We start from the raw sequence: 72,089 nt of genomic DNA, 5'->3' as shown, positions 1-72,089 counted from the left end.
GTGTTCAGCAAAATGATTATGATTACCTCACAGTGGGTATTGATTATGTTTATTCTCCTTGCAATTTTAGTTTTTTGAACTTTGGATTTATAGTTTATATAAAATTTGGAAAAAAATTTGGTGTTATTTCTTAAAGTACTTTAATAATTTTTATCCTCAATTAATATGTATATTGGACCCCATACTATTGGTCTCTAACTTACTTAAGATCTGTTTATGATCTTTTATCTTTTTTCCCTCTATTTCTTTTTTTTATTTATTTGTTTTTTAATTGAAGGATAGTTGCTTTACAGAATTTTGTTTTTTGTCAAACCTCAACATGAATCAGCCATAGGTATACATATATCCTCTTGAACCTCCCTCCCATCTCTCTCCCCACTCCACCCCTCTAGGTTGATATAGAGCCCCTGTTTGAGTTTCCTGAGACATACAGCAAATTCCCATTGGCTATCTATTTTACACATGGTAATGTAAGTTTCCATGTTACTTTCTCCATACATCTTAATTCGATCATTTTCTATTGCTGTGTCTTCAAGTTTACTAGTTTTTTTTAAACTCTGAAATGTAGACTCTGTTATTCATCCCAGCCAGTATGTTTTCTATGCCTAATATCATGTTTTTAGTATCTAGAAGCTCTATTCTGCTCTTTTTTTATATCTTTTTTCTCCTCACCACACTCACAGTTTTCTCAGCCTTCTTAAAAATGCAGAGCCTATTTCTAACTCTTGTGTTTTATCTCCTGCTAGATATTCATTTCTGTCATTTTAATGTTGTTCATTTTTTTCATGCCTCATAAATTTTGATTGGATGCCAGAGATGCAGAACTTTATGTTGTTTGTTGCTGGATTTTACTTCATTAATATACTGTTAGATTTTGTTCCAGCATGCACTAGAGTGACTGGGATCCTTTCAAGACTTCTTTTTTGTCTTTCTTAGGGTGAGTCCAGATAAGCCTTCAGTGTAGGGTGAATTTACCTCTCTAGTAAGGCAGAATCCTCATAAGGACTCTACCCCATGTATTAAAAAGATTTTCCACTGTGGTTGGAGTTCTAGGTGAGCTCTAGGAATTTGTTCATCTGAATCCTGGCTTATAGTTCTTTCCAGACTTTAGAAATCTTCTCCTTATGTGTGAACGTTAGAACTCAGCCAGGGTTCAAGAGCCCCTCTGCCCACAGTGGCGGTGGGGTGGGATGTGGCAGAGTTCTATCCCCTGGAAGGCCCAGGAGGGTACTGCTCAATTTCAGTAATTTTTTTTTTAACATTTCAGATATTGAATATTTTTTATTTCTAGATGTATATTTCTGTGTATTTGTTGCTGTTGTTCAGTCACTAAGCTGTGTCCAGATCTTTGTGACCCCAAAAACTGCAGCATGCCAGGCTTTCTTGTCCCTCACTGTCTCCCAGAGTTTTTTCAAATTAATATCAATTGAATCGGTGATGCTATTTAACCATCTCATCCTCCGCCTCTCTCTTCTCCTTTTGCCTTCAGCCTTTCCCAGCATCAGGATCTTTTCCAGTGAGTCAGCTCTTTGTATCAGGTGGCCAAAGTATCACAGCTTCAGCATCAGTCCTTCCAGTGAATATTCAGGACTGATTTCCTTTGGGATGGACTGGTTGGATCTCCTTGCTGTCCAAGGGACTCTCAAGAGTCTTCTCCAACACCGCAGTTCAAAAGCATCAATTCTTTGGTGTTGATGTGCATACTCATATATTTATATATTATTCAATCGCTTTGTTGAGAGTTCCTAATTTTCATTTATATAGATATATAATTTTTCCCTTTGTACCGCTAAAGATGTTTAAAATAGCTATTTCCAACATGAAGTGTTTGCTGAGATGATTTTCTTTTTCTATGAGAATATACTGAATATACGATTCTGGCCCTTTGCATATTTGTGTAGCGATGGCATATATCCTCAACATTGTGGATATTATGTTGTAGACATATGGATTCTGTAATAGTCTTTGTAAGAATATGGCAGTTTTACCTTAGAAGGCAATCAAAAACTGGCTACATTCATGTTGTAGTTTCTGTTACGTATGTGGCAGGTAACTCTTCAGACCTTGGGTTGCTTTGTTTCTGTCTGCACTTTACGCAGGAGTTCATGGTTCAGCTGGAGACAAAAGCAGAGTTTATACACATAACTTGAACTTCAGCTTTATGGCTCTCTCCTTTCTGCAGTCTTGGTTGCCCCAGGCACCTTTGCCAGTTCCTTCAACAAGAAATGGGACAGAATTTCTAGCAGAATCTCTCCCATCCTGCAGCCTTTATGACTGGTCCAGCAGTTGGGGAAAAGCTGAAAAGATGGGGATCTCATTTGTAGCTGACTGCTTCCTTTAAGTTTCAACTCCCCTAAAAATCTGCCAGCTTTGTGCAGGGTCCAGAGTGCTCAGAAAGGTTTTTGTTGTTTGTTTGTTTTTAATCTTGCCCAGAGTTCATAGTTGCTGTCTCAGGCTGGTCATTTTGCCGGGAACTCCCTGCTTCATAGTAGAAGTAGAATTTCTTGTCACTTGATTTTTAAGTGAATTTCCCAATAAAAAGGCTTGTTTCTGTTGGCTGCTTGATGGCATATCACTTTGAGACTCAAATAAAACTATGTTTTTCTGTACCGGTGTTATATAATGTAGGCTTATCTGTGTGACCCTGTTTGTTAAATTGTTATCATGGCATGCATAAATTTCAGATATTATCATGAAGAAAAGATTAGGGGTAATGGTGCCTGATACAATTGCTTGAAACCAACTATCTCAAATTCATGTGACAAAAATACAGATTTAGGTCTTGTCTTTTGAATATTATGCCTGTTAGGATATCAGATAAGAGTCTAAATGAAGAATTTCTCAGTAAAGTATTACTATATGAATTTTAGTACATATATTTTTGTGGTACCAATTATAATTATTCAGAAGTTTTTCTTTATTAATTGTATTTTGTTGTGATCTATATAGAGGTGAATATTGAACATTTAATTAAGGAACATTACATGAATATTTTATTTTGCTAATATTTTTAAATTGTGCTATAGCAAATACATTAGTGAATTGAAACTTTGATAGGTTCTGATGGTGGTGGTGGTTTAGTCGCTAAGTCGTGTCTGACTCTTGTGACCCCATGAATAGTAGCCTGCCAAGCTCCTCTGTCCATGGGATTCTGCAGGTAAGAGTACTGGAGTGAGTTGCCATTTCCTTCTCCTTGATAAGTTCTAGACTGCTGTAAATATTATAAGGCTCTGAGTGATGATGGTGAGCTGTTAAATTTAATAGGTGAATTCAGATTTCAGTATCAAATAGGGAAATACATATTACTGTCCTATTTTCTAATTATTCTGTAGCATTCTTCTTTATTGCTTTTCACAGAGATTAGAGGCTCATGAAACATTATTATAACTTTGTTATGTCCAAGACACAACTTAAGATTCTTTTTCATGGCCATTAGGTATATGTAATTGCTTGTTTTCAGAGACGTGTCCATTTGCAAATAGGTAAGAGAGTAAGCTCTACTTGGAGGAGAAAATCTGACCACGGAGTGAGTGGTGAGGGTGTGACTGTTACAGCGCCATAATTTTAAGAGTCGACTGAGGGACTTCCCTGGTGGTCCCGCGGTTAAGACATCACTTTCCAGTGCAGGGGGTTCAGGTCTGATCCCTGGTCGGGGAACTAAGAAGCTTCCAGGCACTTGACCATAAAATATATGGTTGCTTTTTTTTTCACTTCCATAAATATTTGTATGTTTATTACCCTAGAACCCAATAGCTATAGCTTTGTACAGACTTTCTTTACGGTAGAAAAAAAATCAAGAACAGTTCTAGTAGAACCTGCAACAGATTGAAACTTATATGGGGTGTTCTTCCAAAATTGATATTAGTATCCAGGTTAAAAAAAAAAAGAGGTGAACATTAAGGCCACATTGACCTCAAATCATTTCACTCTTGGTCTAACATGGTTTAAAAGGAAGGTGTAAGTGTGCTGTCAAAATCACTAGCATTGGCACAGCGAGACTAGCATTCCAGCCCTGACTCTGATGTTCAGCAGATCCATGGTTACAGGTACTGCATCTGACTCAAAATTAGTTTTTCACAAATAAAAAGCAGATGAATAAAAGCCTGAGCTACATTTAGTGACTAGGAAAATCTACATATCACAACACTTTCACTGTTTGAAATAAAGTAGTAAAAATGGTGCTTTAAGACAGCAAAGCATAGGGACTTCTCTGGTCGTCCAGCAGTTAAGACTCTGCACTCTAGTGCAGGGGACATGGGTTCAGTCCCTGTCGGAGAACTAAGGCCCTGCAAAGATCCAAAGTCAGGTCCATCCACATAATAAAAGGAAGAATAGCAAGTAAAAAAGTCAGGAAGGTTAATGAAAATTGCGAAACTTTGGCCAAAAATTTAGACAACGCAAGAAGACTGCCTTGGCAATTACACAGTAGCCACTGAGCAGAAGCCTTGTGAAGAGCTAGTTATACTTTGGCCACACCATTCTGCTTGATTAGAACTGGGCCATAATGCAAGAAGAAGTAATTAAAGAACTGAGAATTCTCTTGAACATTTCAGGTATTTAAATATCTAAGCCAAAAGTGCTGGGGAATGATGTTAAGCACGGAGAAACTTCTTTGCATTAATTAGAAGATTGAATACAAATGAAAGTCATCAATATCCAGCTTGAGCTCTGAAAAAAGCCGGACTTCCTATCCCAAAGCACATTTACCTTAATTGCAACTCAAAAAGCTTCGAAGTCTTTTCCCCTTGAAATTATATGGGCTTTTATCAGAAAGGAGGTCAGCTTATTCATGACATTCATTGCAATTGTTTCTTCTTATACAGACCTTCAGCAACTTCAATATAGGAAATATTGCAAATGATTATATGTGTTGTCTTTATCCTAGATTGAACTTTGATCAAATTTGTTCTTAAAATACTTGTAGTGCTTGCAGAGAACAAATTAAATTCCATGCAAATAATACTGATGCAGCTGATAAGCTAACGATCTGTTCTTGAAAAAGAACCAGTTAATTCAAAACTGCAAGGAGATGCAGCCAATCTATCCTAAAGAAAATCAGTCCTGAATATTCATTGGAAGGACTGATGCTGAAGCTGAAACTCCAGTACTTTGGCCACCTGATGCAAAGAACTGACTCACTAGGAAAGACCCTGATGCTGGGAAAGATTGAAGGCGGGAGGATAAGGGGACGACAAAAAATGAAATGGTTGGATGGCATCACCAACTCGATGGACATGGGTTTGGGTGGACTCCGGGAGTTGGTGATGGACAGAGAAACCTGGCATGCTGCAGTCTGTGGGGTCGCAAAGAGTCGGACACGACTGAGTGACTGAACTGAACTGAACTCAAAACTGGGTACCTGTAATGCAGTCTTGCAGGGAAAGAGGTGCTATTGCTGTTACCCTGTCCAAGCTTGCTTTGCTCGCTGCATGACAGGCTAATGAATCTGAAAGATGAGGTTTTGAGGCAAAGGATACGACTTTATTGAGAAAGCCTGCTAACTGAGAAGATGGCAGACTAAAGTCTTAGAGAAACCATTTTGTTGGGGTCTGGAAGTCAGGTTCTTTTACAGAACCAGAGAGAGGGGCTATGAGGAACTAAATTCAAAAGGCAGAAAGGGAGGGAGAGGCAGTGGGGAAGTAAAGTGAAGTGGTCTTCAGTCTTGCAAAACATCTCCAGGAAGGGCTAACCTTTGGAAGGAGTGTGTTAGTCTCTTTTTTCTTACAGTCATTCACAGGTTGTTGTTGTTCAGCTGCTAAGTCACTTCTGACTCTCTTACATGTTGAACTTGAACTTTTATAAGTTAGGGGGGCTTGATTCTCAAAGGAGAAACATTTCTTCTACAAGAGATAGTAGTTTTTGACAAACAGCCGATTGATTTGAGCTTCTGATTTCACTGAAAAAAGCAGGCATGAAAGGAAGTGGCATTTCTGGCTGGCACCTCTGGCATTTTGACCATTTCCTTGAGGAAGCAACAGAGTTAAGGGTGTAGAATCTGATGCTTCTTGGGGCTGCTGAAGTTCTCAGGCTGGAAGAGTGGAGGTTGAACTTGAACTGTGCATGTATGTTGTATTTTGTATATATTATTTTGCTTTGACATCTTTCAAAACCTTTCTGGCTGCCTCTCCCTATTGGCTGATTCTTAGAGATAACAGGGCTTGGCCAGGAGAGTGCCTCTGGAAGGCTAACTCATCCGAAGCCTACTCCACTCTCTGGCCTGTGCAACCCAGGAGGCAATGTTCTCCTGCTTTAATCATCCCACAGCCAGGTAGCAGGCAAGTAGGGACTGCCTGTATAGCCCTGAGTCTGGTCAGTTCTTCAGACAAGTCAATTCTAAAGTGTTCACCCTGCCTTTTTCCATGGAACCCCAATAAAGACTATGGCCCGAGTACTCTCTTCACCTTCTGACCATCCCAATGCCCCCCATCTCTAGGACCTGTAAGTATGATATACTTTTTTTTATTTTTTTTTTACCTTAATCTCTCCTCTGCCCCTTTTAGAGTTCATACCTGGCTAACCATCTAATAAAATAATACAGAAACCCTACAAATAAGGAGTTGAAGAAAGGATGGGGCCCACAGCTACATTTCCTTCCATCTTTCTCTTTAATGAATGGTTTGGTGGCAAGCTATTCATGAAATTATTGGGTTAGTTGAAAAGTTTGTTTGGGTTTTTCCACTGCATCTGAGAAAGATGCTAAGAAAACCCAAATGAATTCTCTGGCTAACCCAGTATGTCCAAAGGTGTATTGTAGTGCTCAACACCTGTCAGATTTATTTCCCTTTTTCATAAGTGAAAATCATAAATTAATGGTTCATATTATATATAGGATGGATGAACACCAAGGTCCTACTGTATAGCACAGGGAACCAGATTCAATATCCTGTGATAAACCATAATGGAAATGAATATGGAAAATAATATATATGTTTAACTGAATCACTTGGCTGTATAGCAGCTAACACAACATTGTAAATCAACTAGATTTGAATACAGTAAGTTTTTATAAAATAAATAAATGAATGGTTCAGTTGCATGCCAAGTATTTGCTTCCCATCCAAGATTTCCTGCCTCACTTACCATTCTCCCACACTTTTGCTCAGACTGCACCTCCCAGTGAAATACTAGATTCTGAGTTTTGCCTCAAGCTCTATTTTCCGGAGACCTTGCTCACCAATGATCCTCCTAAAATCCTGTGTCTCTGTAGATGCTGACATGCCACCCTTTCCCAGGACTGTGTTCTTCCTGTCTTGAACTAGGGAAAAACTGTATAATCCCTGTGCATTTTTTGTTACTTCTCAGTTTAGCTTTCTCTCAGTCTCAGTAGAATCCTTCATAAGACGGTACCCCAGAGATCTCGTCTTGTTTATTATACCTTCCAGTTAGTTTAAAAGAAAAACACAGTTGAACTCTGTGGTGAGTTGTTTCTTTTCTTGACTAAATGTATAAATACTTGAGGTGCATCAAAAGGTGTCCCTTCCCAGTCTTGTTTTCTTATCTTCTTTGGTGTGTATGTTCTTGCTGCTAAATAACATTTTGCTCTGAGTTCTCGCTTTGGGTTGAACTCAGGTAAAGATGGGGGCATGTTTGCTTTGCCCAAATTGGAGAGTAGACCAGGATAACCTCTGCACAGAATTTCTTTCTTTCTCTCCAAGACTGCAGTCACTGCCAGTGAATTCACAGAATTGTTTAGAGTGGGTCTCGATCAAGAGCAGCTGTCTGTTCAACAGAATATTTAACACTTAAGTCCTTGGAGTCAAATCTAAATAGCTTCTTACTATAATTTTCCTGGTTTATTAGAGACAGTCAGTGCAAACCTTGTAAATTCTTTTTATTTTAATGCTAGTATATATTTTCTTTCTTTTTTTTTTTGGTATTTGTAGCCCAATGGCCATATTCTCAAACTCTGAGTTTACAAACTTTAAACAAGTGTATCCTATAAAATGGTACCTGTGCTGCATTCTCTTGGGAGACTAGGCTGAATTCTCTAAGGGAGAATAAGATGAGGGCTATCCTGGGAGACACCTCCTGACATAGAGCATCTGTGAACACATACAGACTGTCCCTAGGACTAACTCTCAGAATGATGCTGCAGTTCTGAAGAGGACTGGACAGTCAGCAGCAGCAGATGGAAATTCTCAGGGATGTGCAATTTAGAATTACTAATACTATTCATACTTTGTGAAGCCTGGGAAAACATAGGTGACAGTTCAGTTCAGTCGCTCAGTCGTGTCCAGCTCTTAGCAACCCCATGAATCGCAGCACGCCAGGCCTCCCTGTCCATCACCAACTCCCGGAGTTCACTCAGACTCACGTCCATCGAGTCCGTGATGCCATCCAGCCATCTCATCCTCTGTCATCCCCTTCTCCTCCTGCTCCCAATCCCTCCCAGCATCAGAGTCTTTTCCAATGAGTCAGCTCTTCGCATGAGGTGGCCAAAGTACTGGAGTTTCAGCTTTAGCATTGTTCCTTCCAAAGAAATCCCAGGGCTGATCTCCTTCAGAATGGACTGGTTGGATCTCCTTGCAGTCCAAAGGACTCTCAAGAGTCTTCTCCAACACCAAAGTTCAAAAGCATCAGTTCTTCAGCGCTCAGCTTTCTTCACAGTCCAACTCTCACATCCATACATGACCACTGGAAAAACCATAGCCTTGACTAGATGGACCTCAGTCGGCAAAGTAATGTCTCTGCTTTTGAATATACTATCTAGATTGGTCATAACTTTTCTTCCAAGGAGTAAGCGTCTTTTAATTTCATGGTTATATACAATATTTTAAAACAAACATTATGTCTCTTCTTTATTCGGCCATCCCCGAATGGCACCCCACTCCAGTACTCTTGCCTGGAAAATCCCATGGATGGAGGAGCCTGCTAGGCTGCAGTCCATGGGGTCGCTTAAATTTATGTTTTTCACTCTTCAGACTGTCAATAATGCTATTCTTTTGCTTAAAAATATCCTGCATTTGAAAAGGAATGATTGTACTCTGGGCAGAATGAAGCTTCTGCTTTCTTACTTTGTTTTTCCATCTCCAAAAGCTGCCACAATAATATAACTTCATAATTAAATAATTCTTTAAAGTGGTTTATACAGCTTTTGTAAAAATCTTTAAGCTTATCTCCCCCCCCCGCCCCCCGCCCCACGAAAGCATTCTTAGGAGCAGACTATTCACATTCTACAAATTAGCCTGAAGCTTAAAGACAGTGAGTGAACCGCTCCATATCAAACATCTAAGGAGGAAAGGGCTTGTGATCAGAACTTGGGTCTTCTCTTACTAACTGGTAGTCTGCCCCCTACGCTGTTCTGATTCTTTGAACAAAAAGGTTAGCGGAAAATAAAGTTATTCAAGTAGCACTGAGGGGTAAGGGCAAGCTGATTATGATGGAAGTGAGTCATTATATTAAATAGGTGTCTAGGTTGGGTTCTGTTTGCTCTGTGTTCGTGGATGAGGCAAGTGAGCTAGAAGGTGGGGATCAGAGCTAGAAGGTGGGGATCAGAGGAAGGGTCCTGGCAAAGGGAGTGCTCCATGATAATAGCCACATGGGGAACAGGTATCCTTGAGAGAAGATGAAATGCTTGCCGAGGTGTGGTTGAGAACTGCAAGGAAAGGTGTTGGAGGAAGGCAGCAGCATTAGTGTTAATGGTCTTTGGAGTCCCTTGGCTATAGTCCATATGGTTGCAAAGAGGTGGACACAGCTGAGCAACTGAGCATGCACGCAAACACACACGTAAACACAGACAGACAGACAGACATATGGGCTTCCCAGGTGGCACATTGGTTAAATAATTTACCAGCCAGTTCAGGAGATGCAGGTTCAATCCCTGGGTGGGGAAGATCCCCTGGAGAAGGAAATGGCAACCCACTCCAATATTCTTCCCTGGGAAATCCCATGGATAGAGGAGCCTACAGTATATGGGGCCACAAAGAGTTGGACATGACTGAGCATGTACATATAAGGTCCAGGAAAAATGTTCACAGAGTGAAGAGAGGTAACTAGGGATGAGCAGTGATCGTGCACTTTCTGTGGACCGCTCTACGGGACTGTCCTGCGAAGTAGACAGAGGCGGAAGGGATTTGTTGCACACAGAGCGGATGTTGCTCCCCAGAGCGGCAGTGTTTAAATGAAGCAGAGCCTATCTTGTGAGGATGTTCTTAATATATACACAGGAGACATGGTAATAGTAGTGAAGGGAAATACAAGAGATGAGGGGAGAATACAGTGGAGAAACCCAGGGAGAGTGGAGGGCAGATCTCTTTGAGAATGTGGCATTTGATCAACATGCTGAAAAATTATGGCCTGAATTTTGAATTGTCTGAAAATGATGTTTTGGGGGCAAATTTAAAGTTACCATAACTATGTAACTTAGTATCTATTTTCTAACATGATGAATTATTTTTATAGTTGGTATTATTATTAAAATGTTTTTACATTAAATGTATAATATATGGTATTAATCATATACCTGTGTACATATTCATATGCATACATTCGCACACACACACACATGCACACATGTGATATTGAACCCCAAATTGGGTTACCATAAGCAAATAGAAGTACTATTAAGAGAATTACTTATAAGTGACTGAATAGCAACTTCCAATCACACGCGCGCACACACACACACACACACATACACACAGAGAAATGCAGAAAACTGACAAACTGAGACTCATTATTAATTTAAGTTCAGTTCAGTTCAGTTGCTCAGTCATATCTGACTCTTTGTGACCCCATGAACCACAGCACGCCAGGCCTCCCTGTCCATCACCAGCTCCCAGAGTTCACCCAAAGTCATGTCCATTGAGTCAGTGATGCCATCCAGCCATCTCATCCTCTGTTGTCTCCTTCTCCTCCTGCCCTCAATCTTTCCCAGCATCAGGGTCTTTTCAAATGAGTCAACTCTTTGCGTCAGGTGGCCAAAGTATTGGAGCTTCAGCTTCAACATCAGCCCTTCCAGTGAACACCCAGGACTATGTATAAGATTTTTTAAAAAATATGCCTTTTGATTAAAAGTAATAAAGTCTTTTGTGTGTCTGTAACTGGTAGATAGTTGAATATTTCTTCTTTGTTTTAACGTGCATATAAAAAGGAAAAACAAACTTCTGAGAAAGTAAGTCAAATATTAAGATGTAATTTCTGCCGGCTAATGGTATGCTGAAGACTTTGACTGTGTGGATCACAACTAACTGTGGAAAATTCTTAACAAGATAGAAATACCAGACCACCTTGCCTGCCTCCTGAGAAACTTGTATGCAGGTCAAGAAGCAACAGTTAGAACCAGACATGGAATAACAGACTGGTTCCAAATTGGGAAAGGAGTACGTCAAGGCTGTATTTTGCCACCCTGTGTATTTAACTTATATGCAGAGTACATCATGTGAAATGCCAGGCAGAATGAAGCAGAAACTGGAATGACTGCTGGGAGAAATATCAATAACCTCAGATACACAGAAGACACCATGCTTATGGCAGAAAGCAAAGAGGAACTAAAGAACCTCTTGATGAAGATAAAAGAGGAGGGTGAAAAAGCTGGCTTAAAACTCAACATTTAAAAAATGAAGATCATGGCATCTGGTCCCATCACTTCAAGGCAAATTGATGGGGAAACAATGGAAACAGTGACAGACTTTATTTTCTTGGGCTCCAAATTCACTGCAGATGGTGACTGCAGCCATAAAATTAAAAGACTTGCTTGCTCCTTGGAAGAAAAGTTATGACCAACCTAGACAGCATATTAAAAAGGAGAGACATTACTTTGCCAACTAAGGTCCATCTTAGTCAAACCTGTGGTTTTTCCAGTAGTCGTGTATGGATGTGAGAGTTGGATCATAAAGAAGTCTGAGCGCCAAAGAATTGATGCTTTTGAACTGCGGTGTTGGAGAAGACTCTTGAGAGTCCCTTGGACTGCAAGGAGATCCAACTAATCCATCCTAAGGGAAATCAGTCCTGACTATTCATTGGAAGGACTGATGCTGAAACTGAAACTCCAAAGCTTTGGCCACCTGATGCAAAGAACTGACCCACTAGAAAAGACCCTGATGCTGGGAAAGATTGAAGGCAGGAGGAAAAAGGGATGACAGAGGATGAGATGGTTGGATGGCATCACCGACTCAATGGACATGAGTTTGAGCAAGCTTCAGGAGATGGTGAAGGACAGTGAGGCCTGGCATGCTGCAGTCCATGCGGTCACAGAGAGTTGGATGGGAATGAGTGACTGAGTGACTGAAAAATAATAACAAATGGTAGGCAGCTTCCTGGTGCTGCTGCTGCTGCTGCTAAGGTCATGTCAGTCGTGTCTGACTCTATGTGACTCCATAGATGGCAGTGCACCAGACTCCCCCGTCCCTGGGATTCTCCAGGCAAGAACACTGGAGTGGGGTACCATTTCCTTCTCTAATGCATGAAAGTGAAAAGTGAAAGTGAAGTCGCTCAGTCATGTCCGACTTTTCGTTACCCCATGGACTGTAGCCTACCAGACTCCTCTGTCCATGGGATTTCCCAGGCAAGAGTACTGGAGTGGGTTGCCATTGCCTTCTCCCAGTGGAATTCCTGATGGCTCAGTGGTAAAGAATCTGCCTACCAATACAGGTGAACCAGATTCAGTCACTGGGTTGGGCAGATCCCCTGGTGAAGGGAATGGCAACCCACTCCAGTATTCTTGTCTGGAGAATCCCATGGACAGAGGAGTCTGGCGGGCTATAGTCCATAGAGTTGCGAAGTGTCTGACATGACTTAGCAACCAAATAAACATTGAAAATGTACTGTCATTAGTTGTAAAAATGAAGTATGAATCCCCAAATAGCTGTGAATGCTGTATTACTTGTATATCTGAAATTATTAATGTATTATTAATATATTACCCATATATCTGAAAGATTTCATGAGAGGACCTTAGGATCCCTTGATCGCATGAATTGGGCATTTCAAGGTTTTCCAGCATCCTTGTGATAAATACTGGGTCTTCCTTGGCAGCAAGACTGTGACTTCCTGATGACAGGAACTGTGTAGTACCGTCCACTGTGACAGCCCTCGAGCTGGCCCGCCTGGGTGAACACATTTGAACAAATGAATGAATGAATATGAGAATGGGCCGGGTGTGAAATTGCCAGTTCCAATTTGCTATCGCAGTACTGCGTTTCTGCCCCAGCAGTGGAATTCTAGTGTAGGAGATGTGGTTCTGCGTGTTTTTTCATCCAGTTTCTGTTCTCAGTGTGAAAGGTGAATTGTTCTTCCTGCTGAGAGGAAGCAGGCGTACAGGCGGCTGGGTGGCTAGTGACTGGGAAGGAAAAGCAGATTGCAGAGCAAAAGGAGGTTTTTGCAAGGAAACATTTGGAGAAAGCAAGCCTGCTGTGGAAAGCAAATCTGTATTTCACGTGATGCTCTTGGCATTTTAAAGGGGATATGTTGATTTAGGAGTCAGGAGCCTTCATCTTAGAGATGTAACAGCAGGGGTACACTGAAACTTGAATGAAGCCCAGAAAAGATTTCTTTTATCTTTATTTTGAAAATTTATATATATATGTGTGTGTGTGTGTGTATAAAAAATCTAAAACTTAGCCACTAATCAAGGCAAGGTATAAGAAATTGAATTTTTGAGTTTATCTTACTCATTGTGAATTGGTAAAAAGCCGTTTGCAATGTGTAATACTTCATTCATTCTTCCAAAGGCAGCGTGCTGAGAACCACTAGGAGCTGGGCACAGGGTATAGTTCAGTAACTGAAAGAGACTGTATCTTAGTCCTGTAGGTGGAGAGAAACAGGCGAATGAAGGAGTGAGATCTGGAGCGTTTCACATGTGATGATGGGAACGTGATGTCGGGTTTGCAGAGTCTGAAGGAGCCGAGTGAGGGGCTGGGCTGGGACCGAGGGAAGGACGTTCGGGAGAGGAGAGTGAGCGTGCAGGTGCTGCATTGGCGTGAGCCGGCTGTTCAGGAGCCCCGGCAGCGTGAGCAGGGCACTGTGATGATACACACACACTCCAGAACACACGCGTGAGCCCGGTTCCGGCACTGCGTGCTCACCCTCTCCAGTTCTAGAACAGCCCATCTTTCAGGATGCCTCACTTCTCAGAAGTAGACACACGGCAGCCTGCTGTGCAACGAGGCAGGGGCACCAAGCACCTTCTGTGGAAAACAGTGAAAATTCTTCCCTTTGGAAAAAATAAATATAGAAAGAAAGCTCTAAAATATTCCACCTCCAATGGGTATTACTATATGCTGTAAACTCTGGGAAATAGTGAAGGACAAGGAAGCCTGTTGTACTGCAGTCCTTGGGTCGAAAACAGCTTAGCAACTGAACAACAACTCCATAACCCTCACTTGCACTGTGTGTTATGGTAACTAATAAAATTCAAATATTGCTTTTTAAACCAATCTTGACATTATTTCTCAGGCTAAATTGCTTCCTGATATCCCCTCCCCAGTGTGGGTTTTAGACACATTTGAGTAACAGGATAATTTAAAAGATTATTGTTTCCCACTGAAGATAAACAAGCCAGAAACTCATCAACCAAGTAAATGAAAGGGCAGAATGCACGCTTGCTTGTATTTATGTATGTGTTTACATGAATATGTCCACATACATGCATTATGTTTGGGTGTGTTGGCATGTGCACGTGTGTGTGCATGCATGCTTCTGTGTGCAGGTGTATATTTGTATTGTGTGTGTAGGTGTGCACAGGTGTGGACCCATATTTGCATGTGTGCATATGGACATATATTGTACATTTTATGTGTATTGTGTGTGTATACATGCATGTGTATATGTGACTATGTGTCTGTGTGTCGGGGAGAGGCTGTGAGCCAGGTCATGGGGGCCTTCTAGAGTATGCTTTGTCTGCACCAGTGGAAGGGCTTTGAGCAGAGCAGAGCTGGAACTTAACTTAGTTTTGCAAGGATCACGGAGGCTGATCTGGACAGAACGGCCTTTCAGAGGGAAGGAGACAGGCCAGAGACCCACTGGCCGCAACTGTAGGGGCCCAGGCAAATGAGGACTGTGGCTGGGGTCAGAGCAGGACAGATGGAAGGGCCGAGGAGAGGGGAGGATTTTGAGTCAGAGCTGTGGGTTTAAGTCCTAATTCTGTGATAAACTAGCTGGGCAAGCCTGACTAGGGCATTGATAGTTTCTTTAACTACTTGATCTTCTTCAAAGCAGCATTCTGTGAATAAGATGATCTCGATATATAAAAGCATTTCCTGAAGTCTCAGTGGCTTTGTAATTAAGCCTATTGCTTAGGGCAGAATTCTTCAAGCAGCAAATCAAATGAGTAGGCCATGAAATTAGTTTAGTGGGTCTCTTTTTAGCATTTAAATAAAAATAAAACAGAATAAGAGAGAAGAGAAGGCATTTTGATGTTTCGGGAAAGGTTGGCATGGAGATTAAAGAATGAGGTTTGGAGTCAGATGGCCTCACCTTCCAGAATGCAAGATTCCACAAGTTAATTTTTATCTCTGATTCCAGGGTTCCTATCTGAAAAGTTGATAGAGTTAAAACACATTTTTTTAATGCCTTTGTAGAACATGATTAATCAATTTATTACTTCTGTTTATACCTTTCCAAAGCTAATGATTTACGAGCTCTGCTTTGATTACAGCAATTAGTAAATGAAAATGTGTTTGCATTTCTACTAGTCTGTTTACATTTCACAGGTCTTACTTTTCTCACAGGGGAGCCCTGTACTTATAGGTCTAATCAGGGCCAACTATCCCGAACATACAATCAACAGATCTAAAAAAACTAGCACCATAACGTACTGTTTTCATGCCTGGGACAAAGTTTAGTTCCTTCGTCCGTATTGTCATGGGTATTTTAGTTAGGAAAACCAGTGTAATGCATAGGAAGCAAGAGTAACTTATACTGCATACTCAAATTTCAGACCTTCCCTTTGTATCTGAAATATAATTTACCAAATAGCATTGCCATGTACCATTTTCAGAAACATGCACATGGGGTATGCCTCTACATATATTTTTTTCTACTGATTCTTAAGAGGATAAGAAAAAATAGTTAACAAAGGAAAGTTAAGAGCAAAAAAAAAAAGAGCAAATTGTCTTAAGATTTTATTTATTTATTTTTGAATTTTTAAAATAGAAAAAATTTCAATTTATTTTCTATATTGACATTCAGAAAGTATTTTTCCAGCTTTATTGAGTTATAGTTGATGTATAATACTAAGTTTAAGACGTATACCAGAGTGATTTCATATGCATATATATTCTGAAATGATTACCACAAAAAGGTTAGTTAACCCACTAAACATTTCACATAGTTAGCCTTCTTGTGTGTGTGTGCGTGTGTTGAGAACATTCAAGATGTACTCTCATAGCAACTTTCAATTATACAATACCTATTATTAATTATAGTCACTGAGATGTACATTAGATTCCCAGAATTTATTCCTCTTGTAGCTGGAAGTTTGTATTCTTTGATCAAAGTTTCCCTATTTTCCCTACCCCCAGGCCGTGGCAACTAGTAATTTACTCTCTGTTTCTGTGAGTTTAGCCTTTTTGGATTCCACATATAAGTGGGATCAGACTGTGTGTGCTCTGTCTGACTTATATCACTTCGTATAATGCCCTCAAGATTCCCATCTTGTCACAAGTGGCAGGACTTTCTTTTTAAAGGTTGAATAGTCTTCCATTATGTATATATACCACATTTTCTTTATCCATTTATCTGTCTACAGATAGTTTGTTTCCACGTCTTGACTATTGTGAATAATGGCACAACAAACATGAGAATATTGATATATCTTTAAAATAGTGATTTCTTTTCCTTGGGATATATTCCTAGAGGTGGGATTGCTAGATGAGGTGAATTCTCAGTGGAAATATTGATACATCTTTAAAATAGTGATTTCACTTCATTTGGATAGATTTCCAGAGGTGGGATTGCTAGATGAGGTGAATTTTCAGTGAAAGTAGATTAGATGGGGGACCAGAGGTAGGAAGGTAATGTTACATTTGATAGAGATGTTTAGAGGCCTTGATTAACAACTTAGAATATTAAAATTGCATTTTAAATCATAAAACAATACATCATTTAAAAATACAGGTAAGATATAGAAAAGAAGTGTGAAACATCTAGACTGCTTAAAAAAAAAAAGCAGATTTAAGTATTAGTTTACTTCCTTCCAGCCCTTTTATGTGTCGTACATTAGCCTCAGTAAAAGTGGATAAAGAAACTCATAGACATTCCTCCAAATAAGATCTACAAGAGGTCAATAAGCATATAAAAAGGTGGTCACCATCATTAGTTCCTAGGAAAATACAAATCGAGATCATAATGATATACTGCTTCATGCACACTAGAAGAGCTATACTAAAAAATACTAAGTGTTGACGAAAATAATAAGTGTTGACAAAGATGTAGAGAAATTGGAACTCTGGTGCACTACTGATGGGAAGATAAAATAATACAACTGCTTTGGAAAATACTGTGGCAGTTCCTCAAAAGGTTGAACATTGTTACAATGAGTCAGTGACTCTACTGGGTATACATCCAAAAGAAACAGACATGTTGACAGAAAAACTTGTGCATAAACTTTCATAGCAGAATTATTATAACGGTCAGAAACTTCAAATAGCCCACATATCTTTCAGTGGGTAAATGCTTAATGCGACTGTGGTCCATCCATACCATGGCATACTGCTGAGTAGTGAAAAGTAGGATACATGCAGTGACTTTGATGAATTGCAAAGGCATTATGCTGAGTGAGAGAAGACAGTGTCAAAAGGCTACAGACCAGGTGAGTTCACGTACTTAATATTCATGAAGAGGCAAAAACTATAGTGATGAAAAAAATTAGTGGTGGTTAGGGGATATGAATAGGATAAGGATACGACTGTAAAGAGGACAGCATAAGGGAGTTTGTAGAGAATGAAACATTTCTCCATCTGATTATGGTGGGGGTTGTACAAATCTATGCAGTTGTCAAAAATCCATAAAAATGTAAAATCAATTTTGTTTTAGGATAATTTTGAAAACAAAATATGTTTAAAAAATAAATGCTCAATAATAAGTAACTGTTATACAAAACAAGATTTCTTATTAGAGTATATAATAATTTGCAGCCATGGAAAATATATCCTAGATGTGTATTCAGGTCACTCACTCAGTTGTGTCCTACTCTTTGTGACCCCATGGACTGCAGCACGCCAGGCCTTCCTGTCCATCACAAACTCCTGGAGTTTACTCAAATGCATGTCCATTGAGTTGGTGAAGCCACCCAACCATCTCATCCTCTGTCATCCCCTTCTCCTCCTGCCTTCAATCTTTCCCAGCATCAGGGTCTTTTCTAGTGAGTCAGTTCTTTGCATCAGGTGGCCAAAGTATTGGAGTTTCAGTTTCAGCATCAGTCCTTCCAATGAATATTCAGAACTGATTTCCTTTAGGATGGACTGGTTGGATCTCCTTGCTGTCCAACGGACTCTCAAGAGTCTTCTCCAACACCACAGTTCAAAAGCATCAACTCTTCAGCGCTCAGCTTTCTTTATAGTCCAAGTCTCACATCCATACATGACTCTTGGGAAAACCATAGCTTTGACTAAGATGGACCTTTGTTGGCAAAGTAATGCCTCATCTTTTTAATATTCTGTCTAGGTTGGTCAGAACTTCCCTTCCAAGGAGTAAGCATCTTTTAATTTCATGGCTGCAGTCACCATCTGCAGTGATTTTGGAGCACCCCAAAATAAAATCTATTTCCATTGTTTCCCCATCTATTTGCCATGAAGTGATGGGACCGGGTGCCATGATCTTAGTTTTCTGAATGTTAAGTTTTAAGCCAACGTTTTCACTCTCCTCTTTCACTTTCATCAAGAGGCTCTATAGTTCTTCCCTTTCTGCCATAAGTGTGGTGTCATCTGCATATCTGAGGTTATTGGTATTTCTCCCAGCAATCTTGATTCCAGCTTCTGCTTCATCCAGTACAGCATTTCTCATGATGTACTTTGCATAGAAGTTAAATAAGCAGGGTGACAAAATACAACCTTGACATACTCCTTTCCCAATTTGGAACCAGTCTTCTGTTCCATGTCCAGTTCTAACTGTTGCTTCTTGACCTGCATACAGATTTCACAGGAGGCAGGTCAGGTGGTCTGGTATTTCCATCTCTTTAAGAATTTTCCAGTTTGTTGTGATCCACACAGTCAAAAGAATACATAGATGTGTATTAAAATATGTTAAAATTTGTATTAAAAATGTTAAAAGTTGTATTAATAATATTTTAGGTTTTAAACCAATTATGTTATTTTTAGTATTTTTAATTTTTTGTTTTAAGATTTTAGATTCACATTACATTATTGTTGATACGTTCTTTTCTGCCTTCATGAGATAATTCCCTGTGAGCTGCACGAGCATTCCCTCATTTTTCTATAAGTCAGTCAATCAAATTCTACCTGGCTACTTATGGACACTTCATATTTTGTCAGGGGACCTAATATCAAAGGTATCTTGGGCATTCCAGGATGGCAATATAAAATAACTTCTTCCCACAAGAATGAAATTAAACAAAATGAAAGCAGAGAGTTGAAATACACCGAGGCTTTTCCTCCTTAGCTTAAGAGCCATATTCCACTTTGGTTTTCCTGAGGGGCGGATCCATGGTTCTTTGAGGTCAGATGGTTGTGAAAACAAAAGGATCTGGCAGGTCTCAGGGGCCCAGCCCTGCATCTTTATCCTTCCTTGTTTGGAAACTATTAGGACACGCTGTTTCATCCTAAAATGATTGCATTCCCAAGATACACTGCATTTAAAACTTATTCCCTAGAACAGTAGATCTGTGTATAGAGTTTGTATCAATATCTAGATTTGACTTTAAAATAATTTTTATTTAACTAATGACTGTCCAGATGTCCATCTTAGCTCTATCAACTATACTATATAAAACTTTTTTTAAAAAGGCCAAGATTAAAAAAATAGAAGTATTTGAATTTCATTAGTTATCATAATATATAGTGAGAGGGAAGAGTATAAAGGCTGATCCCAAAATAAATTTTACAAGAATGTATGTTGAATTTAAAAAGAAAATTTTAGCATTTATTTTCTATATTTTTTCTAAATAGAGAGTTTTTACTATTTTTCATTGGTCATAGGGATGCTTGCTTGGTTATGTGTTAGTCTAAGTTAGAGCATCTTGAGTTGGGAGTGAGGTGCCCTGACGGAAGAGTGGGGTTTCCACGATAGGAAGAGGTGGATGGGGCCATCTCAGCCGTTGGGCTCACTTTTAAGTTTTGCAGCGTATTTTAATTGACCTTTGTCTAGTAATGTGCTTCTCGGGTGGCACAGGGGTCAAGACTCCACCTGCTAATGCAGCAAACACTGGAAACTCAGACTTTATACCCAGGTCTGCAAGATCCCCTGGAGTAGGAATTCCTGCCTGGGAAATTCCGGGGACAGAGGAGCCTAGCGGGATGCATTCCATGGGGTCGCAAAGAGTCAGACACGACTGAGCAAATGAACACTAATAATGTAGATTTGTAAGGTATCCAGTTTTACCAAACTAAATCTCAGAAAATGACAAAAAGAAGTGAAAAAAATATTCCCACAGGAAATCTGTAGAATGAAAATAATACCAGTGAGGCAAGCACAGTAAGAAAAGAGCAGAGACTTGTCCTAAACCAGACTTCATTCAGTCCTCAAGATAGTTACCTTCTAATGCGTCCTAAAGGAAGTACTGTCTTGGGGTGGGAAAGCTTATGCTATGGAGAGTCTTAGTTTGGAAAAAACTTTTTTTTAAATTTTTATGTTTTTTTTTCATGATTTCTATTTCAGAAAATAAGATTTGTCTGCCCTAAAAACTTTTCATATTTACACACTGGAAGAAACAGCCTTGGAAATAAAATTTAAAATCCTTGAAATGAGAGTGGTATGAAATATTTTTTATTAGAATTTTTAAAAAATTTTTTAAAATTAAAAAAATTTTTTTTTTAAATTGTTAGAACAATTTTAGATTTACAGAAAAATTGCTAAGGTAGTACAAAGAGTTTGCATATCCTGTACCTAATTTCTTCTCTTGGTAACCTATTAATACAGTACATTTGTTACCATTAATGAATCAGTATTGACACATTACTATTAATTAAAGCTTTTATTTTTGTCATGTTTCCCTAGTTTTTACCTAATGATGTTTTTTTTCTGCTCCAAGGTTTCATCTAAAAATACCACAGGGCGTTTAGGATCTGTTTGGCTATGACAGTTTCTCTGACTTCCTTTTGTCTTAATAACCTTGAGAGGTCTCAGGCATGCCGGTTAGGCCTTTTATAGCATGTGAGCATGCTTAGTTGCTCAGTTGTCTTCTCTTTGTGACCCTTGCATAGCCAGGCTCCTCTGTCCATGGGATTTTCCAGGCAAGAATACTGGAGTGTGCTGCCATTTCCTCCTTTAGAGGCTTTTTCCGACCCAGGGATTGAAGGCGCGTCTCCTACAGTGGCAGGTGAATTCTTTGCCACTGAGCCGTTAGGGAAACCCAGGTATCTTATAGAATGCCCTTCAGTCGAGATTAGTCTGGCGCCCTTTTTTCATGGTTAGTTGTGGTTATGGATTTTGCGGAGGAATATCACAGAGGTAAAGTGCCGTGTTCACCACATCATGGCAAGGGTATTACCAAGAACACAATCTGGCTTATAGATATTAATTTTGGTCACCTGACAGAGTAGTTAGTATATCTCAAATACATTGGTTTCAGACATAAAATACAACATTGGGAACACGTGTACACCTGTGGCGGATTCATATTGATGTATGGCAAAACCAACACAATATTGTAAAGTAAAAAAATAAATAAAAGGGGAAAAAATAAATGAAATGCCATGACAGACCAAAAAAAAAAATACCACCTTCCAACTAATTTGTTAGAACACTGATATGCACAAGGGGAAATGATAATTTACAAAACTTTGGTGTATTTGATGGATGAGATAGTAAACCTAGGCCATGATCTCCACCTTCCATTTTTGAAGTAGCAGAGTTTCCTAGTTATGATAGCCATGGAAACATTGAAACAATCGGAACTTAGATCCAGATCTGGAAATTGCCATCTTATAAAAAGTTAAATGAATTTTTGAAGTTAATCACATTCAGTAATATTCAGAACCATAAAATGGTTTTGTTTAATTATTAAATTGAACAAATAAATGTATCAGTATAATTAAATATATTTTAACAAAATAAAAATGTAATATATATTTTCATGTTTTCTTCATTAAAAATATCTCTTTTTCAGTGCCTCTGAAGGGTTGAAGCTATCAACTAGGCATTCAAATGATCTTCTACGAATACTAGAGTTTTACAGTTGGAGAAAACTCATTTATTATTTATTTAAACAAAAATGCATTGTTTATCCAATAATTAACCAAAGTTCTTCTTGTAAACTGCTAAACCAGTGCACAGTGAGGGGTTATAACTTTTAGGAGCAGAACTAGGGTTAAATGCCAATATTTGGATTCAGATGGATGTGGATTCCTGTCTCAGTTGTGAAATCTGAGTGACTTTGGACAAGTTATGTAGCTTTGTGGAGCCACAGTTGTTTCATGAACAAAACTAGCACGTGGTTTTTGTGTTAAATACAAGCCCATGTTAGCTCCTGACTGATACCCATGAGTGCTGCTGCTACTGCTGCTGCTAAGTCGCTTCAGTTGTGTCCGACTCTGTGCGACCCCATAGATGGTAGCCCACCAGGCTCCCCCGTCCCTGGGATTCTTCAGGCAAGAACACTGGAATGGGTTGCCATGTCCCTTCCTTTCCTCCTCTTTTTTCCTGTGATCTTCAATCATACTCAATAGGAGTTATAAAATTATTTATTTGAGAATAAGATGCCATAATACTTTAATATATCAACTATTGTTTTTCTCCTTGACTTTAATATTTTGGTTTCTTTCATAATTTTCTTAAAAAAAATCACTTTATTGAGGTTGACTGACATGTGAAAAGTTACACTTATTTAATACATACCCTTGTCTAAATTTGGGGATCATTATAGTTCTGTGAGACCACCACCACCATCAAGGCAGTAGGCAGGTCCATCGACTCTGAAAGTTTCCTCCCACCCTATTGGTTCTTCTTCTTTTTAAATAAGAACAAAATGTAAAGTGTCTAATACAGTATTATTTGCTGTAACCACTCTGATGTGTATTGATTTCCAGAATGTATTCACCTTGCATAATTAAAATTCTGTATCCTTTGACTTTAAATTCCCATCTCCCATATCCCTAAATGCTGGGCACCAGCATTCTACTCTGTTTCCATGCGTTTGACCTTTTTAGATTCCATGTATAAATGAGGTCATGCAGTATTTGTCTTTCTGTGTCAGGTTTATTTCACTTAGCATAATAAAGCCACTTAAGTCCACCCATGTTGTTGCAAGCAGCAGGATTTTTCATTTTTTAAGGCTGAATGATATTCCATTGTACATATATATATATATACATATATATATATGCCATATTTTCTTCATTCATTCATCCAGCCATGGACATTTAGGCTGTATCCATATCTTGACTGTAGGAGTAATGCTGTCATGAAAATGTGAGTGCAGGTGTCTCTTTGAGATCCCGATTGAGGTCCTAATTTCAATTCCTTTGGATAAACACCCACAAGTGGGTGATGTGGTAACCTGAGGATTAATGCATCTTCCCTGAGTTATTGAACTCTGGATTACCTGAGCTTCCCCTTTTACCCTGTCAGTGTACCTCAAATTCTTTAGCAGCTCTCTGTATTAAATATGTTTTACTTAAAATATCCATTGTTTTTTTCATCCAGCATTTGGTACAATTATATTCAGCATGGAAGATGAGAAATATTCAACAATTAAGAAAAAATTGCACACTTAGTATTGACTATTTGGATTTAAAAACCTTTTATGAAAAATTATGATGCCATAAACATCATAAATAAATGAAAATTTACTCTAAAATAATAATAAAAGTATATATTACATAGTTTTTTGAATGGTTCCCTGAATTTGTAATTTTACTGTAGGTGTTCTATTAAGACATATAAATAGATAGTATTTAGTTTTGTTTCATTGTGTGAGAAAATCTCCAGCAGAGTAGTATTTTTTTTTTAACATGAATGGAAAATACTAAAAGAAACTGGAACAAAAATTAGTAGGCAACAGAAAAGACATAAGAAACAAAAGTTAACACTAAAAATAATCTTCAGTTTCTCTATTTTCTGTTTCTGAAATGGATGAATTGACTGATGGGTAATTTAGCTTCTAAAACAAAGTTGTATATATATGTGTCTGTGTATTCTCTAAAGAAGCTGATTTGGTTATAACAGTATTTCAGTCTCTGGGAACTAACAATGTTATCAACATACCCACTCCAGTATTCTTGGGTTTCCCTGTGGCTCAGCTGGTAAAGAATCCACTTGCAATGTGGGAAACTGGGTTTGATCCCTGGGTTGGGAAGATCCCCTGGAGAAGGGAAAGGCTACCTACTCCAGTATTCTGGCCTGGAGAATTCTATATCCATGGGGTTGGAAAGAGTCAGACACAACTGGGCTAATTTCACTTTCACTTTCATTATTAAAAAGCACTGGCTTGGAATTTGTGAGATATCTTTGTATGGTTTTGATACATGAGGAGTTTAAAATCTTTTTCTTTTTTTAAAATCTCATTTAAAAGTTAACCAAATGAAGTTTGGTGCATCAACCAAACTCTTCCTGCAGAGGTTCAAATTGAAGCATTCTGAGACTTTCTTCCTTCAAATATGGATAATAATTTCAACCTCCCTTCCCTTTTCTTAGGTGTTGGCCACAGGCAGCTGAAATGAGTTTTCTTATGACGACATCAAGACAAATGCCCCCTTAACCTGTGTGATGCAGCACCAACTCTGAATGTGTACAAGTTAGCTAGTCGAAGAGTCCCAGGTCATATTTTCTGTGACTTGTGTGAGACCTTTATGATGGGCACTAAATATCTTTTCAGGTGGATTATATCATTTTAGTAGAATGACAGTCATCTTTCCCAATTCTGAGATTACTATAATTTCTTTACTTTTATTCATGATCTGTACTTCACATGAAACATTTATCAGGTGAGGGTCAAAATAACTCATTTCTAAATGACTATATTTGGCAAATTCTTATCATTTAGCAGGGATAAACATGCCAAAGGGATTCATATGTTTGCCTTTATATACTCATTATTTTTTGTCTGAGAACATTAAGTCATTGTAATCTCTTGAACCTTAATTATTTTAAATTTTGAATGAAATGGGCCTTTAAAAACTTATAGGCAGATAATTGCCTCTGTGAGTTATTAACACTAATTTTTTCCATTAGTCTCTTTGAAGCTCTGTGAACTTGATACCTACAGAGCCGGCCTCTGAATTCATAGATTCTACTGGTCCACTTAAAATTATTTAGAGGTTCTAACTTACTGTCCATATTTCCATGCCATTTAGAGTGAAGTGTTAGTCGCTCAGCTGTGTCTAACTCTTTGCAGCCCCATGGACTGTAGCCCACCAGGCTCCTCTGTCCATGGAATTCTCCAGGCAAGAATACTGGCCTGGGTTGCCATTCCCTTCTTCAGGGCATCTTTTGAACCTAGGGATCGAACCTGGGTCCTCCATTGCAGGCAGATTCTTTAACATCTGAGCCACCAGAGAAGCCCCATTTCGTAATTAATAGTTTAAAAATATGCAAGTATTCACCTGCCATAAAAAGAGGAACTGAGGAAGAATGCTTTGGTTTTCAGCTCAAGTAAAATTAATAAATAGCTTTAAATTCAGTCTGTTCCAATAACACAAATATGATTACATGCCAATTATTAAGTTAGGGTGAATTACTTCCACTGAGAAATATACCAGAACATCAAATGTTTTCATTATAAAATGTTCCTGTATTCATTTCATACCAGAAACATCAAGTATGTTGTATACATTTAAGCATACGAAGTAAAGACAGAGACAGGAGGGTATTGTATATTTCACCCACAGTATCATGAAAAATATCCTAAGGGAAGAAGTTGGCACTTTATGTGAATATGTGCACTTATACTGTATGTATTATGCATATATACATACGTAGAAGATGGATACGTAGGTAGATAAATAATAATATGACTGTAAGAATAACTACAATACAGATATGTTCCTTGTCTATCCTTAATTGTGAAGATTTCAGCGTACCTCTGAGACTATTCTGTGATTTTCTGGGCGTCTTCTGTTCTATTGTAAGCATCTCCTCGACTGTGCCAGCTCAACTTCACAGGCACAGTTTCAGTCTGTTCGTATCAGTGATGTCTCATCAGCTATTGCAAATGATATGGCCAAACCCAAAGTCAGGGGCTGGGAAGCAAATCCCTCTTGCCATGAGGCTGAGATGTGAGTGCAGAGTTCTTTTAGGGAATTCAAACATTAGCATCAGTCTAACAAAATTATTGGTCCTTCCAGGAGGCTCCTTCCTTCTTCTAATGGTGCTTGTGTCACATTATGAGTGTTGGCTGACTTCTTCTACCATTAAGGACTGAGCCCCTACATCCTCAGGTAAAGAAACTGCGTGGTTTCCTGTGAGTTGATATCACCTAGCTGACATTCTATAAAGATGCTTAATATTTGTTCGTTGATGGCAGAAAGTTGGAAGCAGTTGTTTTCTGTGACACATTTTTATTTATTAGAAACACTGACGTAAATGAGGAAAGCTAAAGAGGGGAAATTATCTGGGTCATTGGTTGTACTATTGACAGTGCATTTCTTTCTTTTCTGTGTGAAGCTTGAAGGAGATCTCAGAACTTCTAATGGATAGTGATTTTCTAAGTGTCTCCTACTGCAGTCATCTTTGTCAAAACCCTTCAATCTCCATTCCTTGTCTTACTCAGATTATGACCTGTAACTGTTCTGAATCTTATAATGTAACTTTAGGAATGCAGCAGGATTTTTAAACTGTTTGACGTTTATTGGTCTCAAATACAGAGTGAGCCAATTAAGAGACTTTTTAAAATCGGCATATCATTCTTTTAATGTGTGTGTATATTCATCTTTTTGTGTTGGTTACTTCTGTCTTTATAGAAAGAGGTTTATTTAATGTGGGTAATGTTTAGCCTGAGCATAAATGAAAGATACTGAAAATACAGAAGCTTAAGAAAATTTATTAGAAGAATTAAGGGAAAAACCCATAATAAAATGGAAATTTGTGCTCATCATTTGTATTTTAATTTTGCATTTTGACTCTGAGCTTTATGGGTGTGCAGAAGATCAAAGCATAGAATTACAGTATAAATAGCAAAGTAAAATCAACTTGGAAAAGAATAATACCTATATGCCTGGCTTATTCCCTTAAAACTAAGGTAGCTAGAAGCTATATCACACTAGGGGATTCTGAGGAGCAGATAACTTGATTATTTAGCTTTAGAAGATTAAATGCACTAGTTGTGCTGTGCAAGTATCGTGGAAAAGCTTCAGAGCTTTCTTATTTTCCTTCTTGGTCAGGTCACAGCATCTTCATTCCCTCATGATCTTTTTTTAATCTTCAATTCTTTTTCATCTTGAGTCTCCTTTTAGCTCCACAAGGCTAAATCTTATTTCAAATTTATTTACAGAGTGCCATTCATCAAAACAATGATCATAGCCCTTTCCCAAGCAAGACACCCTTGGGCTGAATCAAGAAGGCAAACAGTAAAATAATTATTTGGTTAAAGTTATTTCGGAAAGCACTCTGCTTGTCTCAGTCCAGCACACTTGCTGATTCACGAGGCTGGCAGAGGCTGCTGTTGGCTTGTTTATCAGCTGCAGCACCCATTCTAAGCCAATAGTCTGTGTCTTTGATCATTTACTAGAAGTTCTGGAGTCTTGCAGAATGTGGCCTAGAGGTATTCTTTTTGGATTGTGGTGCCAGCATGAAAAAATATCTCTCTTCCTGCCAACTGGTGGGCTTCCCTGCTCCCCCGAGTATAATAAGCTGGGACTTTGACAAATTCTTAACCACCATCAAAACATTTGCACCCTTTGTAGTGAGGCTTAGGATGTGTGGTCAAATTCGAAATCCTTACAAGCTCCGTCGTGCCCTGAGGCTGTCAGAAAGAAGAGGATGGAAGCTAGTACCCATAATGAGAAAATGTGCAGAGGTAGGGAGGAAATTTATTGCTGAATGTATTTGGTGTTCTCCTTAAAGGTAGTAAGGTCGTCTTTGGGGTCAGAGAGGAGAGCTGACATATCAAACACAGAGACCAGGTGGGGATTCCTCTTCCTCTGTGGTTCCTAAGTGCCCTGTCCCCTTGGATTTCAAGTGATCCTATAACTAAAAGTTACATGTAAAACATATGTAAAGGGGTGTTAGGGAAGAGTGGTCCAGTGGGAAATTTTCAGGCTTTCTTAGCCCAAGATGCCTTTGTTATTGATTTGGCTGGTTGTCTGAGTCTACAGCCTATGCCTACTCCTCTGGGCTCTTAGCGGGGTGTGCCCAGGATTAACCCCTAGTCTTCAAGATCTTGACTATTGGTTTTATCCTGCTAGCTAGACTTTTAGCCTTGACTTTCCTGGTGGAAACTGAAACTGAAGTCGCTCAGTCGTGTCTGCGACCCCATGGACTGTATTATCAGGCTCCTCCATCCATTGGATTTTCCAGGCAAGAGTGCTGGATTGGATTGCCATTTCCTTCTCCAGGGGATCTTCCCGACCTAGGAATCGAACCTGGGTCTCCCACATTGCAGGCAGATGCTTTACCGTCTGAGCCACCTGGTGGCTGAGCTGGTAAAAAATGTGTTTGCAATGCAGGAGACCTAGGTTTGATCCCTGGATGGGGAAGATCTGCTGGAGAAGGAAATGGCAACCCACTCCATTATCCTTGCCTGGAGAATTCCACGGACAGAGCCTGGTAGGCTACAGGCCATGGGCTTGCAAAGGGTCAGACACAGCTGTGACTTTCACTTTCTTTTCTTGGAAACATTGCTGCATGTTATGAACAGGATGTTTGTATCCTTCCAAAGTTCATATGCTGAAGCCCTCAATCCCAATGTGATGATGTGTGGAGACTGGCCTTTGGGAGGAGGTGAGATTTAGATGAGGTCATGAGGGTGGGGCCCCATGATGGGATTAGTGCCCTCATAAAGGGAGACAACAGAGAGCTGTGCTGGCTTTTCTCTCTCTCTCATCCCTTTGTGAGGACACAGTGAGAAGGTGGTCATCTCCAGGCCAGAAAGAGGGTCTTCACCAGGACCCAACAATGCTAGCACCCTACTCTCAGACCTGCAGCTCCCAGAACTGTGAGAAGTAAGTTCCTGTTGTTGAAGCACCCAGCCTGTGGCATTTTGTGATGGTAGCCCAAGCTCATAAGCTGCTTCAGTAATGCGCTAATGATGGTGATGACTGTGATGACATCATGGTCAGTAGTAGCTGTACCAGGGATGTAACGGTCATTCTCTTCTGAGTGTGATTAGAATACATATGATATCTTAAGGAACAGTGAAAAGGGGCTAAATATTACTTTTGGTACAGACCTTGAGAAGGAGTAAGAGTTAACTTAGCATGTTGTATAGTCAGGAGTTCCTGATTTAAGAAACAGTTGTTCAGTGTTGATGTGAAATTGGGGTTGAGGGCTTGGCGGAGGCCAGACTCCCAGAGTACTTTTGAGAGTTGAGAGCTTGAAACGTCTTACAGCTGGAAGAGCCTGTGTAGTGAATTTACATCAAAGCCACAGTTGACAAAACTCTGTTGAGGAATGACCTTTAACCATTTCTGTTATTTTTGTTTGCATTTCCCCTCAAGACTTTAACCCTTTAAAGAGACCTTTCACGTGCCCACTCCTTTGTGCCAGCACTCAGACAGTGGCTCTAATGCTCTAGGTTTCCATAGTTGGAGTGGGCTTACTCCTTGCTGCACAAAAAACAGAGACTGGAGAGAAATGATAATTCTTTATTGAGGGTCAGTATGGTGTCAGACATCAGCAAAACAAGCATCCACCACAGTCATAGAAAAGATAAACAAGAGTTCTCCAGGTAGAGGAGAAACACTGTGTCATTTCTGAGAAGAGAAACTATTGGGTTGGCTGAGAAGTTTGTTTGGGTTTTTCCACAACATTTTTTTGGAAAAAAAAAATGAAATGCTTGGTCAACCCAATAGAAAGTTACAAAGCACAAAAGAGCCTGTTGCATTTATTAAAGAAAAATGTGAGTATGACTAGAGATTAATGCCCTTGGCCAAGTGGGTTGGCTTTGAATCTGGGAAGGAGAATTGGATTTGGGAGATGAAAATTTTGTATTCCAGTGTTCTTCGAGGACTATTATGACCGACTGGTGAGGGATGTTTAGGAGTTGGACATTACTGTGACCTGATAACTGTGCTGTGTGTCCTCCCTCAAATGCCCCCAAATTAACATTTTGAAACCCTAATGCCCAATGTGATGGTGTTAGGAGAGGGATGGCATTGGGATGTGATGAGCTTATGGAGGTGGGGCCTTCATGAGTGTGTTAGTGCCCTTATCAAAGAGACCCTAGAGAACTTGCTCCTCCTCCTGCTCCACCAGGTGAGGACACAGTGAGAAGGGGGCCTTCAAAGAACCAGAAAGTTCTCACCAGACAGAGACTCTGCTGACAGCACAATCCTGGGCTTCCCAGCCTCCAGAATTCTGGGAAGTATGTTTCTGTTGTTTATAAAGCCACCCAGACTATGGTATAGTTTGTAATGATGCCCAAACAGATTGAGATAGACCTTTACTTGCCGTTATTTATTTGCAGTTCATTGTTAACACCCTGTCTGCATTGGTTGTGTCAAATAGCAGCCTGTAAGGAGCCTAAATCTGTAAGATGAGCCTGCTTCATTATCTTTTCCAACCAAAGTATTCCTATCATCAGAGAGGACTCAATAGATGCTCCTGGGGAGCATGGAAAATAACTCAGAGCATGTCTACTGAACATAAATATGCATATGTGTGTGTGTGCATGTGTGCTCAGTCATGTCTGACTTTTGAAACCCAAGGACTGTAGCACTTCATGCTCCTCTTTCCATGGAATTTCCCAGTAAAGAATGCTGGAGTAGGTTTCCGTTTCCTTCTCCAAGAGATCTTCCTGACCTGGGGATTGAACTCGCATCCTCTGCATTGTCAGACAGATTCTTTACCACTGAGCCACCTGGGAAACCTGTCAGTATGCACAAGCATCTTTTTATGGCTTTTGTTTGAGCTTAAAAGTTAGGTGAATTTGAAAATTTTCTTCTTAAAATGTCATGGGAAAAAATAATTGTAGAATTAGATTGAAAATATGTTCACTTATTTGGTATTCATTCTCCCCTCCTCCTTTATCTGTAAACCTCTAAGTGTGTTCTTGTGCTTGCCATCCCGACATGACAGTATCCACAGGAAAGATGACGCTGTCTCCAGCACATGGTCAGGACTGATTCATCTAAGCCAGTCATGGGGCTCTCATCACTGAGGCCAGTCATTTATTCAGAAATTACTTACAAGAAGGGGATAGGAAATTTTTTCCTTGTTCTTAAAAAATAGATGGTGACATATTCCTCTTCTTTTCTAGACATTCTTGTATCTGACATTCTTGTGTCTGAATGTGATGTCTTGGAGCTGTGGTATTTATTCTGTGAATATGGGGTAACCACAGCCTGAGGAGAGTGCTCCTCTGTGGAAAATGACAAAGCAAACCAGAGAAACAGTCTAGGGGTTTGGGGCTTCCCAGGTGGCACAGTGATAAAGAATCTGCCTGCCAATACAGGAGACTCAAGAGAGAGAGGTTTGATCCCTCAGTCAGGAAGATCCCCTGGAAGAGGAAATGGCAGTCCACTCTAGTATTCTTGCCTGGGAAAAGCCCATGGGCAGAGGAGCCTGGTCGGCTATAGTCGAGGGGGTCCAAAAGACTCAGGCACAACTGAGCACATGAACGCACTGTGGACTTGCCTCTCCAGGATTTCACTGAGTCTCTGGATTAAACACACTTGGAGTTCACCTGTGGACCTGCTGCTGTGCAAAATGATGAAATGAATGTCCTTAGGACACTGCGTTCAGGCTTTCAGACATTAGCAAGATAAAGCATTCTTTCTTTACCCCGAAACCTTTCAGAAAAGCTGACAGTTCACAGAGAAACACAGTAATATTAATCTCATGAATTTGTCTCTCCACCCACCACATGTCTTTGAACCCCTTAGATAATTCACACCTGCTTTGCGAAACTCAAACTACCTCTTTCTTCATGGTGAATAGCGCATATGAACTTAATACATGTACTTACTCATAATAAAGTATGTAAAAGATAAACTTAAAAATATGCATTCTCTGTTACTGAGTCCATCATACCGCTCATGTCAGGACAGGCCCATAAATTGACAGATGAGCTGTTGGGGCAAGGAAGAGTAGTCACTTTAGTCAGAAAACCAACAGACAGAGAAGATGGGGGACTAGTGTCTCAAAGAACCATCTTAACTCTAGTTATAATTCAGGCTCCTTTGTATACTAGAAGGGGTGAGGGTGTGGCTAGTTGGTACAGACTTTTCAGTGCTGGCCAGACTCCCAAGGGGATGTGTAATCATTTGTTCTTGTTCCTGTCTGGATAGTGATATTCTGGAAACCTCTAAGAAGAATAATTTTATTCTCTGTTCTACAACTTTTTATCTCTATATGAATGAAAATTGTTATATATTTAAAGGTCAAGTCTGGGAGACAAAGACTTGAGAAAGGGCTATTGTGTATATTTCAGGCTATAGGTAGCATTCCTCTACAAAGGTGCAACCAAGCACAAAGGTCAGAGCTAAAGGAATATATCCAATAAGGAGTCAGGTTTGTTCTTCTCTGTTAAGAGACAGTCATAACATGAAATGAGTTGAAATAGCTTCCTGTTATATGTATGCATATATGTAGATGTGTGAGCTAAGATGCTTCAGGAGTGTCTGACTCTTCGTGACCCCATGGACTGTGGCCAGCCAGGCTCCTCTATCCATGGGACTCTCTGGGCAAGGATACTGGAGTGGGTTGCCATGCCTTCACCAGGGGGTCTTCCTGACCCAGAATGTGAACCTGCAGCTCCTGCATGGCAGGTGTACTGTTTGTTTGTTTGTTTGTTTTTTTTAACCACTGAGCCACTGTAGAAGCCCTTATGTATATACATATCAGTTCAGTTCAGTCGTTCAGTCATGTCAGACTCTTTGTGACCCCATAGACTGCAGCACGCCACGCCTCCCTGTCCATCACTAACACCCGGAGCTTGCTCAGCTAATGTCCATCGAGTCAGTGACGCCATCTAACCATATCATCCTCTGAACTCTCCTTGTCCTCGTGCCTTAACTTTCCCAACATCAGGGTCTTTCCAGTGAGTCAGTTCATCACATCAGGTGACCAAAGTATTGGAACTTCAGCATCAGTTCAGTTCAGTCTCTCAGTCATGTCCGACTCTTTGCAACCCCATGAATTTGCAGCACGCCAGGCCTCCCTGTCCATCACCAACTCCCGGAGTGGAGTTCACTCAGACTCAGTCCATTGAGTCCGTGATGCCATCCAGCCACCTCATCCTCGATCGTCCCCTTCTCCTCCTGCCCCCAATCCCTCCCAGCATCAGGGTCTTTTCCAATTAATCAACTCTTCACATGAGGTGGCCAAAGTACTGAAGTTTCAGCTTTAGCATCATTCCTTCCAAAGAAATCCCAGGGCTGATCTCCTTCAGAATGGACTGGGTGGATCTCCTTGCAGTCCAAGGGACTCTCGAGAGTCCTCTCCAACACCACAGTTCAAAAGCATCAGTTCTTTGGCGCTCAGCCTTCTTCACAGTCCAACTGTCACATCCATACATGACCATTGGAAAAACCATAGCCTTGACTAGATGGACCTTAGTCAGCAAAGTAATGTCTCTGCTTTTGAATATGCTGTCTAGGTTGGTCATAACTTTTCTTCCAAGGAGTAAGCGTCTTTTAATTTCATGGCTGCAGTCACCATCTGCAGTGATTTTGGAGTCCCCCAAAATAAAGTCTGACACTGTTTCCACTGTTTCCCCATCTATTTCCCATGAAGTGATGGGACCGGATGCCATGATCTTCGTTTTCTGAATGTTGAGCTTTAAGCCAATTTTTTCCCTCTCCTCTTTCACTTTCATCAAGAGGCTTTTTAGCTCCTCTTCACTTTCTGCCATAAGGGTGGTGTCATCTGCATATCTGAGGTTATTGATACTTCTCCCAGCAATCTTGATTCCAGCTTGTGCTTCTTCCAGTCCACCGTTTCTCATGATGTACTCTGCATAGAAGTTAAATAAGTAGGCTGACAATATACAGCCTTGACGTACTCCTTTTCCTATTTGGAACCAGTCTGTTGTTCCATGTCCAGTTCTAACTGTTGCTTCTTGACCTGCATACAGATTTCTCAAGAGGCAGGTCGGGTGGTCTGGTATTCCCATTTCTCTCAGAATTTTCCACAGTTTATTGTGATCCACACAGTCAAAGGCTTTGGCATAGTCAATAAAGCAGAAATAGATGTTTTTCTGGAGCTTTCTTGCTTTTTCGATGATCCAGCGGATGTTGGCAATTTGATCTCTGGTTCCTCTGCCTTTTCTAAAACCAGCTTGAACATCAGGAAGTTCACGGTTCACATATTGTTGAAGCCTGGCTTGGAGAATTTTGAGCATTACTTTACTAGCATGTGAGATGAGTGCAATTGTGCAGTAGTTTGAGCATTCTTTGGCATTGCCTTCCAATGAATATTCAGGACTGATTTCCTTTAGATTGACTGGTTTGATCTCCTTGCAGTCCAAGGGACTCTCAAGAGTCTTCTCCAATACCACAGTTCAAAAGCATCAATTCTTCAATGCTCAGGTTTCTTTATGGTCCACCTATCTCATCCATACCTGACAAGTGGAAAAACCATAGCTTTGACTAGATGAACCTCTGTCAGCAAAGTAATGTGTCTGATTTTTAATACACTGTCTAGGTTTGTCATAGCTTTTCTTGCAAGGACCAAGCGTCTTTTAATTTTATGGCTGCCATCACCATCCTCAGTGATTTTGGAGCCCAAGAAAATACAGTCTGTCACTGCTTCCATTGTTTCCCCATCTATTTTCCATGAAGTGATGGGACTGGATGTCATGATCTTCGTTTTTTTAATATTCAGTTTTAAGCCAACTTTTTCTCCTCTTTCAGTTTCATCAAGAGATTCTTTAGTTCCTCTTCACTTTCTGCCATAAGGGTGGTGTCATCTGCATACCTGAGGTTATTGATATTTGTCCCAGCAGTCTTGATTCCAGCTTGTGTTTCATCCAGCCAAGCATTTCACATGATGTATTCTGCACATAATTAAAATAACCAAGGTGACCATATACAGCCTTGACATACTCTTTTCCAAATTTTGAACCAGTCTGTGGTACCATGTCTGGTTCTAAGTCTTGCTTCTTGACCTGTATAAGATTTCTCAGGAGGCAGGTAAAGTGATAATGGTGTTCGCATCTGTTTAAGAATTTCCCACAGTTTGTTGTGATTCACACAGTAAAAGGCTTTAGCATAATCAATGAAGCAGAAGTAGATGTTTCTCTGGAATTCTCGCTTTTTTTATGATCCAACAGATGTTGGCAACTTGATCTCTGGTTCCCGTGCTTTTTCTAAAGCCAGCTTGAACATTTGGAAGTTCTCAGTTCACATACTTTTGAAGTTGAGCTTGGAGAATATTGTGCGTTTCTTGTTAGAATGTTAGATGAGTGCAATTATATGGTAGTTTAAACTTTCTTTGGCATTTCCCTTCTACAGATTGGAATGAAAACTGACATTTTTTCAGTCCTGTGACCACTGCTGAGTTTTCCAAATTTGCTGGCATACTGAGTGTAGAACTTTCACAGCATCATCTTTTTTTTTTTTTTTTTTTTGCAGTGGTTTTCTTTTTATTTCTATTAAAGAAGATTGCATTAAAAGTTATACTTATTGCTCTTGTAGGTAATTAATCAATTTTGTAGTACTTTAACATTGTGTTTCTTTTTTTTTATTTTTTAAATTTTAATATCTTTAATTCTTACATGCTTTCCCAAACATGAACCCCCCTCCCACCTCCCTCCCCATAACATCTCTCTGGGTCATCCCCATGCACCAGCCCCAAGCATGCTGCATCCTGCGTCAGACATAGACTGGCGATTCAATTCTTACATGATAGTATACATGTTAGAATGTCATTCTCCCAAATCATCCCACCCTCTCCCTCTCCCTTTCCCTCTGAGTCCAAAGGTCCGTTATACACATCTGTGTCTCTTTCCCTGTCTTGCATAGCATCATCTTTTAAGGTTTGAAGTAGCTCAGCTGGAATTCCATCATCTCCACTAGCTTTGTTTATAGTGATGCTTCCTAAGGCCCACTTGACCTCATACTCCAGAACGTCTGGCTCTAGGTGAATGATCACACCATTGTGGTTATCTGGTTCATGAAGATCTGTTTTATAGTTCTGTGTATTCTTGCCACCTGTTCTTAATATCTTGTGCTTCTGTTAGGTCCATACCATTTCTGTCCTTTATCAAGCCCATTTTTGCAAGAAATAATCCCTTTCTATCTCTAATTTTCTTGAAGAGATCTCTAGTCTTTCCCATTCTGTTGTTTTCCTCTATTTTTTTGCATTGATCACTGAGGAAGGCTTTCTTATCTTTCCTTGCTGTTCTTTGAAACTCTTCATTCAGATGGATATATCTTTCCTTTTCTTCGCCTTTAGCTTCTCTTTTTCTCTCAGCTATTTCTAAGGCCTATTCAGACAACCATTTTGCCTTTTTGCATTTCTTTTTCTGGAGATGTTTTTGATCACGCCCTCCTGTATAGTGTTACAGACCTCCATCCTGTTTTTCAGGCACTCTATCAGATCTAATCCCTTCAATCTCTTCTCACTTCCACTGTGTAATTGTAAGGGATTTGATTTAGGTCATACTTGAATTGTCTAGTGGTTTTCCCTACTTTCTTCAATTAAATTCTGAATTTGACAATAAGGAGTTCATGACCTGAGCCACAGTCAGCTCCCAGTCTTGTTTTTGCTGACTGTATAGAGCTTCTCCATCTTTAGCTGCACAGAATGTAAATCAATCTGATTTAGGTAATGTCTGTGTGTAGAATCATCTGTTGTTTTGTTGGAAGAGGGCCTTTGCTTTGACCAGTGCATTCTCTTGGCAAAACTGTTGGCCTTTGTCCTACTTTATTTTGTACTTCAAGGCCAAACTTGCCTGTTACCCCAGGTATCTCTTGACTTCCTACTTTTACATTCCAGTCCCCTATGATGAAAAGGACATCTGTTTTGGGTGTTAGTTCTAGAAGGTCTTGTAGGTCTTCACAGAACTGTTCAACCTCAGCCTCTTTGGCATTCTTGGTTGGGGCTTAGACTTTGATTACTGTGATACTGAATGGTTTGCCTCAGACACAGAGATCATTCTGTCATTTTTGAGACTGCACCCAAGTGCTGCATTTTCAACTCTTTTGTTGACTATGAGGGCTGCTCCTTTTCTTCTAAGGGATTCCTGCCCACAGTAGTAGATATAGTGGTCACCTTAATTAAATTTGTCCATTCCTGTCCGTTTTAGTTCACTGATTCCTAAAATGTCGATGTTCACTCTTGCCATTTCATGTTTGACCATTTCCAGTTTACCTTGATTTATGGAACATTCCAGGTTCCCATGCAATATTGTTCTTTACAGAATCGCACTTAACTTCTGTCACCAGTCACATCCACAGCTGGGCTTTGTTTTCACTTTGTCTCAACCTCTTCATTTTTTCTGGAGTTATTTCTCCACTCTTCTCCAGTAGCATATTGGACACCTACTGACTTGGGGAGTTCATCATTCAGTGTCATCTTTTGCCATTTTTTGCTGTTCAAATACAAATATATATGCATATATGTATATATGGAGGCTTCCTGATGGGAGAGACTGACTGTGGAGGAACCAGGGTCTTGTTCTGATGGGTGGGGCCATGCTCAGTAAATCTTTAATCCAATTTTCTGTGGATGGGCTGGGCTGTGTTTCCTCCCTGTTGTGTGGTCTGAGGCCAAACTATGGTAAGGTTAATAATGGTAATGGTGACCTCCTTCAAAAGGACTTGGGCAGGCACTGTTGTATTCTGTGCCCCTAACCCCGTAGCAGGCCGCTGCCAACCCATGCCTCCGCTGGAGATTCCTGGACACTCACAGGCAAGTCTGCCTCAGTCTCTCGTGGGGACACTGCTCTTTTCTTCTGGCTCCTGGTGCACAGAAGGTTTTGTTTGTGCCCTCCAAGAGTCTGTGGAAGTTCTGTAACCAAATCCCCCTGGCCTCCAAAGTAAAACTCCCTGGAGGTTCTCTGTCCCTTTGATGGATCCCCTGGTTGGAAAATCTGTTGTGGATCCTAGAACTTTCTTAACTCTGTGAGAATTTCTAATTGTTCTGCTGTTTGTGGGTCATCTGCCTGGTGGCTTTGTGGTGGGGCTAATGACAGTCTCCTCCAAGAGGGCTTATGCCACATGCTGCGTGACCCAGGTCTGCTGCAGCCAGAGCCCCTGTCCCCACAGCAGGCCACTGTCCCATGTGTCTGCAGGCAATACCAAACATTCAAAAGCAGGTCTGGCTCAGTCTCTTGAGGGGTCCCTGGGTCCTAGTGAGCACAAGGTTTTGTCTGAGCCCTCCAAGCATCTCTGGTGAGTATGGGGTTTGATTCTAAATCCAGTTTTACCCCTTCTGCTATTTTGTTGGGGCTTCTCCTTTGCCCTTGGGCGTGGTGTATCTTTTTTTTTTTGGTGGGATCCAACATTCTCCTGTCAATGCTGGTTCAGCAGCGAGTTGCAATTTTGGAGTTATTGCAAGAGAAGAGAGCTCTTTACATCCTTACCAAGCACCAAGGCCCACAGAAGGGGTCCCCAGATCCTACTCCGCTCACAGTTTGCAGCCAGTTTCACCTGTTGCTGGATTTCCAAGGACATCTTCTGGGGGGCATTGTAAAATGACTGCATCCTGGAATAGTCTTCAGTGGCAGGAGAGGAGCAAACAAGAATTCAGCTTCTTATCCTTTATAGCTTCTCATCTCCTATCTTGCATGGATCAGGGGCACCAGCCCTTCTAGGTTGCATTATCCAGCTCCTTCCTTCCCTTCTCTCTCTCTCTCTCTTTTTTTTTTTTTTAAATTTAGACTGTGGCCCAGGCATGGGGCCCAGTGGAGCAGGTGGGCTGGGGGGAGGATGCAGGTGAGGGGAAGGGCAATGGACAGTCAGCAGTCAGGCCACCTCTGCCTTTTCTCTTTACATGACAGAACATATATATATATATGGTCATATGTATATGGCTGCATATATTTATTACATGGTTATATATATATATATATGTAATTTATTAGATATTGTCTAGTGGCAAGGCTTGATTTTGATTTGGGGGTATTCTATTCATTTTAATGCTAGGGGAAACATGTTCTGTGTGCAAAGCAGACATCTTGTGAAAGCTAGTTGTTTTTCCCAGAGTCCAAAAATTTGTAAAATACGTTCTCTATACAATATAAACAAGTTGCTTTATTTATAACATATTAACACCTTTCACTATCCTGTTCAATCCAGTTTCTGCACTAATTTTCAAACTGGGAGTTTGATATGGAAAACTAGTCAGGGCCCCTGGGGGCTTCCAGAGGCAACGACGGAAGCCGGAGAAGCCATTACCTTTCCTTTTTGTTTTCCTGTGCCATTTGTGTTGAAATAAGGCAGAAGAGAGAGAGAGAAATCATCTGCACTTTTTCTGTCAACTTTTACTTCAAAAAGTAAATGAGATACTACTTCTGCATCAAACAATGGAATATTTTTCCTGTCATAAATTATGAAATGTAATTGGTTGGACATCTCTATGGCTACTTTATATATATCACTACATGTTAATTTTGACATAATTTTTCATGGCTTCCTTAACATTTATATGCATGTTTAGGGTTTGGGTTGTGCCTTGTAGTGTATCAGTTCAGTTCAGTCGCTCAGTCGTATCCGACTCTTTGCGACCCCATGAATCGCAGCACGCCAGGGCTCCCTGTCCATCACCAACTCCCGGAGTTCACTCAGACTCATGTCCATTGAGTCCGTGATGCCATCCAGCCATCTCATCCTCTGTCGTCCCCTTCTCCTCCTGCCCCCAATCCCTCCCAGCATCAGTCTTTTCCAATGAGTCAGCTCTTCACATGAGGTGGCAAAAGTACTGGAGTTTCAGCTTCAGCATCATTCCTTCCAAAGAAATCCCAGGGCTGATCTCCTTTAGGATGGACTGGTTGGATCTCCTTGCAGTCCAAGGGACTCTCAAGAGTCTTCTCCAACACCACAGTTCAAAAGCATCAATTCTTCGGCACTTAGCCTTCTTCACAGTCCAACGCTCACATCCATACATGACCATTGGAAAAACCATAGCCTTGACTAGATGGACCTTAGTCAGCAAAGTAATGTCTCTGCTTTTGAATATACTGTCTAGGTTGGTCATAACTTTTCTTCCAAGGAGTAAGCGTCTTTTAATTTCATGGCTGCAGTCACCATCTGCAGTGATTTTGGAGTCCCCCAAAATAAAGTCTGACACTGTTTCCTCATCTATTTCCCATGAAGTGATGGGACCGGATGCCATGATCTTCGTTTTCTGAATGTTGAGCTTTAAGCCAACTTTTTCCCTCTCCTCTTTTACTTTCATCAAGAGCCTTTTTCGTTCCTCTTCACTTTCTGCCATAAGGGTGGTGTCATCTGCATATCTGAGGTTATTGGTATTTCTCCTGGCAATCTTGATTCCAGCTTGTGTTTCTTCTAGCCCAGTGTTTCTCATGATGTACTCTGCATATAAGTTAAATAAGCAGGGTGACAATATATAGCCTTGACATACTCCTTTTCCTATTTGGAACCAGTCTATTGTTCCATGTCCAGTTCTAACTGTTGCTTCCTGACCTGCATATAGGTTTCTCTGGAAGGATGTATTAAGCTGCTTGAATTGAATCCTAAGTCAATATTTTAAGACCAAACACTGAAACAAATAGATTTTATCTGTTCTCTGAAATTTCTGGTAGGGGTGAATTTTTCCTGCTGTTATTCGTGTGTGAATGGAATGGATTTTTCTTATTATTTTTGTGTTTCATATCCCATTCATTTCTGGAGGAAAAAGCATATATTTTTGTCTAATAATAAATCTGTATTTTCTTCATCAGAACTGTTTAAGTAACTCTGTTTCTTTTAGCAGTATTCTTATGTATGATAAATGGAACAGAAGGAGAGAAACACTCCTGTTTATATGTGGGTGAAATTAAACAAACTAGAAATTTCATATATCTGGAGATCAAGCCGTGTCTTTGCAGCTGTATTTTCCATCTGTATCTCTTCTTCATGGTTCGTCTCCTAGATTTTCACTCTTTAAAATACTGTGCTTTCTCAGTGACTCCTGTTATTGAAAAGGACACTAATCTTTAAGTCTGAATTTTAATCGTCTCATATCCAAATTTTAACCTTAACGTGATTTTGTTTGAGCTGTCATTTCTTTTCCTTTATAGAAGCAAGATGTTAGCAACGTAATAGGGTGGTTTAAAATATTAAATTCACATAACCCGTGGACAGGAACAGAATAGATCATTTAGTACAAGGGAAATGATAGAACAAATGTTTACTGGATCTTATTCCTTAAATGTGGAATCAAAGAGTCACCAAACTAAAGCAGCTAATGTGTTCTCCAAGCCATCATCTTGATTTCACACACTTGAAGACTCAAACTCCAAGGAGGGAATAACATGAGAAGGTCACAAAGCTGCCTAGTGACAGAGCAGAAGGCTGAGACCCAGGCCTTTGGATGTCCAGGGAGACGTGTTTATCCCCCTGTCCGTGGATCTGTACAACCAGACTTCATTCCAGCCCAAACCTGTATTTGTATTACCCAAGACATCCATCAAAATGCCAGTTGCAAATTGACCTTTCAAAGCATTAAGCGACTTAATTATTTTGCAAAATTTAATTTGATGCTCTGATGCCAGCTCACTGCTGGATTGAGACATTTCTTGTTTCATAAAGTATAATTATTTGTGCATTTTGAGTTTGTTGCTGAGAGCAGCGTTATTGTTTCTGGGATTAAGGAAGGGCTTTGGATATGCCATACATTCTCATACACATGAAAGTCTTTCTACATCTATGATTACCTTCTTCTAAAGTGTCCTTTGAAGAATACTGGTTTAAACTATACAGTTGCTTTTTCCTGATTTAAAATTGGCTGAACATTATAAAAGGGATTTTCAGAACTTTAAAAAGATACATTCAGTGTGAAAGAGAGTGGGGTTGTGTTGGAATTACTGTTACTGATGGCAGGTTTGAAACGTCAGAGTTTGGAGCAGAGAGAGGCAAGGCCAGTACAGGAGATGGGTGGCTTTTGCCCCTAAAACCCTGAGCTCCTCAGAAGCTTTGAGCAAAGCGCTTTTTGATTTTTTGAGGTTTTTCCTGTGGACAGTTTTTGAAGTCCTTATTGAATCTGTTACAATATTACTTCCATTTTATGTTCTGGGTTTTTAGCCCCAAGGCATGTGGAATCTTAGCTTCCAATCCAGGGATTGAACCCACACCCCTTGCCTTGTGAGGCAGGGGGAAGGGGGCAAAGTCTTAACTGCTGGACAAACAGAAGTGTCCCAGGAAAGCACTTTTAAAGGCAAGGTGAGGGAGGGGCATGGAGAGGTTGGTTGGTGCAAACTTCTTTGTGTCAGAATCCTGTGTTCTTTTGTCTGCCCACCTAGGTCAGGTCTCCTTGTTCCTCTAATCTCCAACGTGACACATGTATTCTCTGTTCTGTGACTTTCTATCTCTATAGAAATGGCTTCCTAAAGCCCTGAGAATAGGCTATCCTGTATTTTTCAGGCTGTAGACAATATTCTTTTACAAAAGGTGCAGAGCCAGTGTGACTAAGGACAGGTGAGAAAGCACAAAGGCTGAAGTAAAAGGAGCAGATCTAATATGAAGTCAGATTTATTCTTCACTATTACACGTACTGATCTAGAAGTCTTAAATCCACACTTTGGTTACATGATGATTTTGAATAAGTCAGTTAATTTTTCTAAACTGTAGTCCCTTTATCCATACAGAATAGAATATATATGGTCCTGTCAGTATTTCTGGTATTAAAATTGCCTACATATTTGAGAATAAGATCGATACATACAAAGTTGCCTCAAAGAAACAGAATGGACTTCGCATCTGTAGTTCTTATATATATAATCTGTTTTAGAATAAACGTGTTTAAAGAAATAGTTACTCATCAGAAGAGGAGTTGGTCTGCCATGGAATCATAGGGAGAAAAGGAATTTTTGATATAAGCCATGACAGTCCCCTCAAATACATATGAGGGACAAGGAATATAGGCCCTTACTTCACATAATCTTGTATCATCCATATGACCATTTCTGTCATTGGATGGATGTGTCAGGGAGGCCTTAAGTTATGAAATGTTCAGTTTAGCTTACCCTGCCTCATCTACTTCTGGGCTTGTCAAATACTGTTCTCCTTATGACCTGGCTTCCCAGCAGCTCTGTGGGCCTGCAGTTACTGCATCTCTAACACTGTGTAACAAGGGACCCCATCACCGCTTATGCCAGTGTTGACTTACTCTTCCTTTTGTGCCCGAGAGTAGGCTGTGCGTGGCGCCTTCAGGCTGGCCTCAGGGGCTGACTCTGTTTCCACTTGTGGATCTGTTTGGAACTTTTTCTCACTGTGAGTTTGACTCAGATCTGCCCCACAGAATTTGTTCTGGCTGAAAAGCAGCAGCTACACCAGGAAAGCTCTTCTCATTGTGATGGCAGAATAGCCAACCCAACCCTGAAATGTGTTTCAAGATTTAACTGTATCACATCTACTAAGATCCCAGAGGAAAAAACAAGTCATGTGGCTGAGTTGAACAGCATCAGTCAGAGAACTGGATTACCCCTACGAAGGTTGGAGAGAGGGTGGCTATTTTGAACCATAATCTCCCACAGTCTACCTAGAGAAAATATTCTGGTTACTCAGGCATGAGAATTTGAATTCACTAATGCTTCTATAAATTAGACGCAAGAGCTTGGTTACTGTGAAATCTTTATGAAAAACTACCATTTGGGGCCCTTAGGAGAGTTTTTAATTCTCCCTGTAAGGGCTAGTCCCAGAACTGAATTCGTAGTATGGGCATGTTTCCTCCGTGTCTCATCCTGGCTTATTTCTCTTGAGACAGGGCAGGATCTCAGGATTCGTATATGAATTAGTGAATAAAATATGAATGAATGGGAGCTCCTTAAGAAGCACTCCAGACACAAATATGATCATTTTTATGAGTGGTAAAGGGCATATAACAGAGAAAGCAATGGCACCCCACCCCAGTCCTCTTGCCTGGACAATCCCATGGAGGGAGGACCCTGGTGGGCTGCAGCCCATGGGGTCGCTAAGAGTCCAACACGACTGAGTGACTTCACTTTCAGTTTTCACTTTCATGCATTGGAGAAGGAAATGGCAACCCACTCCAGTGTTCTTGCCTGGAGAATCCCATGGATGGGAGAGCCTGGTGGATTGCCGTTTATGGGATTGCACAGAGTTGGACACGACTGAAGTGACTTAGCAGCAACAGCAAAGGGTATATAAAGTGGTAAAGGGTACAAAAAGATGAAGACCTCTTCTTTGGTGGTGTTCCTGGGATTTCCCAGCTTGTGCACTGGGGAGGAACCAATACTTCATCCTCTTCTCATGTGCCCATCTGGCTGCAGACTTGAGAAGGGGCCTCTCTGCTCTAGTAGAGTGGAACTAGGTGGGCCCCCATTACTTTATGGCAAATAAAGGGGGGAAAGGTGGAAATAGTGCCACATTTCTTCTTCTTGGGCTCTAAAGTCACTGCAGATGGTGACTGCAGCCATAAAATTAGAAGACGTTTGCTTCTTGGCAGGAAAGCTATGGCAAACATAAACAGTATGTTGAAAAGAAGAGATAACTCTGCTGACAAAGGTCCATATAATCAAGGCTGTGGTCTTCCCAGTGGGCATGTGCAGTTATGAGAGCTGGGCCATAAAGAACATGGAGCACTAAAGAATTCAAACTGTGGTCTGCAGAAGACTTCTGAGAATCCCTCGGCCAACCAGTCAAATCTTAAAGGAAATCAACCCTGAATACTCACTGGATGCTGAAGCTGAAACTCCAGTATTTTGGTCATCTGATGTGAACCGTTGACTCATTGGAAAAGTCCCTGATGCTGGAAAAGATTGAGGGCTGAAGGAGAAGAGCCTGTCAGAGGATGAGATGGGTGGATGGCATCACTGATGCAATGAACATGAACTTGGGCAAACTTTGGGAGATGGTGAGGGACGGATGGGCCTGGCGTCCTTGGGGTCGCAAAGAGTCAGACACGACTGATGTCTAAACCACCACTGCTGCTACCACAACCGCAATACCCTTCCATAGATCTGATGTTCTCTGGTCTTATCTTCAGTTACCTGCTCTGATGCCACATGCCGTAGTACTTACGGGAGAGAAAGCAAAGTGTGTATCAGCCCATGGGAATAAGAAGCTACAGCTCAGGTCTGTCTGTTGCAGGACACAGCTGGGACCTTGGCAATGTGCAGTCATTAGTCAACAGGAGTAATCCTCAGTCTTGCTAGTCCCCTGTATCTCTGACCGCTCTTCCCATAGGCTAGTTAGTACATATCATGGAAATAAATCCCACAGAGCAGTGGACTCCCACACTGGGCAGTTGCTGCCTCAGTGTAGAACAGAGCTCTCTCTTACCATCTCAGTCAAGTAGTTAACTTTGTATCCTGTTTTCATTTTGTTGGTATTAACTTATCTCTATTCAAATAACTGGTGTGTTCCAGTTTTCTAAATGGACCTGAATGAATATAAAAGCATATGGCTCACAGAGGGTATTTATTCTGGATTCTGTCTGTGTCTTCTGTCAGAAGCCTTGTATTGAAACCTAACCCCCAAGGTGATGGTGTTAGAAGGGGGGCCTTTGGGAGGTGATTACATCATGAGGGTGGTTTCCTCATGAGTAATATTAAAGCCCCGAGACAGCTCCCTGGCCCCTTCTGTCAGGACACAGCAAAAAGAGGGCCATCTTTTACCCAGGAAATAGGCTCCTGCCAGACACTCCATCCACAGGCGCCTGTGTCCTCAATTCCTGGCTCCAGAACTGTGAGGAAGAAGTTTCTGTGGCTTCCAGGCCCCTAGTGCATGGTTTGTATTCTGTGGCAGTAGCCTGAACTTATTAAGACAGCGACGTGAGTCTGGGTGAGCTCCGGGGGATGGTGATGGACAGGGAGGCCTGGCGTGCTGCGATTCACGGGGTCCAAAGAGTCGGAACGACTGAGCGACTGGACTGAACTGAACTAGAAATGGAGACCATAAGATAGGCACACGTGTTCTTTGGCTTCATAGGAGGAAGTAAATACAATGTGGGGCTTCCCCAGTGGCTCAGCAATGAAGAATCTGCCAGTGCAGGCAATGCAGGTTCCATCCTTGGGTCAGGAAGCGCCCCTGGAGAAGGAAATGGCCACCCACTCCAGTATTCCTGCCTGGAAGTTCCTATGGAGAGAGGAGCCCGATGGTATAATCCATGTGGTTGCAATGAGTCAGATACGAGTTAGCGACTAAACCACAACAACAGATACCACACAAGAGTGTGCTATCCATGCAGCAAAATTAAAACGCGTTAGAAAGAGACCAAGAGTAGAGGCTTCATCAGTGTGTTCACACGCATGTGTGTGCAGTACACACCGTCTTCGGGGAGTCCTTCTGTGAGAACAGAGGTGGGGAGGTGAACGTGTCAGAGGGAACAGGAAACGCAGGATACTTTCAGGTTCAGTGGGTACGCCCCGCCCGGATGCCTGCTCTGCTCTGTCTTCCTGCCTGCGCCGCACCGGCCCCCACCAACGCCTGCATCTCCGAGTCTCCTTCACTCCGTGTCTGCTTATTGGCTGGTGAATAAAGCTGGAATGAGCTGTGTGGCTAAGGATGTAAAAGGCTTATTTGAGGAACTTTGTGTCAATTCTACTGAGGCCACAACTGCCACAATCAGGTTTTTAACGCCCTGCCCTTGCAGTCATTTTGATGTGTGCCTTAAGTCTCCAGGTTCTTTTTCTGTTAACCTGACTTGACAACTAACAGAAATATTTATTTGCCTGTCAATTAGATGCTATCTTTGAGTTTTCTCCTCTCTACTTTCCATAGTCGGCATACCTTGCAACCTCCTTTCTGTAGAAAGTTGCTGGAATTACTGTTTATTTATATTAAAAAAAAATGGTGCTCTCTCTGACTGTGTGGTTTGGACCCACCTGGAGAACTCCCTCCTTTTCTGGAAATAGCTGCGTAGTTGGGTTTCTGCTAAGAGCAGAATTTGATTTGCTCCCACACCTTCGTGTTTTGTTCGGTGCCCTTTTGGAGTTTGGCAACATTACTTTTAATTGTCTCTGCTGCTTTCTTTAATAAGTAGCTTTGAGCAGTTTCCAAGGGCCTCCTCTCATCTTCCTGCATGAGACTGCTCTTGCTTCTCCAAAACACATTAAAAGGAGATACTGATGGCAACTTGGCACCATTACATTTTAGTCTCAGTATCTGCAGGGGAGCTGGGAACTGCTAGGTTAAAGGTGGCACCTGCTTGCAACAGAACACGGCCTATTTTTGGAATCTAGGCATTCAGCTGTTGCGATAATTACAATGGCAGATCCACCCTCCCCTCTCCTCCCATCACACTGTTCCTGGTGCTTACGGTGCAGAAAGCATTGCCAAGCTCTTGGGGGCTGGGAGATCATGTGAATTATTTCCGCACTTATTTTGGGGCCCATTGAAATTTTGTTGTTGTTCTGAGATATAGTGATACAAGATGGGGAAACTCTAGATGCAAATCATGGAAAAACAAAACAAAACACAGGTGCTCAATGTGTGGGCCAGGAAAGCAGACATTGGTTCCCTAAGGTTAGTAACTTGCCTAACACTGTCAAATTCCACCTTCCTGAGGGAGTCCAATACCTTCATTGTAATCCTACCTTGTATTTCATTTGCCAGGATAAGATTCTTGTGTTTAAGGAAGAAGAATCAAGCTTATTTAATTCCTTCAGTAGCCACTAGGTACCTATATTCGTTGGGTAGACAATTTATTGAGAAGTTCAACTCATGGGACTTGTTCTGCTTTAGCTTTGTCTTCCGCATCTGTATAGGCCACTGGATATTTGAACATACGCTCATTTCTCCTTTGGTGTAAGAGAATGAGTAACCCTCTCTTGGTAAGGTCAACCTGGCCATTTTGCATATTGGCCACTGTCGCCGTCTTCTCCTCACCACTCAAGCTGTGAAGCTAATAGTTAGCCCTCCTCTGCCTTGTACTTTCCATGAAATAAGAAGATGATTGCTTCCTGGTCAGAAAGTGATGACAAACCTAGAAAGTGTGTTGAAAAGCAGAGACATTAGCCAGCCAACATGGGTTTGTATAGTCAAAGCTATGGTCTTCCCCGTGGTCATGTACATTTGTGAGAGCTGGACTGTAAAGAAGGCAGAGCACCAAAGAATTGATGCCTTCTAACAGTGGTGCTGGAGCAGACTCCTGAAAGTCTCTTGGACAGCAAGGAGATCAATCTTAAGGGAGATCAGCCCTGAATATTCACTGGAAGGACTGATGCTGAAGCCGAAACTCCAGTATTTTGGTCATCTGATGCAACAGCTGACTCATTAGAAACGTCCCTGATGCTGGGAAAGATTGAGGGCAGAAGGAGAAGGGGACGACAGAGATGAGATGGCTGGATGATATCACTGATGCAATGAACATGAACTTGGGCAAACTTTGGGAGATGGTGAGGGACAGGGAGGCCTGGCATGCTATAGTCCATGGGGTCTCAGAGAGTTTGACATGACTGGGAGACGACAACAACTTGTACTTTCTATCCTTCCTTTCTTCCGGAATATCTGTCTTTTACCCTCTCTCACTTGATTTCAGCCATGAAATTAAAAGACACTTGGAAGGAAAGTTATGACCAACCTGGATAGCATATTTAAAAGCAGAGACATTACTTTGCCAACAAATGTCCGTCTAGTCAGGGCTATGGTTTTTCCAGTGGTCATGTATAGATGTGAGAGTTGAATGGTGAAGAAAGCTGAGCGCTGAAGAATTGATGGCTTTGAACTGTGGTGTTGGAGAAGACTCTTGAGAGTCCCTTGGATTGCAAGAAGATCCAGCCAGTCCATCCTAGGGGAGATCAGTCCTGGGTGTTCATTGGAAGGACTGATGTTGAAGCTGCAACTCCAGTACTTTGGCCAACTCATGCAAAGACTTGACTCATTGGAAAAGACCCTAATGCTGGGAAGGATAGGGGGCAGGAGGAGAAGGGGATGACAGAGGATGAGAGTGCTGGATGGCATCACCAACTCGATGGCCATGGGTTTGGGTAGACTCTGGGAGTTGGTGATGGACAGTGAGGCCTGGCGTGGTACGATTTGTGGGGTCTCAAAGAGTTGGACACAACTGAGAACTGAACTGAACTTGCTCTCCATATCCTTCCCTCTAATTACATTTATCCTCCTTTTCCTAAAAAAAAAGAAAAAAAAAGCAAGAACTAAGCTAGCTAAGACTCAAATAAAAGGAAGGCAAATAAATATCTTGAGTTACCCACTCCAATAATTGTTCTGTATTGTTTTCTTGGTGGGATGCTATTAATATCAGTTTATTTTGAAGGTTGAGTGGCAACAAGAACTATGGAAATGATTATTTTTTCCTAAGCATGTTGTTGAGAGTATTGTTTATCATAATATACAGTAATTTGGAAAAGAAGACTCATAGGAGAGAGTTATTATATTTATTGATAGGCCATGCAGCTTCTAAGTAATTGATTTCTCTTTCTTGTAAATGATCTCATGAAAATAGTTTTTCTTCTTTTTTCTTGGTAACAGCTTAAAAGCATAGAACTCAGGGTACAGCTCACCCATGGTATTAATCTATTAAATACTGTTCACCGTTTATTAGGCTCATTCTTGGCTTCATTTCATGATCTTACCTTTCCTCAGATTTATTTTGAAGGCCAGTGTGAATATCAGCAAGTGGATATTGTTTTCCTTCCCCATGAAGTGACCAATAACTTCATAATCACAACCCAATGCTCAGGTGTTCTTTTAAGTCTTTCAGGCGCTTTTGTCTCCACAATTCATTAACTCTGGACTCTTTCATTCTCTGCTCTTGGCTCCGGTACTTGTATGGGTGTTTCCTGTTCCTGAATGATGCGCCCGGATTCCATTTCTTTACTTGTCTGGTTGTGTCTGTCTCATCCACTGTCGTGTATTATCTGTTACTTCAATGGGAATAACCATCTGGTGTTTAGTCTCTGCCGCCAGTGTCTTTCTGTGGCTCTTGTTGTACATATCTGTCTGTCTTCCAGGAGCCTTCGTTTCTGACCTTGATGATCCTCAACTTTTGGTTAGCAGAGCTCACCGTCTCCTGTCCCCAGCCTGGCTGCGTTATCGCATTAGTTTCTGTTTGTTTTGCTAACATTCTCCCAGCATTGGACCTCAAGCCCACTTTGCATGCGTGTGAGCTCAGGTGTGTTCAACTCTTTGTGACCCCATGGAGTAGCCCACTTGGCTCCTCTCATCCATGGGATTTTCCAGATCCTGGAATGGGTTGCCATTTCCTCCTCTAGGGTGTCTTCCTGACCCAGGGAGCATGCCTGATTCTCCCTGTGTCTCCTGCCTCGGCAGGCAGATTTCTGTCCCACTGAGCCACCTGGGAAGCTCAGAGCCCACTCTGACTTTGCACCAGTTCTGTCTTCTTGTTACTGACTTCCCAAGTCAGTTCCCTGCCGTTCGCTAACTTACACAGGAGCTGTGACATCTGGCCTCTTCCTCAGGTGTACACTGCTGGCAGGTTAATCTTTATGGATTCGTAACTCAGTGGCAGTCCTGAGGCTTGTAGGACTGAGCAAGACCATTAGAATCAGGGAGCCTGGGTTGAGTCCTCACGCTGGTTCTTTCTCACCAGCATAACCGAGTTACTTGATCTCACAATGTCGCTTCAAAGTTGGTTGTGTAAGTCATGATGGACTGGTTTATTAGGCCTAGTAAACAATTCCAGTGCTTCTAACAACAAGGTTTTATTTCGTTCTTACATTCCATGACAAACATGGAATGATAGGGGATTATGATGGAAAAAGGGAGCACTCTGCTGTTTTGTTGCGCATTGTGGGTCGGTTGCTAAGTTGTGTCTGACTCTTTGTGACCTTATAGACTACAGTGTTCCAGGCTCCTCTGTCCTCCACTAGCTCCCAGTTCAGTTCAGTCACTCAGCTGTGTGTCTGACTCTGCAACCCAACAGACTGCAGCATGCTAGGCTTCCCTGTCCATCACCGACTCCAGGACCTGCTCAAACTCATGTTCATCGAGCCGGTGATGCCATCCAGCCTTCTCATCCTCTGTCATCCCTTTATCCTACTGCCTTCAATCTTTCCCAGCATCAGGGTCTTTTCAGATGAGTCAGCCATTCCCATCAGGTGGCCAAAATATTGGAGTTTCAGCTTTAGCCTCAGTCCTTCCAATGAATATTCAGGACTGATTTCCTTTAGGATTAACTGGTTGGATCTCCTCGCAGTCCAAGGGACTCTCAAGAGTGTTGTCCAACACCACAGTTCAAAAGCATCAATTCTTCGGTGCTCAGCTTTCCTTATAGTACAACTCTTACATCCATAAATGACTACTGGAAAAACCATAGCCTTGACTAGATGGACCTTTGTTGGCAAAGTAATGTCTCTGCTTTTTAATATGCTGGCTAGGTTGGTCATAGCTTTTCTTCCAAGGAACAAGCATCTTTTAATTTCATGGCTGCAGACACCATTTGCAGTGATATCAGAGCTCCCCACGCCCAAATAAAGTCTGTCACTGTTTCCATTGTTTCCCCTTCTATTTGCCATGAAGTGATGGGACCAGATGCCATGATCTTAGATTTTGAATGTTGAGCCAGCTTTTTCACGCTCTTCTTTCACCTTCATCAAGAGGCTCTTCGGTTTCTCCTCACTTTCTGCCATAAGGGTGGTGTCATCTGCATATCTGAGATTATTGATATTTTTCCTGGCAGTCTTGATTCTAGCTTCTGCTTCATCCAGTCTGGCATTTCACATGATGTACTCTGCATAGAAGTTAATTAAATAAGCAATGTGACAATACACAGCCTTAATGTACTCCTTTCCCACTTTGGAACCTGTCTGTTGTTTCATGTCTGGGTCTAACTGTTGCTTCTTGACCTGCCTACAGATTTCACAGGAGGCAGGTCAGGTGGTGTGGTATTCCCATCTCTTGAAGAATTTTCCACAATTTGTTTTGATCCACACAGTCAAGGGCTTTAGCATAATCAATAAAGCAGAAGTAGATATTTTTCTGAAATTCTCTTGCTTTTTTGATGATCCAATGGATGTTGGCAATTTGATCTCTGATTCCTCTGCCTTTTCTAAATTCAGCTTGATCATCTGGAAGTTCATGGTTCATGTACTGTTGAAGCCTCACTTGGAGAATTTTGAGCATTACTTTACTAGTGTGTGAGATGAGTGCAATTATGTGGTAGTTTGAACATTCTTTGGCATTGCCCTTCTTTGGGATCGGAATGAAAACTGATCTTTTCCAGTCCTGTGGCCACTGCTAAGCTTTCCAAATTTACCCGCATATTGAGTGCAGCACTTTCACAGCATCATCTTTTAGGATTTGAAGTAGCTCAAATGGAATTCCATCACCTCCACTATCTTTGTTTGTAGTGATGCTTTCTAAGGCCCACTTGACTTCACATTCTAGGATGTTTGGCTCTAGGTTAGTGATCACAGCATTGTGGTTATCTGGATCATGAAGATCTTTTTTGTTTAGTTCTTCTGTGTATTGTTGCCACCTCTTCTTAATATCTTCTACTTCTGTTGGGTCCATACCGTTTCTGTCCTTCATTGAGCCCATCTTTGCATGAAATGTTTCCTTGGTACCTCTGATTTTCCTGAAGAGATCTCTAGTCTTTTCCCATTCTATTGTTTTCCTCTATTTCTTTGCATTGATCACTGAGAAAGACTTTCTTATCCCTCTTTGCTATTCTTTGGAATTCTGCATTCATATATCTTTCCTTTTCTCCTTTGCCTTTCAAGTCTCTTCTTTTTACAGCTATTTGTAAGGCCTCCTCAGCCAACCAGTTTGTCTTTCTGCATTTCTTTTTCTGGGGGATGGTGTTGATTACTGCCTCCTGTTCAGTGTCACAAACCTCCATCCATAGTTCTTCAGGCACTCTGTCTATCAGATCTAATCCCTTGAATCTATTTGTCAATTCCACTGTATAATTATAAGAGATTTGATTTAGGTCATACCTGAATGGTCTAGTGGTTTTTCCTACTTTGTTCAATTTAAGTCTGAATTTGGTAATAAGGAGTTCATGATCTGAGCCACTGTCAGCTCCCAGTCTTGTTTTTGCTGACTGAATAGGGCTTCTCCACCTTTGGCTGCAAAGAATATAATCAGTCTGATTTCAGTTTTGACCATGTGGTGAAGTCCATGTGTAGAGTCTTCTCTTGTGTTGTTGGAAGAAGGCATTTGCTATGACCAGTGCATTCTCTTGGCAAAACTCTGTTAGCCTTTGCCCTGCTTCATTTTGTACTCTAAGGTGAAATTTGTCTGTTACTCCAGGATCTCTTCACTTCCTACTTTTGCATTTCAGTCCCCTGTGATGAAAAGGGCATCTTTTTTGGGTGTTAGTTCTAGAAGGTGTTGGAGGTCTTCATAGAACTGTTCAACTTCAGCTTCTTCAGCATTACTGGTTGGGGCCTAGACTTGGATTACTGTGATATTGAGTATTTTGCATTAGAAACAAACAGAGATCATTCTGTCATTTTTGAGGGTGCATCCAAGTGCTGCATTTCGGACTCGTTTGTTGACCATGATGGCTATTCCATTTCTTCTAAGGGATTCTTGCCCACAGTAGTAGATATAATGGTCATCTGAATTAAATTCACCCGTTCCGGTCCATTTTAGTTTGCTGATTCCTAGAATGTCGACGTTCACTCTTGTCATCTCCTGTTTGACCACTTCCAATTTGCCTTGATTCATGGACCTAACATTCCAGGTTCCTATGCAATATTGCTCTTTACAACATCGGACCTTGCTTCTATCACCAGTCACATCCACACCTGGGTATTTTATTTTTTTTTTTTTGCTTTGGATCCATCCCTTCATTCTTTCTGGAGTTATTTCTCCACTGATCTCTAGTAACATATTGGGCACCCACCGACCTGGGAAGTTTATCTTTCAGTGTCATATTTTTTGCCTTTTCACGGTGTTCATGGGGTTCTCCAGGCAAGAATACTAGAATGGTTTGCCATTCCCTTCTCCAGTGGATCACATTTTGTTAGAACTCTCCACTATGACCTGTCCATCTTGGGTGGCCCTACATGGCATGGCTCATAGTTTCCTTAAGTTAGACAAGGCTGTGGTCCAGAGTTATCTCCTAGAGTTTGCTCAGATTCACGTCCATTGAGTTGATGATGGTGTCTAAGCATCTCAGCATCTGTGGCCCCCTTCTCCTTTTGCCTTCAGTCTTTCCAAGCATCAGGGTCTTTTCCGATGCTGTTTTGTAATGGCCTTCAGTACCGTGTCCCTGGTGCAGTGCAGGCAACCTCTGCTCAGCTTCATTGCCAAAGCAATCCTACTGCCCTGGCTAACTTCAAAGGGTTGGAGGGTAAATTGATGACCCATTACTCTCAGGCTTGGCTGAGCAGAAGCTTTGTGAGCTGCTGTAATTTATTTCCTCTTCCACAAGACTGGCTTTATTCAGATAGGATGTGCCCCTTTCTTTAGCTTTGAGTAAGATGATGTGGAATGGAATTGTTATTGACCTGATGAAGAAATTGCAATAAAATTGGTAAATAAATGTCTGTTATTCTAGGCTACAGAAATTTAGGGGTCATTTGTTACTGCAGCACAGCCTAGTGAGTACTGAGTAAGACATCTAAATAATACTTAAAGAAACAGCTACTGTTCTTCAGTGCTAGGGGAACTGTTATAATCCATGTGGTTCCTTAAACAATTTTGTAGCAGTTACCAGATTAATTGTTTCTGGTCAGGCTCTTGATCATACAGATCCCCTGCTTAAACATGTTTTGCTTAGAATAGTCATTTTCTTAGTCTATCTGTCTAAGATATTTTTCTGTACTAACTTCAATCATTTTTCAAAAACCATTATTTATTAATCTCAGCCATTGACTTTGTGTGCAAGTCCAGTTGAGCTTCTAATGACCTCAGGTTCCTTCTTGTAATTTACTAATTTGTGATTCCCTTCTGTGTGATTCCTTCCTGTAGTGTTCTTTCAGTATTTTCCCCTGAATACAGTTTCCAGTCTGTATTCTTTAAAGGCCACCTTCTACCGATTTTCCATTCTTGAAAACTTTCCTCATCCATCATCAGCCATCTTGCTCCAGTTTTTATAACATCAGAACAACATCACCAGCCAGCATATTATTTTCTTATTTTACAGCTTATGAATATGTTTTATTTATTTGAGAGAGACTCTGTACGAGAATCTCGGTAGAGCCTTGAAACCTAAGAGTGTTTATTAGATATTGAATGGAAGAACACGTCTATACTTAATGTTGTATTTGGTTCTAAAACACGCCAAATCTATTAAAAAAAAAACTTTCAGAAGTAAACAGCATTTCATTTCTATCAAAAACTTTACTTATTGAAAAGAGCCTTACAGAGACCACAGAATTCATAATCAGAGTTTGTTAGGTTAGTATCAACTATAGAATGTATGTGGAAAGAAGATAAAGTATGTGAAAGATCATGGTAGTTATTTACTAAGGATTGATGTGAAAACGTGACTTTGGCAACCTCAACTTTAATTCACCCTGTTATTGCCTATCTTTTTAGAACAGATGTATATTCATCCTTATTTTTAAAATACATTTTTCTCCCCTCAGAGATTCCTCCCAAGTCATTAACTCTTATACCAACCATCCCTTTTCTGAGCCTTTTTATCCTTGTGAAGACAAAGGTACTTCTATCTCTTATTATCTGTGCCTCACTACTCCTCTTCTCTTCAGGGGTCCCTGTATCTGTTTTGACTTCATTAGCAGTCTCCCTGTATCAAACGGAGAAACTTGGGCTTTTATAAGCCCTGGGGCTTCAGAGGTATATTGGCTGTGTTCACTTAGAAGCTCTTGGCTTATTGGTCAGTTGGTATTCAGACTCTCATTAGCCTCAGGGATTCATGATTCAAATAATTTGTTCCAGATGGCAAGAGAGAAAGCCTGGGCATTGGCTTATAATTAAATCCAACTTTCAGAGTTTAAGTCCGAGATATGGAAAGGCAGCACACATTCTATAAAGAGGAATCACACAGTAGTTTTCAAAATATAAATATCATACACTCATCTGCCAATACATAGAGAGCACATATGCTTAAGACTAATTTAAATATATATCACAGATTTATACACACTTACATGTGTATGATAAGACATACACTTATCACTGGGAGGAATCAAGAAAATGTATAGAAAAGACACTGTAGTTATATTGTTATGGACACAAAGCCTCCATTTAGGAAATAGAAAGTCATATAACACTATAATGGTGATTATGTACATGGAGCAGACAAGCAAATCATTTTACATGAGACAGAAAGAAAAATCCATTACCACACTTAAAGGCTTTCACAGTTCTCTCTCGGTGATTAAACATGGAGATGAAAAATAATTATCTATATTTGAACAACACTACCATGACAACTTGAATAACTAGGTACACCTTCTTTGCGAAGACACGTAAAATATTTACCAATAGATCTGGGCAGTAGAACCAACTTCTTTAATTTCAAAGGCTTGAAATCATACAGAATTCATACGCAGACCACAATGGACTTGAATGAGAAATAATAGCAAATAAGATGTTTTAGTTTGCTGGGACTCCATTGCAAAGGACCACAGACCTGGTGGGTTAAATGACAGAAGTTTGCTTGCCCCCGTTCTGGATGCTGGCTGTCCGAGATTAGAGGTGTCAGCATGGTTGGTCTCTGCTGTGGCCTCTCTACTTGGCTCATAGGTGGTGTCTTCCCCTGTATCTTTGCATGGACTTCCCTTGCGGCCTGTTGGTATCCAATTCTTCTTTTCTTAAAAGGACCCTTTCATTGGATTAGGGCCCACCCTAATGAGCTCATTTTTACTTAATCACCTCCTTAAAAATCTGTAATTCTAAAAGAGGTATTCATAGCTTCAAATGCTTATATGAGAAAACAGTGACAGTTCTAAGGAAAGAAATCTGATTTACCACCTCAAAAAAATTACTTAGAGGAAATCAAAGTAAACTTGAAGTAAGCAGATGAAAAGAAATAATACATATATAAGAAAATAAAATAGCAAACAGATAAATAACTCATGAAAGGCAAAAGCTGGCTACTTAAAAAGATTAATAAAATTGACAAAACCCTAGCAAGACTCGTCAGGAGAAAATGGGGAAAGGAGAAAGGCAGAAGTGTGGTTTAATGGGGAAAGGAGATTAACAAGTGTTGAAGGAAAAACTATATACACATATGGAAAAAACTCAGTCTCATTCATACACGCCACACCCAAACATTGCTCCCACATTGGCCATAAATTTAATTACAAAAACTGAAATTTTCAAGCTCACAGACTACATATTCAGGGAGTTTTGCAACCTTAGACTAGGCAGAGATTTCCTAGAATGCAGAAAGCACTAAGCATAAGAAAAAAGTTAATAGTATTTCTTTTTGAATTGTTCAGAGATTCATGGGGTCACAGAGAGTCGGACATCACGAGTGACTGAACTGAACTGACTGATAAATGACATACAGTATATTAGATGTATGTATATGACCTGATCATTTGATATATATATATATATATATATATATATATATATGTTGGAATGATCATCAAAATAAGTCTAATTAATATCCATCATCACACATATTTATGCATTTTTCCGCTTGTGATGAGGTCTTCTAAGATCTTTCTTAGCAACTTTCAAATATATAATAGAGTTATTAGCTATAGTCACCATACTGTACATTATATCCCCAGTACAAATTTATTTTATTTTGACCACCTTCACCCATTTTGACCACCCCTTCAGCCCCTACCTCTGGCAGCTACCAATGTGTACTCTGTAACTATGAATTTTGTGTGTGTGTGGTTTTAAATGTCACGTATCTGTAAGATCATATAGTATTTGCCTTTCTCTGTCTTATTTCACTTAGCATAATACACTCAGTCTGTTCATATTATCAGAAATGGCAAGATTTCCTTCATTTGGATGGTTAAGTAATATTCCAGTGTATACGTATATCACATTTTCTTTCTTCATTCATCCGCCAATGGACATTTATATTGCTTTCATGTCTTGGCTACTGTGATTAATGCTTCAGTGAACATGGGACAGCAGATACTTCTTCAAGAACTTGATTTCGTTTCTTTTGGGTACATACCCAGAGGTGAGATTGCTGGATCATGTGGTACTTCTATTTTTAAATTTTTTGAGGAGACTCCATATTACTTTTCATAGTGGTTGCATCCATTTACATTACCACCAATAGTACTTGAGTTCCCTTTTCTCTACATCCTTGCCAACACTCGTTATTTCTTTCTTTTTTGACAACAGTTCTTCTAAGAGGGATGACGTGATATATCATTGTGATTTTGATTGCATTTCCTCCATGACCAGCGATACTGAGCACCTTTAAGGTACCTATTGGCTAGCTATACATGTCATCTATGAAAAAATGTTCACAAAATCCTCTGCTCATTTGAAAAAAAATTATTGGGGCATAGTTGATTTACAGTGCTGTGTTAGTTTAAGTGGACAGCAAAGTAAAACAGTTATACATATATACACACACACATACACATACATATTGCCACTCTTTTTTAGTTTTTTTCCCCCAAATAGTCCATTACAGAGTACTGAGTAGAGTTTCTTATGCTATACAGTAAGTAAGTACTTATACCTATTTTATATATAGTAGTGTGTGTGTATATATATAATATCTCAGTCTCCCACGTTATCCCTCCCCTCCTTACCCCTGGCAACTGTAAGTTTGTCTTCTTTATCTGTAACTCTACTTACGTTTTGTAAATAAGTTCACTTGTATCCTTTTAATTAGATTTCATATATTAGCACTCTCACATTTTCCTTTCAGTGTCTGACTTGCTTCACTCAGTATAACAACCTCTAGGTCCATCTGAGTTGCGGTAAATGGCATTATTTTGTTCTTCATTATGCCTTATACTTAAATCCAGTTGTTTGGAGTATTTTTCTATTGAGTCACAGAAGTTCTTTATATATTTTGGATATATTAACCCCTGGATGATTTGCACAAGTTCTCTCCCATTCTACAGGTTTCCTTTTCATGTTTTTTATCGTTTCTTTTGCTGTGTAGAACCTTCTTATTTGGATGTAGTCTGGTGTGTCTATTTTTGCTTTTGTTGCCTTTACGTTTGGTGTCAAATCCAAAAAATCTTCATCAAGACCCATGTCAAGGAGCTACCACCTATGTTTTCTTCTAGGAGCTTTATGATTTCAGATTGTGCTTTCATGTCTTTAATCCATTTGGAATTAATTGTTGTGTGTGGTGTAAAGTAGTGGCCCAGTTTCATTCTTTTGCATCTGGGTGTCCAGCACCATTTTTTGAAGAGATTGTGTGAATATACAATGAATTGTATGAATATTCAATGGAGAGTGGAAAAGTTGACTTAAAGCTCAACATTCAGAAAACTTAGATCATGGCATCCGGTCCCATCACTTCATGGCAAATAGATGGGGAAACAGTGGAAACAGTGGCTGACTTTATTTTTCTGGGCTCCAAAATCACTGCAGATGGTGATTGCAGCCATGAAATTAACAGACGCTTACTCCTTGGAAGAAAAGTTATGACCAACCTAGATAGTATATTAAAAAGCAGAGACATTACTTTGTCAACAAAGGTCAGTCTAGTCAAGGCTATGGTTTTTCCTGTAGTCATGTATGGATGTGAGAGTTGGACTATAAAGAAAGCTGAGCGCTGAAGAATTGATGCTTTTGAACTGTGGTGTTGGAGAAGACTCTTGAGAGTCCCCTGGACTGCAAGGAGATCCAACCAGTCCATCCTAAAGGAGATCAGCCCTGGGATTTCTTTGGAAAGAATGATGCTACAGCTGAAACTCCAGTACTTTGGCCACCTCATGCAAAGAGCTGACTTATTGGAAAAGACTCTGATGCTGGGAGGGATTGGGGGCAGGAGGAGAAGGGGACGGCAGAGGATGAGATGGCTGGATGGCATCACTGACTCGATGGACATGGGTTTGTGTGAACTCCGGGAGTTGGTGATGGACAAGGAGGCCTGGTGTACTGTGGTTCATGGTGCTGCAAAGAGTCAGACAAAGAGTTCAGACTGAGTGACTGAACTGAACTGTATGAATATCCCCATCGTATGTTCATGGTTCCTTTGCCACCATGTATTGACTGATCTTATACGGGTGGATATATGTCTGGGCTCCGTTGTTTTTGTTTTTGTTCTTTGTTTTTCAATCCACATGGCTTCTCTCTTTCTCCTGAACCACTGACTTTTCAGAACTAGACCGAGTCTCTCTGCCATTATGGATCCACTCTTGATGCTTTCACAGGCTCCACTGAAGGCACACTGGGAGCTCTTCGAGCACACCAGCCTTCACGGATCTATTCCTCCCTTAAAATTAGCAACTCCATCCAGTTGGGTTCATCAGTCAGTGGAGGACTCTAGCACCCTGATTTTCCCACAGGAACTGGACTGGGAAATGTGCTTAGGGTAAGTTTGTGCAGAAATGAAGGGGGCAAGCTTGGGCAGAGGAGAAACTCCACTGAATCCAGAGGCAGGAATACCTTCTCCCATCCCACAGGCAAGACCCAGAGATGCTCCACTGGCCCTGCTGGCAACTGTGGAGGGTCTGAAAGGGGACTGGGTGGATGAGAACTATCCAGAATTCTACCAGGGCAACCAGAATTACAGCTGAGCCGCAATGAAAGATAACATAGCAATCTGGAAACAAAGGCAGACCGGAGCATGGTTTCTTTCCCCCTTTGCCCTTGAAAATCCTTAGCACTGACTTGACCCAAATCTGTTGTAGTTCAGTGTCCAGACCTGTCTCAACACCTTTCTTGACCAGGTGCACTCATGAAGTGTAAAGAGCAGTACGTTGTCTATTCCCCCTTCAGGGCATGACTGGCACTATAATATACGATGATGTTTTCTGTCAGGTCTCTTTTGAATGAGGGAGAATGAGACTATATTGCTTATCTATGTATTAAAAAGAGAAAAGTTAGTTGCTCAGTCATGTCTGACTCTTTGGGGCCCCGTGGACTATAGCCCACTAGGTTCCTCTGTCCACGGAATTATCCAGGCAAGACTGCTGGAGTGGGTAGCCATTCCCTTCTCCAGGGGATTGAACCTGCATCTCCTGCGTTGGCAGTGAACTCTTTACCACTGAGCCACCAGGGTATTCCTAGCACCAAATCCAGTGCTGGTTGTAGAGCAGAATATCCACCAACTGCCTAGCTGCAGAGCAGAAGGTTCTGAAAAGAACACAGAGTTAGGGATGTTCTCACACAGAAGTGAAGAGAGGTCTCACAGGCAAAGAGTGTGGGAACCTGTCCAGCCTCTCTGAAGCTAGGTCGTGATGGTAACTAAGTATAACTAGGGAGAAATTGGCTTTCCAATGTCAAAGGTTGGTAAGAGCCACCGTAGGGAATGGAAAACAAAGCCAATTAGGGGCTAGAGGAATAATACTGAAAACTCAGCTCAATTAAAAAAAAAACAAAACATAAATGTGTAGGGATATGATCCTGGAGGTTTATGTGACTTCCTCTAGAGCTTGGCTAGAAGTAATTGGAAGAAAATAGTTGGTGATATCTGAGATTGGGACAGGCAGAACAGATACAGCAGGAGTTCAAAAGAGAACACAGTTTAGGGGTCCCAGTGAAAATGGAGTGGAAATAATTCATCCAGTTGAAGTCACAGTATTTTAAAATATTTCAGTTGAAGGGTAACTTTGAATGGAAACTTATTTTTCTAGTTGGGGGAAAATTAAAAACCTTCAAAGATTTACTTAAAAGATATCCTTTTAATAACACCAGAATGAGATTTGAAGAACCTCTCTTTAGTTAACCTTTAACTGAACCCCCATAAACTATTTTTGTTTACATGAGTGCTGACTTCAAACAAAAGTGGATAAGAGTAGTATGCTGTATACAGAGTAGTATACTGTATACAGAGTAGTATACAGTAAGTTAAACTTTTAAACATGTTATGTCTTGTTGAAGACCTTTTTTGAAAGGATTACTAAAGCAAATATGTAAACATCATTTGAATTATGGACTCAAAATATAAAGGAGACCATGTCTGCCTTTGCTTTAGGACGCTGAGTTTCAAGGGAAGCAGAAATAACCACTCCTGAAGCCACAGGCAGTGAGTACAGTGCAGGACTTTAAAGCCTTTGAGATCTTACAAGGTCTGAGAATTTCTAGGACACCATCTGAATGTGATGGGGAAAAGTGTGATTCTAGTTGTGACCTCAGCCCTGTAGGGAGGATGTGAAAGTTTGTCCTAGGAATCTGGGGTGTGCGCTTGTGCTTAGTCATTCAGTCATGTCCGACTTTCTGCAGCCCCATGGGCTGATGCCCACTGGCCCTCTCTGCCCATGGAATTTTCCAGGCCAGAATACTGGAGAGGGTTGCCATTTCCTTCTCCAGGGGATCTTCCCAACCCAAGGATCGAACATATGTCTCCTGCATTGCAGGTGGGTTCTTTACCAGTTCAGCCACCTGGGAAGCCCAGAAATCTGGAATCTGGAGTAATGGGAGAGCTCCAGAAGCCACTCTAAACAGTGGACAGAATGCAGAGTAGATGCAGTGGAAGGTCCCTGGAAGGCTGGCGGAATGCCAGTTTCTGCCAGCAGATGCGAGATCCAAGACCTGGGTTGCCCCGGTCCTGAGATCTGTGCAGCTCCTGCCCTATGCTCTGCACCTTGGTGCCCATAGCAGGCACTATACGTTAATAGCCTGTCACGGCTGTCACAGAAACTTTTTTCTTCAACTTTTTAGAACTTCTTTAGGTCTTCTTTTGTTCTAATATTAATATATGGCCTTTAAAATTTTTTTCATATGTATCTGAGAAGATCTGTTATCTGAGAACAAAGTGAGATCTATATTCACACAATTTACTGAACTGTGTAGATAATTCATGTTTCTTCTGTTCTAACTTATTTTTAGTTCTGTGCTCTCTCTTGGACTGAGAATGCTGTGTTAGCCTTCTTTGTGTCTTTCCATCTATTTCTTTTGTCTCCTTTAGCTTTTAATTAATGGTAGTGGCATCTGTAACATTTAGAGCATAGATATTTTTCAATATTGCATCTTTATTGGGAATTGGGGTCCTTTAAATACATTATTTATGATTTTCTAAGAGCCAACTATCATAGCTTAATTCTTTATAAAGCAGAAACTGAAAATTCTAAGTATTAGTAGTAAAAGTCACTCACTCGTGTCTGACTCTAGTGACCCCCTGGACTGTAGCCCACCAGGCTCCTCTGTCCACGGGATTCTCCAGGCAAGAATACTGGAGTGGGTTGCCATTTTTGTCTCCAGAAAATTGTAAAAGTAGAAATACATATACAATAATTACAAGAGACATTGTTTTACTTCTTTCATTTCATAAGATCAAGAAAGGGAAGACCTTACTAGTACAAATAGATCAAGTTGTATTCTTAGTGCTAAAAGTGGGTACAACTTGGTCTTAAATGTCTAAAGCTTACAAAAACTGATCACAAAAATCCTTACTATTTCTGGACAGTAGCTAAACTCCCTTATTAAAACAGGGGAGGAAAGTCTTTTCATTCCATGTAATTTGGAGCTATCTCTTCCTTATGCATTGAGTTCATCTGCAAGGTCATCAGACACTGTGTGGGAAGTTGGTTTAATTAATGATACAATTTTTTGCAATGGCCATAATATTATTCAAACATCTTCTTTCTTCTTGAGTCAGCACTCCTGTGATTCTAATTTTTCTGACATCCAGTAGGGAGGAATTATCCTTGTATTATTCAATTGTGTAGGAATCCACACTCGCGTTTACTTAGCAGAACCAGAGATTTGGCTGCAGTCTAGCAAAAATGAACTCTTGAAGTACATTCATGAATATAAGTATCAGGTAACTCTTCTTATGTAAAGATTCCAAATTAAATTCTCCTAAAAAGGTAGGGTTTTACTTTCACAGTATTTCAGTTTGTAGCCAGAGTTAACATTTCCTTTTAAGAAAATCTGTCCTTTTGTTTTTGAGCCATATTTTATCTTCTGTATTTTAGACATACAGTGTCTTTCCATAATTGACAAATCTATCTTCTTTGACAGGCAGTTTAGTAGAAAGAATAACTAAGTAGCAAATTTTATGAAAAAAATTAAGTGGTTAGATATTGGACACAGTTCTACACAGAGCTAACTTGAGACGTTGCCATGAACAGACACATGCATAAAGATGTCTTCACGATGCAGCTTGGCCTGTGGTAAGAACAGGTGAATCATTCAAATAATAGATGCTATCTTGAGAAGAAGGTAGCATAAGTCATTTCTGGAGCAGTTGGGAAAGACTTCGGAGCAAAAGTGAGATATAGGTAGAATCAGAAGAAATATTATACTAAGTGAAGGAACTCATTGTGTATTCTGTTTTAGGTTTCCAGGAGTCCTTTGTGTTTACAAAGAAAATGTTGAGAAACGGGCTCCAGTTTCCTTTCGTGATAAAGGGTTTCCCTGAGATAAACATGAGAGGTTTCGTTGAAACAACTCCAGAAAATGACTCTGAGGAAGCCAGAGAGAGAGCATAATGAAGGGGGGCATTGCTCCTGAACACGTGGTGGGGGCTGGACACCACTCAGAAGTCTGGGGGGCCAGGCTCCTGGTCTGTGTCTAACAGCTGCAGAGAGAAACGTTTTCACTCTTGGGGCTGGACACATGCCTCCCTTTCTCCCCCCAGGTCTGTGAAACAAGTAGCTAAATCATCAAGGGGGAGAGTCCCAGAACCAGGTTGGTAGAAAACAGGCCACTGCTGGGTTTTAGAGCTTCCACTAAGGATTTGGTAGGGAGATCTATGAGAGTGAGAGGTAGACATTTTAAGGAAGTAAAACCCACCAAAATGAAAGAAAAGAAGAGAGGAATTCTACTTAGAAAGTCATTTGTTAAAACCACCTATGAAGAGTCAGGCCATTGAGCTGCTTCCCCTCTAGATTTTTAGTAATATTTCTGTATCAGAGTATCCTTCAAGCAGGAAATTTTTTTTCTTTTGTCTCTATAGAGATAACATATTTATTGAGACCAATATTATTTTCTTCCTTTTTAATAACACTAAGCACTTACGATCTTTATATTAACTGGTTTTTTTCATTTAGCATATTTTCTTATGAAATCTTGTTTATTTTCCTTTTTCAGATAGTGTCCAAAACCTTTTCTGATTTAAAAAGTGGGAAGATAGCTGAATGCTACTAAGATGAATAAATATTTCTGCCTTGCTGCTAAGTCACTTCAGTCGTGTCTGACTCTGTGCGACCCCATAGACAGCAGCCCACCAAGCTCCTCTATCCCTGGGATTCTCCAGGCAAGAACACTGGAGTGGGTTGCCATTTCCTTCAATGCATCAAAGTGAAAAGTGAAAGTGAAGTCACTCAGTCGTGTCCAACTCTTTGCGACCCCGTGGACTGCATCCCACCAGGCTCCTCTGTTGATGGGATTTTCCAGGCGAGAGTACTGGAGTGGGTTGCCATTGCCTTCTCCCTCTCTTAAAACGCTGCAATGTGGCAGAAAACAGAAAAAGTTCTCACTGTCCATTAAAACTAATAGAGAATAAGGAACCAAGAGTGAAGTGTCTTGATTTCTTAAGGGACTTTTAGAGGAAGAAATGTTCTTGAAGCATAAAAATAGGTAAGTACATACAGTATTCTGAAATAAAAAAGGTTGATTTTTTTTTAACTTTATGTGACTAAAAAGTCATATGAAGATACTTTGACAGTTGATTTCTGTTGATGCAGGAGGTATGGAAAGTATCAAGAGAGAAGATAAGACCTATCTAGCAAGGCCTGGAAAATCCCATGGACGTAGGAGCCTGGCAGGCTGCAGTCCATGGGGTCACTAAGAGTCGGACACAACTGAGCGACTTCACTTTCACTTTTCACTTTCATGCATTGGAGAAGGAAATGGCAATCCACTCCAGTGTTCTTGCCTGGAGCATCCCAGGGACGGCGGAGCCTGGTGGGCTGCCGTCTATGGGGTCACACAGAGTCGGACACAACTGAAGCGACTTAGCAGCAGCAGCAGCAGCAGCAGCAGCAGGGCTTCAGAATTCCAGGGGCACTAAATACTGAATGTAAGAACTGAATTAACCTGTGATTCAATGGAGTAGAGTCTGACAGGAGTGCTTTCGAGAAAGTCAGGTGAAAATCACTCTTAGTCTTCATCTTATCAAGGGAAATCTAAAAAAAGGTGTCTTGTTCTATAAACAGTTTAGCATTGCATTTTCCAGCATAATTTATAATCCATTCCTTTAAAAATTAGTTTATATTTTTTAGAGCAGTTTAGGGAAAGGTACAGAAATTTCCCAGTTGCCCCTGCCCCACCCACACACAACCTCCCCCACACACAACCTCCCCCATGATCAGCATCCCCCACCTGTCATTACATTTGTTACAATTACTGACTGAAGGTAACAGAGGCTTTTGCTGGTGGACAGAGAACCTCAGCTTTGTCAAATGACTTGTGTTATTGATGGTGGAGCAGGAAACAAGGTCTGGGCCCCAAGGAGGCCAGGTGGGACGGGCGCAGCTGAAACAAGCACAGGAATGAGCTGCTTAGAACTCCTCTGCTAGTACCACTGCTCCTGCTACTGTGAACAATCCTGAGCATCAGGTAGATTGGTCTAATCAACCTCCTGCCTCGAGTCAGGTACTTGATGTTCTTGGGTGGAATGTTCAGTCAGCTGAACCTGGCTCTGGATTCCAAGAAGCTTGGTGCCAGGCCCTACACCCCACAGATTCCTTAGAGAAGCTCTGACGTTTGTCTCTTGAAGTGCTGCATATTGGGAAGTTTCTCCTAAACAGAAAGTTTGAATAATAGGCTCTCAGAAGGATATCACGTCTCATTTAGAAATCACTGAAAAATACTGTGAAGGATGTTACATGATATGATTTGCCTCTGGAAAAACCTCTGTTTTTTAGATCATGAACTGAAGTGAGAGTTTACTATAGGCAAATAGGTGAGTTAGAGGTCTAACGCTATTGCTCCCAAGAGATGCTGTGGCCCTCCACTAACAGTGTTGGTTAAAGCAAGAGGTGTTGAAGAGGGGGTGATTCAGGCAGGACTGTGGGTTATAAAAGATCAAAACCTACTTAGATAAAAGAAGAATGTATTGACTCACGATCTAGAAAAGAAAAAGATACAGAGCAACTCAACCATAGGAAAATGAAAAGATACAGGTGTACAGATGGGCCCCAAGTGGAGCTGGAACCAGGGACTTGAATGCCACCATCACACTCTCCTTTTTCATCCCTCCCCTGCTTTGCATATAAGCATCATTCTTTCCACACAACAAATGAGCTTCCTACCCACAGTGTACCCCCTAGATGTTTCCAAAAACTCTTTCCATAGTTGTCACTTCTCGAAGCCCACTGACCATCTTTCTCAGTTCCAATGACAGGGAACTAGTCTGAGGGGCTTTGGGTGGGTCAGGGTACTCACTAATCTGCGTCGGTCTATTGGGACCAAGGCACTGAGATCCCGTCTGACCCCTGATCCTGCCTGGGTGGAAGGAGATACAAGTTCTACAGGAAGGATGCATCCCTGATGGATACACCACTGCTAGGCTAGCTAGAGGTGAATATCCACCATGAGGCAAGTAGAGATGTCAACCGAAATATGAAAAACCACTTACTGTCTCAGTCCACAGAGGTGGCTCTTTAGTGCCTGCATGTGTGCCAAGTTGCTTCAGTTGTGTCTGATTCTCTGTGACACTATGGACTGTAGCCCACTAGGCTCCTGTGTCTATGGGATTCTCTAGTAATGTTAAGACACACAGTTAATTGAGAGTTGACTGGCTTACTAAATTTTTATTAAATTGTTAGGTGTTCTTTGACAAACTTAGGGTGCAATTGATATGGCTTCTTTATTAATATGGGCTTCCCTGGTGGCTCAGAGGTTAAAGTGTCTGCCTCCAATGCAGGAGACCCGGGTTTGATCCCTGGGTTGGGAAGATCCCCTGGAGAAGGAAATGGCAATCCACTGCAGTATTCTTGCCTGGAGAATCCCATGGACGGAGAAGCCTAGTAGGTTACAGTCCACGGGGTCGCAAAGAGTTGGACACGACTGAGTGACTTCACCTTCACCTTCCTTCACCTTCACCTTCTCTATTAATAAAAGAGGCTGTATATGCAATGTATGAAATATTTTACAAATATAATCCTGAGTGCTCAAGATGCCAGCAAATTTGGAGAACTCAGCAGTGGCCACAGGACTGGAAAAGGTCAGTTTTCATTCCAGTCCCCCAAAAAAGGCAATGCCAAAGAATGTTCACACTATCACACAACTGCACCCATCTTACACGCTAGCAAAGTAATGCTCAAAATTCTCCAAGTCAGGCTTCAACAGCATGTGAACCATGAACTTCTAGATGTTCAAGCTGGATTTAGAAAAGGCAGAGGAACCAGAGATCAAATTGCCAACGTCAGTTGGATCATCAAAAGAGCAAGAAAGTTCCAGAAAAACATCTACTTCTGCTTTATTGACTATGCCAAAGCCTTTGACTGTGTGGATCACAACAAACTGTGGACAGTTCTTAACGAGATGGGAATACCAGATCACCTGACCTGCTTCCTGAGAAAACTGTAGGCAGGTCAAGAAGCAACAGTTAGAACTGGATATGGAACCACAGACTGGTTCCAAATTGGGAAAGGAGTATGTCAAGGCTGTATATTGTCACCCTGATTATTTAACTTACATGCAGAATACATCATGCGAAATGCTGGGCTGGATGAAGCACAAGCTGAAATCAAGATTTCCAGGAGAAATATCAATAGCCTCAGATATGCTGATGACCCCACCCTTACGGCAGAAAGGAAAGAAGAACTATAGAGCCTCTTGATGAAAGTGAAAGTGGGGAGTGAAAAAGTTGGCTTTAAACTCAACATTCAGAAAACTAAGATCATGGCAACTGGTCCCATCACTTGTTGGCAAATGGATGGGGAAACAATGGAAACAGTGACACACTTTATTTTTTTGGGCTCCAAAATCACTGCAGATGGTGATGCAGCCATAAAATTAAAAGATGTTTGCTCCTTGGAAGAAAAGCTATGACCAACCTAAACAGCATATTAAAAAGCAGAGATATTACTTTGCCAACAAAAGTCCAACTTAGTCAAGGCTGTGGTTTTTCCAGTAGTCATGTATGGATGTGAGTTGGACCATAAAGAAAGCTGAGCGCCGAAGAATTGATGCTTCGAACTGTGGTATTGAAGGAGACTCTTGAGCGTCCCTTGGATTGCAGGGAGATCCAACCAGTCCATCCCGAAGGAAATCAGCCTGAATATTCATTGGAAGGACTGATACTGAAGCTGAAACTCCAATACTTTGGCCACCCAATACAAAGAACTGACTCACTGGAAAAGACCCTGATGCTGGGAAAGATCGAAGGCATGGGGAGAAGGGGATGGCAGAGGATGAGATGGTTGGATGGCTTCACCAACTCAATGGACATGCATTTGAGTAAGCTCTGGGAGTTGGTGATGGACAGGGAGGACTGGCAGGCTGCAGTCCATGTGGTCACAGAGAGTCGTACACGACTGAGCGACTGAACTGATAATCCTGAGATTCAGGACATTTTGCACTTCCTGAGAACCTCTCTATCATGGTTTACCACCCAGTTCTCCCCACGTTTCTGAACTTTGCACCAGAATATTTTACCAGAATTTAAGCTCAATATCTTGATGCTCCTGCCAGTTCTAGCAGCCATGAAGTGTCCTCGGGGGAATCTTGGTGCTGTACTCTAGTTTACTGCTGCTATTGGGTTATTTCTTGTCTTTCTTTCACTGTTGCTCTGCTCCACTGATGAACTGTTTATTTTCCCTGCCTTCTGTGGCTCTCTGCTACATTAGGATGCAACGTAATATAACGCAAAAATGTCTGTGTGTGTTTGCATGGGGGCATATGGTCACGGGGTGCTGGGTACTGTTTACCTCTCCCTCTCTTATTGGCATCATAGGATAAACTATCAGCCTTAATTTTCCTTCTTCATTTATACCAGTAGACTTTGTGGCTTCCCACACGAAACAGGATTCTTGGGACCTCTTTGATATGAAATTCCTAAGGTGAGCCTGCCTGCACTATGATCATTGCTGTGTAGGAGCAAGTAAAACTGTAGTCAGTCATAAGCTATGCAAAATATGGGTTATATAGTTTGAATTATTCATCTGGAATAGATCTTCAGCGCAGTGAGTGATGATGTACTTGACAATAAGTGATAAATAATAGTGATTTTGATAAATTCTTTTCGATGGATGGCTTATGGAAATGCATAAACAGCAGGAAAGCATTACATTTTAAATTGGGATCGCTAGCCTAATACAAAATAAACAGATGCTATGACTTGGCAGTTGCTGTTAACAACAAGAACCTAATATCTAAGGCAAAGAACAATGATTGAAATTCAAGAGCAATGGTTCCCCCTGATGCTCTGGACTTCATTTCAATTAGGAATAGAGTACATCAATGATGTTTTAGAGTTTGTGACCTTAGTCTCTTCTTTCCGGTGGGAGACATGATTTCATAACTGCCTTGAACACGTTTATTGGTGATGAGTCTGGGAAAGGCAAAATGCTGATTCCAGAGGTGATATAAGAGTGATTAAGGCATTCAAGCCTATTAAAAAAATACAATCTACTGAAACATTCCTGGACCCCCAAAGTAAAACTAGTGGAAAATGCTTTAATATGTTACTGAGTTTGCTAAAATTAATACCAAATGATCATCTGAAGACTTCTTTGCTCTTTTTTTTCTGTCTCGCCCCCCCCCCCCCACCGAATAATAGGCAGACCATAATGCAGAATCTTTAGAAATATATTAAGAAAAACAGGTAATTTATGATAATTAGTATGAAAAGTTGATATACTCAAATCGTTAAATTTAATGGGCATCTAGTTGGGCTGATTAATTTTTTAAGATTTTTTTTTAATGTAGGCTATTTTGAAAGTCTTTAATGAATGTGTTACAATATTGATTCTGTTTCTTTGTTGTAGTTTTACGACCACGAGGCATGTAGGAGCTTAACTCCCTGGCCAGGGGTTAAACCCACAGCTCCTGCCTTGGGAGGTGAAGTCTCCATTGGATAGCCGGGGAAGCTGCCTAGCTGGGCTAATTTTAATATCTTAGCAACTTTTCCTAATATAAAAAAGATTGAAGGTCTATTAAAGAAATAGACTAGGGTACATTTCCACCCCCCCCCACCTCTTCACTGTCAAACCTCTTTTATTTCTTGAGTGCTTTTCTTCTCTGCCATTTTCTGTCTGACCTCCCAATGGAAGCAGTGACTATTTCCTCCTCCTCCTTGGGTATCTTTTTGCGATAAGAATTATCCACTACCTTGAATGACAGCTCGCAGTGTAGAGGTTTCCTCATGCCCCTGTCAGCGCCATGGTCCACCCGCCTCTGAAATCTTCTGACAGCAGTGGGTCACTGCTGCTAGAGTATCACCACTATGAACCACAGCTCATTGTCTCTCTGTTACTCATCCAAGATTCAGAATCAAGGGTGAGAGCATCTGGTCAGCCAGCCTCCATTGCAGTTCTCTGCTTCTGGGCAGAGAATAAATCTGTTTATCTTCCATGATGGGAGGTTCAACTCTGCCTCTAACTATGACTAATATAACATCCCTGGTGGCTCAGATGGTAAAGAATCTGCCCGCAGTGCGGGAGACCCAGGTTTGATCCCTGGGTGGGGAAAATCCCCTGGAGAAGGAAATGGCAACCCACTCCAGTATTCCTCCCTAGAAAATCCCACGGACAGAGGAGCCTGCTAGGTTACAGTCCATTGAGCTGCAAAGAGTTGGACACAACTGAGTGACTAACACTTTCACACTTTACATAGGGAATGGCTCCAGAGCCGGAATCTGAGTTATTTGGGGCTTCCCAGGTGGTGCTAGTAGTAAAGAACCCACCTGCCAAT

Source organism: Ovis canadensis, chromosome 26 (assembly GCF_042477335.2).
Source record: "Ovis canadensis isolate MfBH-ARS-UI-01 breed Bighorn chromosome 26, ARS-UI_OviCan_v2, whole genome shotgun sequence".
In the NCBI taxonomy this organism is placed as follows: domain Eukaryota; kingdom Metazoa; phylum Chordata; class Mammalia; order Artiodactyla; family Bovidae; genus Ovis; species Ovis canadensis.
The sequence above is the reverse complement of the archived record's forward strand: the minus strand, read 5'-3'. Positions refer to the sequence as shown.